General features: G+C 44.3%; 2 protein-coding genes across 5 annotated transcripts; one reads left to right on the plus strand and one right to left on the minus strand.

Moving 5' to 3' along the window:
- The first annotated feature begins 20,545 nt into the window (after positions 1-20,545).
- LOC123110706 (myb-related protein MYBAS2) lies at positions 20,546-22,010 on the plus strand. Of its 4 annotated transcripts, none has more exons than XM_044531295.1 (3): positions 20,546-20,935; positions 21,062-21,191; positions 21,283-22,010. In XM_044531295.1, the coding sequence occupies exons 1-3, from the start codon at positions 20,815-20,817 to the stop codon at positions 21,743-21,745; spliced, it is 714 nt and encodes a 237-aa protein (XP_044387230.1). In that variant the 5' UTR covers positions 20,546-20,814; the 3' UTR covers positions 21,746-22,010. The 4 variants fall into 4 exon arrangements, with proteins under 4 accessions (XP_044387230.1, XP_044387232.1, XP_044387231.1 ...); XM_044531297.1 differs by having other exon boundaries at positions 20,549-20,964; XM_044531296.1 differs by having other exon boundaries at positions 20,550-20,877.
- A 2,398-nt stretch (positions 22,011-24,408) lies between these two features.
- LOC123110705 (diaminopimelate epimerase, chloroplastic-like) lies at positions 24,409-37,322 on the minus strand. The gene is made up of 10 exons (XM_044531294.1): positions 36,986-37,322; positions 36,648-36,815; positions 35,779-35,849; positions 29,873-29,930; positions 28,428-28,607; positions 27,647-27,731; positions 27,514-27,573; positions 27,185-27,258; positions 26,991-27,107; positions 24,409-24,770 (listed from the first exon to the last, which is right to left on the minus strand). The coding sequence occupies exons 1-9, from the start codon at positions 37,232-37,234 to the stop codon at positions 26,991-26,993; spliced, it is 1,062 nt and encodes a 353-aa protein (XP_044387229.1). The 5' UTR covers positions 37,235-37,322; the 3' UTR covers positions 24,409-24,770.
- Positions 37,323-72,089: the final 34,767 nt, after the last annotated feature.

A 72,089-nucleotide genomic window follows, 5' to 3' on the forward strand; every position in this document is an offset into this window, starting at 1 on the left:
TTTGGGCTTTTGCTTCTGCTTTTGCAGCTTTTCCACTTTGGCCAAAAAGCCATAAAAGCTCCTAAATAGGCGCTTTTGGAGCTTTTATGGCTTTTGGAGCCAAATATTGTTATATTCATGCATCAAAAGACATAAAAGCTCCAAAAGCATCTATTTAGGAGCTTTTATGGCTTTTTGGTCAAAATGGAAAAGCTACAAAAGCAGAAGCAAAAGCCCAAACAAACAGGGCCTTAGCAAGCATTTTACGAAAAACACCATGAATAAAATGTGAACCACCATCAGTCATTAGGTATCTAGGGACTCCAAACCTCAAAAAAATAACTTCTTTAAGCATCTTAATACAGGTGTTATGATCAGCACTACTAGTTGGAATAGCTTCTACCCAATTAGTAACATAATCAACAACAACTAAAATATGTGTATACCCATTAGAGGAAGGAAAAGGTCCCATATAATCAAAGCCCCAAACATCAAATGGTTCAATAACAAGTGAATAATTCATAGGCATTTCTTGATGTCTATTAATATTACCAATTCTTTGACATTCATCGCAAGACAAGACAAACTTACGGGCATCCTTGAAGAGAGTAGGTCAATAAAACCCGGATTGCAATACCTTATGTGTAGTTCTATCTCCAGCGTGGTGTCCTCCATAAGACTCGGAGTGACACTTGCATAGGATATGTTCCTGTTCATGCTCAGGTACACAACGTCTAATAACACCATCTACTCCTTTATAAAGGTGTGGGTCATCCCAGAAGTAATGTCTTAAATCATAGAAAAACTTCTTCTTTTGGTGGTACGTGAAACTAGGTGGTATAAATTTAGCAACAATGTAATTAGCATAATCAGCATACCATGGAGCAGTATGAGAAGCATTTATGACAGCTAATTGTTCATCAGGAAAGCTATCATCAATAGGCAGTGGGTCATCAAGAACATTCTTTAACCTAGAAAAGTTGTTTGCAACGGGGTTCTCAGCTCCCTTTCTATCAATAATATGCATATCAAATTCTTGTAGTAGGAGAACCCATCTAATAAGTCTAGGTTTAGCATCTTTCTTTTCCATAAGATATTTAATAGAAGCATGATCAGTGTGAATAGTTACTTTAGAGTCAACGATATAAGGTCTAAACTTATCACAAGCAAATACAACTGCTAAAAATTCTTTTTCAGTAGTAGCATAATTTCTCTGGGCACTGTCTAGAGTTTTACAAGCATATTAACATTTAGTTTCTTATCAACTCTTTGTCCTAGAACAGCACCTACGGCATAATCACTAGCATCGCAGATAATTTCAAAGGGTAACTTCCAATCAGGTGGCTAAACAATAGGTGCGGAAATCAAAGCTTTCTTAAGTATTTCAAATGCTTCTACACAATCATCATCGAAGACAAAAGGAATATCTTTTTGTAAGAGATTAGTCAGAGGCCTAGAAATTTTAGAGAAGTCCTTAATAAGCCTCCTATAAAAACCGGCATGACCAAGGAAACTTCTTATACCTTTAATGTCTTTAGGACACAGCATCTTTTCAATAGCATCAATTTTAGCTTTATCAACTTCAATACCTCTTTCTAAAATTTTATGCCCCAATCCAATGCCTTCATTAACCATAAAGTGGCATTTTTTCCAATTCAAGACAAGATTAGTTTCTTCACATCTCTACAAAACTCGATCAAGGTTGCTCAAGCAATCATCAAAAGAAGATCCATAAACGGAGAAATCATCCATGAAAACCTAAACAATCTTTTCACAGAAGTCAGAGAATATAGCCATCATGCATCTTTGAAAGGTAGCAGGAGCATTACATAAACTAAAAGGCATACGTCTATAAGCAAAAGTACCGAAAGGGCAAGTAAAAGTGGTCTTTTCTTGATCCTCTTTTGACACAGGTATTTGAGAGAAACCAGAGTAACCATCTAGAAAGCAAAAATGTGTATGTTTGGATAATCTTTCTAGCATTTGATCAATAAAAGGCAAAGGGTAATTATCCTTTTTAGTAGCTTTATTTAATTTGCGGAAATCAATTACCATCCTATAACCTATAACAATTATTTGCGGGATCAATTTATCTTTATCATTAGGAACGACAGTAATACCTCCCTTCTTAGGGACACAATGGATAGGACTTACCCACTGACTATCAGCAACGGGATAAATTATACCTGCCTCCAGGAGCTTTAGTATTTCTTTTCTTACCACTTCTTTCATCTTAGGATTTAACCGTCGTTGGTGATCAACAACTGGTTTGGCATCTTTCTCCAATTTTATTTTGTGTTGGCATAGAGTGGGACTAATGCCCTTAAGATCATCAAGAGTATATCCAATAGCAGCACGGTGCTTCTTCAGAGTTTTCAATAATTTCTCCTCTCCCTGCTCTGAAAGGTTAGCACTAACAATAACAGCATATATCTTCTTTTCATCAAGATAAGCATACTTAAGAGTACCAGGTAGTGGTTTAAGCTCAAACACGGGATCACCCTTGGGTGGTGGAGGATCCCCTAGAAATTCAACAGGCAAGTTGTGTTTCGAAATAGGTCCCTGTTTAAATAATACTTCATCTATCTCTCTTCTTTCATTCATAAACATATCATTTTCATGGTCTAGCAAATATTGTTCTAAAGGATCATTAGGAGGCACGGCAATAGAAGCAGGACCAATAATTTCATCCTTACTAGACAATTCTTCATCATGGGGTTGTCTACAAAATTTAGCAAAATTAAAGTCATGAGACATATCCCCTAAACCAATCGTAACCATATCCTTTTTGTAGTCTATCTTAGCATTAACAGTATTCAAGAAGGGTCTACCAAATATAATGGGACAAAAGTCATCTTGTGGGGAGCCAAGAACAAGAAAATCAGCAGGATATTTAACTTTCCCACACAAGACTTCAACATCTCTAACAATCCCAACTGGTGAAATATCATCTCTATTGGCAAGCTTAATTGTAACATCAATTTCTTCTATCTCAGCACGTGCAATATCATGCATAATTTCTTTGTGTAAGGAATGAGGTATTGCACTTGCACTAGCACCCATATCACATAAGCCATGATAACAATGATCTCCTATTTTAACAGAAATAGCAGGCATGTCTACAATAGGTCTATGTTTATTTTTAGTATCGGGTCTAGCAATTCTAGCAGCTTCATCACAGAAGTAAATAACATGCCCATCAATATTATCAGCCGAGAGATCTTTAACCATAGCAATACTAGGTTCAACTTTAATTTGCTCAGGTGGTGTAGGTGTTCTAATATTACTCTTACGAACCATAGTTGAAGCTTTAGCATGATCCTTTATCCTAACAGGGAAAGGTGGTTTCTCAATATAGGTAGTAGGAACAATAGGATCATTATAAGTGATAATCTTTTCTTCAACTTTAATTGGTGCAACTACTTTTACTTCAATGGGAGGATTATATTTAAACCACTTCTCCTTAGGGAGGTCAACATAAGTAGCAAATGATTCACAGTAAGAAGCTACTATCTCAGAGTCAAGTCCATATTTAGTGCTAAATTCATGAAAGGCATCGGTATCCATAAAAGATTTAACACAATCAAACTTAGGTGTTATACCTGACTCCTTACCTTCGTCGAGATCCCAATATTCTGAGTTGCGTTTAATTCTTTCCAATAAATCCCATTTGAATTCAATAGTCTTCATCATGAAAGAGCCAGTACAAGAAGCATCGAGCATGGAGCGATTGTTGAGAGAAAGCCGAGCATAAAAATTTCGAATAATAATTTCTCTTGAGAGCTCATGATTGGGGCACAAATATAACATTGACTTAAGCCTCCCCCAAGCTTGAGCGATGATTTATCCTTCGTGAGGCAAAAAATTATATATATAATTACGATCACGATGAACAAGATGCATAGGAATAAACTTCTGATGAAATTCCAGTTTCAATCGGTTGTAGTTCCATGATCCCATATCATCACATAGCCTAAACCATGTCAATGTCTTTCCCTTAAAAGATAAAGGGAAGACCTTCTTCTTGATAACATCCTCGGGCATACCTGCAAGCTTAAATAATCCACAAACTTCATCCACATAGATTAGGTGCAAAGAGGGATGCAATGTTCCATCTCCTGTAAAAGGATTAGCTAGCAGTTTCTCTATCATACCCGAAGTAATTTCAAAGTAAACATTTTCAGTAGGTTCAGTAGGTTGAGGAGAAACTATTTGCTCTACTTGTCGGGGTGAAGATACCCCGAACAAACCCCTCAAAGGATTACTTTCCATAGTAACAAGTGACAGTAAATTTCAGCACACTATATAAATTTTTCCTTACCAAGTTCCACTTACCAAAGGCGCTTCACTCCCCGGCAATGGCGCCAGAAAAGAGTCTTGATGACCCACAAGTGTAGGGGATCTATCGTAGTCCTTTCGATAAGTAAGAGTGTCGAACCCAACGAGGAGCAGAAGGAAATGACAAGCGGTTTTCAGTAAGGTATTCTCTGCAAGCACTCAAATTATCGGTAACAGATAGTTTTGTGATAAGGTAATTCGTAATGGGTAACAAGTAACAAAAGTAAATAAGATGAAGCAAGGTGGCCCAATCCTGTTTGTAGCAAAGGACAAGCTTGGACAAATTCTTATATGAAGGAAAACGCTCCCGAGGACACATGGGAATTATCGTCAAGCTAGTTTTCATCACGCTCATATGATTCGTGTTCGTTACTTTGATAATTTGATATGTGGGTGGACCGGTGCTTGGGTGCTGCCCTTCCTTGGACAAGCATCCCGTTTATGATTAACTACTCTCGCAAGCATCCGCAACTACGAAAGAAGAATTAAGGTAAACCTAACCATAGCATGAAGCATACGGATCCAAATCAGTCCCTTACGAAGCAAGGCATAAACTAGGGTTTAAGCTTCTGTCACTCTAACAACCCATAATCTACTTACTTCCCAATGCCTTCCTCTAGGCCCAAACAATGGTGAAGTGTCATGTAGTCGACGTTCACATAACACCACTAGAGGAAAGACAACATACATCTCATCAAAATATCAAATGAATACCAAATTCACATGACTACTTATAGCAAGACTTCTCCCATGTCCTCTGGAACAAACGTAACTACTCACAAATCATATTCATGTTCATAATCAAAGGGGTATTAGTGTGCATATAGGATCTGAACATATGATCTCCCACCGAATAAACCAACTAGCATCAACTACAAGGAGTAATCAACACTACTAGCAACCCACAGGTACCAATCTGAGGTTTTGAGACAAAGATCGGATACAAGAGATGAACTAGGGTTTGAGAGGAGATGGTGCTGGTGAAGATGTTGATGGAGATTGACCCCCTCCCAGTGAGAGGATCGATTGTGATGACGATGGTGATGATTTCCCCCTCTCGGAGGGATGTTTCCCCGGTAGAACAGCTCCGCCGGAGGCCTAGATTGGTTCCGCCAAGGTTCCGCCTCGTGGCGGCAGTGTTTTGTCCCGAAAGTTTCTTCTTGATTTTTTCCAGGGCGAAAGACTTCATATAGCCAAAGATGGGAACCGGAGGCCTGCCAGGTGGCCCACGAGGCAGGGGGTAGGGCGCGCCCCCACCCTCATGGACGGTGGGTGGCCCCCCTTTGGTATTTTTTCGCTCGGTATTTTTTATTAATTCCAAAAATAACTTTCGTGGAGTTTCAGGACTTTTGGAGTTGTGTGGAATAGGTCTCTAATATTTGCTCCTTTTCTAGCCCAGAATTCCAGCTGCCGGCATTCTCCCTCTTCGTGTAAACCTTGTAAAATAAGAGAGAGAAGGCATAAGTATTGTGACATAATGAGTAATAATAGCCCATAATGCAATAAATATCAATATCAAAGCATGATGCAAAATGGACGTATCAGGCGAGGACACGTTTCCCCCTTCCCCCTCCGGCTATAAATAGAGCCCCCCTCTCCGTCCCGAAGCCACACACCGCACCACTCAACCTCCCCGAACACGCAGCATAGCCGCAGCCCGGCAGGGCAGGCTCTTGCCGCCGTGCCTGACCAGAGCTTGCCGGCGACCCCCGCAGCCTAGCCACCCCGTTCCCGAGCTCTTGGAGACCAACCAACCCCTCAGGCGCATCTCTGAAGATCCACTAGTGACGCCTGGAAGCCGTAGAGCCCCTGGAACCACCCCTCGTCGTCGCCTTCTTCTTTCCGGCAAGTCCCGACCGCCGCCGCCGCTTGCGAGGTTGATTGCGAGTAGCTCCGGCCATCCCCCGACGTGCCACGGGTATAGGCAGGTGTGTCGTAGCCTCCTCTTCAAACTTATCCCTCTGGTTTTGCCCTAGGACCCCTCCTTGCCGGCGTGAGCTCCGGCGAAGCGCCGCCGCACTCTGTTTCTTTCCCCCTCTTCTCTCTCCTGACTGGTGGGGCCCTGTGTCAGCCTCTCCACTCACACCCGAAGCGGTACGAGTGCAGGCATCTTCTGGCTTTACTCCATCGACGTCACCCCCCCCCCAGGTTTTCTGTTTATTCAAAATTATTCAAATATTTTGACTAGAACTTTGACCAATGATATCTCCTAGCCTAGAAGTCCAAATGAGTTGATTCTTTTTGCATTGTGTTTGTTTCAGAAAGCTCTAGCAGCACATCAAAATGTGGATTTTTCCTTGCTGCCTAGAATTTCTGGTGATTTTCAGAATGGTTCTTGGTATTTGTTTTGTGGTTTTTAAATATTTTCAGAGGGAGAGACTTGTCTTGAAGCCTATCCAGGAGGAGTGTGAACCTCCTCTGCACTAAGGCAAGCCACACCAACATTTGGATGGTGTCGTTTCAATATCTATGATTTTCCTACTTGAATATGAGCTATTTTTCATGCATTTAAATTAGTTAAATAATTATGGTTTAATGCTAGTTACTTTGTCATGCTTGATATGCTTGTTTAAGTTACTGGTTGACTGCATGAACTAGTTTGGTCAAGTAGAGTAAAGTTTTAGCTTTATGAAAGCACTTTGATAAATAATGGTAGTTTATTTTTGATAATTAGATTTTCATATAAATGCTAAGTTAACCAAAATGATGCATGATAATAACCAGTGTAGTAAAATCAGTAAGGTTTATTGATGAGTAGTGCAAGAAAGTTATTTTGGTAAGGTTGATCCGTTCTTGTGAGTTGCATGGTTTGCATATCAAGTAGTTGCATGATCATGGCATCATATGACTTGGAGTGAGTTTATTTTCAAGTTAAACCTAATAATAATCCAACTTGAATATAACGTTGATCAAGTCATGGTGCCACTGAATAGGGTTTTCTCAGTGCGACCACATTTACCTTATGGGGGTCTTGATTCGGTCCTTTGTCGTGCCTCTTTGCCGGTGCCTCCAATGAGGGAAGGTTATGGGCATGCGATACCCTGACCCGGTAAGCAGACATAACCTTGTGTGCCCGTTTGTTTTTATGGTACCTTGTCCCCGTTTGGGACCGTTTTGCCACGACGGTGGCCGAAGATGCCTTTGGTAGGCATGGGGCCACCCATGACTTAGCCCTGAGAGGGAGTTGGTCGGATTGGCCAGGAGAGTGCCATGGAAAGGGAAGGGTTTCGTCAGAACGCCGTTGGTCCACCCGAATGGGAGTGTGAGGCCATGGGTTCTGTGGTGTGGGTAAAGTGCGCTACCTTTGCACAGTGTATTTAATCTATCAATAGCCGCATCCTCGGTTATGGACACAACTCGGAAGTAGGTCACACCATGGATCAACAATTATAATTAATCTTGCACACTAAGTATTTATTGTTGGCACTGGTTTTATGATGATTTGTGGATCATGTGATGATCGTAAGTGATTGGCTTCAGTTGTGATCCGGGTATGATCACCGTCCGGTTACGAGGTAACCCGTCTGGTAAGCGAGTCCGAGGGACTCGGTGCACATGTTGGTTTCACCGCATCGGTAGTATTACTTGCATTGAATTAACCTGATTAATTTTCATGATATTGTTTGTCATTATGCTTATGTTTGTTGTGAGCTTGCCAGTACATTCAATGTACTGACCTGGTGTGTCATGCCAGCTTTCAGGCAAGTCATATCAGATCAAAGAGCTTCTCGCGTCTAGATCGTGTCCACGTCGGTGTCCCTGTGCTATGGAGTTCCACTTCGTCGTTATTCCGCTGCCGCGTAGTTTATGTGATCGAGGCCCTTTCATGTTCATTAAATAATGTACATACTATTCAGCTGCACCGTGTGTGCCGTTTGGCCACTTATCTCGATGTAATATCAGACCTATGTTTCCGCTAGCATCACTAAAGCGGTTGTTTCTGTACCATGTTATTGTGTGTTGCCAGAAGACTTGATCTCTGGGCTGGCAATGCAAGGTAAACTGGTTGCTCTGAGCCGGGGTGCCACGAAGGATCTTCCCATGAATATGTCTTGAACCCACTTGGGGGATCTTCTCACATGGAGGTGTTGAACTCCATGGGAGTGGTAAGTGGATGAGCAAAGCTCTATCTTAAATGAGCTCTAACCTTTGCTACCCCTAGAAGTAGGAGGGGGTAGTCATTTTATAGTGATAGTACAAGTTGGGACCAAAGGAAGGGATACATGGGCCTTTGGTCCGGTCTCTGCGCATAGGCAAGTACCAGATGCCTGGGCTGGGGGCCTGATGTCCGGTGGCTCACAAAGAGCCGGATATCCGAGGTCTCGGTCGGATGTCTGGGATGGGTTGGCCTGATTCCTGCTGCTATTTGGATACATCAGGCCGGATATCCAGGCGGTGGCCGGATGTCCGGGCGGATGCGGGTTGTCCAGGCCTTGTAGCACTTCAGTTGTTGGCCTGCTATTGTGGATGTGGCCTCCAGGTGACAGATGTCCAACCGCTATAGACTTGCAGCGGTTCCTCTCATTGTGCTCCTTCATCTGAGTACTTGGAGACTTGTCTCCCGAGCATCTCCGCGAGGATCTTCTGGATCATACGGGAGCTCGTTAAGGAGAGATGTCACCTCGGTCTCGATAGCTCTTGCACGTGCTCGTGTCATTGGTCCACTTGGCACTTGAGGAGACAAAGGTAGGTCCATGGGATGACCGTAGGATGCTCCGCATCAGTTCTCCTCCCCGGTGTACTTCCACATTAGGTGAGCCCAAGCTTGAAGTGGTTGGATTCCTCGGCTCAATGCAATGTGCATCACGTGAACTAGGGTCAAGCCAGAATATTAGACCAGCTCAAACGCCTTCTTGTGAAGTCTTTAAGTCACCTTGGACTTGACTGAGTTGTACTTGGGGCTCTAGGATTTGCGCTTGGCGGGGCTGAAGGGGGTCACTATCTCGAGCCAAGGTGGATTATCAAGTTCTACATCCGGGATGTAGAACCACTCCTCCTACCACTTCTTGTTCGTCTCTGTGAACTCCCCGGTCAGGTATCCGTAGTTGGCATGTTTGCTAATGGCGGCCCCACCGCACTCGCATGTCTTGTGCATGCTGGTTTGCAACTTCACGCAGAAGTATCTCCTCCACAAGCCAAAGTGTGGCTCAACGCAAAGGAAGGCTTTGCAAAGCGTGATGAACACGTGAGGTGAAGAATGGACTTTGGGGGGATATGGTGGAGTTGCATGCAATAAAATAGCAACAATCCGCGAAAGAAATGATGGATTGGAAAGCCGGGGCCACGGAGAAGAAAAAGGATAAAACATACCCTCTCATTGGATTCCAGCTCCGGTTGCACCTCCACCCAGACGTTGTTGTTGGCTGCCACGGTGATCGGCGAGTGCGCAAAGACGAAGATTAGTGGTGGCAGATACCCGCTAGAGGAGAGGCGGTCCAGTTGACCGCCTATGGAGGTGGAAGACATCCACTTTCCCTCGGTCGGGGAAGGGACCTTCTCCTTGGGCTTGATGATAGTGAGCTCCTTACCGATGTTTGATGGCTTGACTGCCCTTCATCAGCCGGCGTGCGCTACCATGGTGGTGTGGTGTTGCGGTGGTACAGCGGAGAACCGCGAAAAGCGCTGGGGTAGCAGAGCTCTGGGTGCGAGAAAGAAGATTGAGGCGAGAGAGGCTGATTAGGACATCACTTCCATCGTTACACCCACCATGGCTCCTTCATCAGTTATTTCACCTGGACCTATGACTAGAGTGTGTGCGCGTCAAAAAAATGGCCAGGTACTATCCCTCCTTCGTACATATGATTTGACTGACAAAAATACGATGCTACAATCATGTTCCAATTTGCTTGTACTCGGGAATAATGAAGAGATTAGAGATGAAGTCAACTACGCATTCAAATCAGATGGAGCAATGCATGCATGTCCACCGAATCCATCAACCATGTCACCTGCATGCATGCATCCACATCGAACCATCCATACATGCAACCACGTGTACAAGGGCCACGACCAAAGGAGTTGTATAAGGGCCAAGACCAAAGTAATTGATTAGGTATTAGAATATTTGGTAGCCTGTGAAGGCCCACGCGTGGATGTACGCCTGAAGCCGTCCATGTCCGAATGGGACACAGCGAACCGACGTCTGCCTCTAAATAGCTAACCTAGATTAGATTTTAGACCCGGGTTTTATTGTATTGTCTAGCCATCGCTACAATTCGCATCTACGAGACGTGTAGAACCACAGTCTTGTTAGATTCACAGTGAAACCCCAAATTTTGATCTAGTTCATGTGCTTAATTTTTCATCCGCAATTTCATATTGCAATTCACCTTTGTTATTGCCGGTTCTTTGGTTGCTTGCAGGAACTCGAACCTCGTTGTTCAGGTTGATCGTGCTTATGGAAAAGTCAATAACCATCAGAGATTGGTTTAGCGATTGTCGAGGCGTATCGTCAGGTACGGTATAGCCGGATCGTCAAGGTCAAAATTCACCAAATTGATAGTTATCTCCACTCTCATCGAAAGATCGAGCCGCCGTTATATCAGAGGCTAGAAGCGCAAAGCCCCATCTCCTCTATCCGCTTTGTTATATAGAGTGGCGGGAATGCGAAACGGCAGCTGGCTATCTCTGTCACATGGCCGCAAATCCCCTCGTATCCCCACGATGAAGTTAATTGCGCGTAGGGGTCAAGGGGACCTGTGTTATCCTTCTGCGGGAATGGAGGCACACGTCCACTATTATGGGACGTGGCATGGGTGGGCCTTCAGCTCACTTATGCACGTCACATTGACCGTCGAGTCATGCCTGACATGTGCTCTCTATCAAGACCAGGTTAACCTTTGAAGGTACTGCGTGGGAATTCAGGTTGCGAAGAGCTAGCTACATGGGAATCATTTTTCAAGTGCAGATCGGCTATCTCCTTCGACCAATCAAGACCGAGGTGGATTGCACCACTTTGGATGCAACCTAGTAGCTGGAGCCCAGCTGCGCTTGGATGTTGTTGGGAAAGTTGTGTTGAACCAGTTTCAAGATTGGCGACTGAAGGCGAGTGTAGCACAGAGTACCGAGATGTGGCCAAGCTTGAAGACCGATTCAGAGGCTACTGTTGGTGCCCCGGCCCTGGGGACTCGCACAACGTCAATTCCTAGTCTGATGGGTTGGATTGAGGACCCCCTAGGTTGGTTCCGTCCTGGGCCACATTGGATGGCCCATGACGCGTTATACAAAGACTCCGGAAGACTTACAGTACAATACAAGCCGAATATAGCAGAGCCGTGGAGATTTCTACCTCCACCGACGTATCCGACTAGGATATGTAACCCTGGACCCCCAGTATGTTATATAAACAGGGGCTGGACTCGCCAATAGAACATACACATAATTTTTTGGTATTCACTTTCTAACGCCCCGAGACCGATGCGCCAGGTGTCTTCCAGTTATTCGTCGTCGTTGCCATGTCATTTGCTTGCATATTGCATCTTGCCATGTCATCATGTGCATTTCATCTGCATATTTTTCAAAACTTGCATCCGTCTCGGTCTCCCCGTTCTCTCCGTTGTCCGTTTCGGAATCCGACTCTCTCACATGCACCCGTTGCACCTTCCAGACCTTGTTTTGTGAGCGGGAGAAAAACGTTCTCGGAATGGGCCGAGATTTGTCGAGTGGTCTTGGTACATCACTGGTAGACCGCTTGTCAAATTTCGTTCCATTTGGACGGCATTTGATGTCCCAATGGTTAACCGTGTAACCGCGAAACCCCTCTCTCTTTGCAGCCCAGCACCCCTCCACAACAGCCCACTAGCCCATCTAAACCCCCTCCATGCTCTCCGTCATTGGATCACGATCTTGTGGGCGAAAATCGCACCTCATTTAGACTCTCCTAACTCCCTCTATCTATATAAATGCCCTTCCCCGTCCAAATCTCAGTCCAAACCCTAGCCAACTCCTCCTCGCGTCGCCGGACACGTCCGCCCACCGCCGGACCCGTCCACCGCCTCCAGCCACCTCGCCCCGACCAATCAGCCGTTGATACGTCACCACCCCGCGCCCGGCCATCCACTCCCAGGCCGCCACGCGTCGCCCCGCAGCTCCTCCCACCGTCGTGGCCCGCCAGGCCCAGGCGCGGCCCGCCCAGGCCCGCACGGCCGCCTGAGCCGCCAATCTCCCCATCGCACGCCCTAGAGCTTGCTGCTGCCGCCCTTCGTCATCCCCTCGACGGGCATCGCCGCCGTCGCTGCCGACCACGCCCTGCTCCGGTGCGCCGCCCTGCCGCCTCGGATCTCGCCGCTACTCACTCCTCCGATGAGCACCAACCCTGCCGCCTCATCCACATGGGCTCGCCGGCCTCCCCGATGTCGCCTCGCCACCAGTGGCCTCCTCCCCCATCGTCGCCCTGCTCCCGTGCCCCGGCGCCGCCGCGGGCGTCCTCGACCTTCGACCGGTACGGCCTCGTCCACCGTTGGCCAGGACGACCTCAACCGCCGAGCCAAACACGCCTCTCACGCCACCATCCTGAACCTCCCTGTCCTGTTTCGCTGGGTAAAATATAGCCAAGTCCCTGAAATCATCTTATCATGTATGCATGTTTGACTGCTTGTAACTTCATGCATATAGCTCCGTTTTGCGTGATTAATATGTCAAAATGTTCATCTCAGAGTGCTTGTCAGGATGAAGTAGTTTGCATTCATGTTACTGTTTATCTTGATGCCTTAATAATCGTTGCAAAACTGCTAAGAGATATAAACTGCTGAAATCTGTTGCTTGTTAACATCATGTATGCCTCTTGTGAGTGTTGTAACTTTGTCCCTGTTGATCCTATGCTGATGACCTTGTTATGCAAATGTTCATCTCAGAGTGCTATACATGTTGGTGTGCTTTGCATTCATGTTAGGGTGCATCTTGGCATGTTAATCTCTGTTGTAAAAGTGCATGTTGTTGTTAACTGCTGAAAACTGTTATAACTTGCCTATTTGTCATTTTTATATATTTTTATGTGATTTCCTTTTGAGCGTAATGACCACATGTTTTAGGAGCATAATTATGCCATATTTACAGTGGTGCAATCCATGTATTTTGATATGTCCTGTGGTGAGTGCAACAAGCTTGTGAAGTGGGCTACTTGCTGTTAACATTCTGTCAAGTCAGATTCTGTCATATCATGTTGCTATGTTTGTTTCATACTACCATCAAATCCATGCATAATCTGGAGATGCATAGTTGACATGTTTTAATTTCCATGTTATTATCTATCATGCCATGCCATTTTATGCCCTATATATGTCCTATATTATATGTTTTCATTGCCATGAACTTGCCTAAATGACGTTTTAGTTTTCTGTTAACTTCATGATGCCATGTTGTGAGCTTGATATTAGTTGATATATGCCTCTTTTGGAGATGCTCAAGTTATATGATTTGAATTATGCTGTGAGTACTCTGTTAAAATGCCATGTTTGATAATTTTGGATATCATATGCCTCCGTTCCATGCTTGCAAACATGCTATGGTAATGTTGTTGTTTTACACTTGCTGAAACTGTTTCAACATTCAATATTGTCTTGTTGGTTCCCACTAGTCCATGAGCCATGTGCATATGATGCCTTGATGTTATTTGCTCTTTGTTATGTGTACTTTGATGCAATGCCCTTGCTTGCTATGTACAGTTCATGTAGCATGTTGCTTTGATGATTGCAAAGTGCATACTTGCTGTTTTTGGGCAGATTTTTGTTGTAACTTATTCGGAGTGTATGTGTTGCACCGTTGCTCCGTTTTGATCATGTTCTATATGAAACTTGCTTAGAATTGCATGTAGTTTCATATTATATTGTTGCATCCATGTCTTGAGAGTGTTTGCTTGATGTTTGGATGCTTTTTGCATCAATGTCATGTTTGACTTGTTTTGCTCATATCTTCTAGGGCGTAGCTCCAAATTAAATGAACTTATATATAACTTGACTAGAATTTCGTGTAGATCATCATGGTGCACTTTAACTTGCTATTTAACAACTTCAACTTAATGTTTTGTTCGGATCTGGACCAATTTCGAAAATTGCATATGAGGACTTACCGGCATTGTTATATGTTGTTTCCGACCTCATTTAAACTTGGCTTGGTGTGTGTTATTGTATGCATAATCTCTTGCCATGAGTAGCATCATATAGCCTTGTCATGCATCATACTTGGTTGAGCATCATGCCATGTTTATGTGTTGTGTGTTTACCATGTTGTTTGCTTCTTTCCGGTTGTGCTTCTCGATAGTTCCTGTTTCGTTGCGATCGTGAGGATTTGTTCGACTACGCTTGGTTTGTCTACGCCCGATCATCTTCTTCATGGACTCGTTCTTCTTCCTAGCGGGATTTCAGGCAAGATGATCGTTACCCTGGATCTCACTACTATCATTGCTATGCTAGTTGTCTCGATGTTATCACTATGCCGCGCTTCCTACCACTTGTTTATCAAGCCTCCCATATTGCCATGACAGCCTCTAACCTTTTCCACCATCCCAGCAAACCGTTGTTTGGCTATGTTACCGCTTTGCTCAGCCCCTCTTATAGCGTTGCTAGTTGCAGGTGCAGTTGCAGGTTGTTCCATGTTGGATATCACAATATCTCTTATTTAATTAATGCACATATATACTTGATAAAGGATGGAAGGCTCGGCCTTATGCCTGGTGTTTTGTTCCACTCTTGCCGCCCTAGTTTCCGTCATACCGGTGTTATGTTCCTTGATTTTGCGTCCCTAACACGATGTGGGGTATGGGGCCCTCTTGACAGTTCGCTTTGAATAAAACTCTTCCAGCAAGGCCCAACATTGGTTTTACATTTGTCATAATAATACTTGAACTAAATAATTAATTGGCATAGGGCGTCATGAACCCGAGGATTTTCTACATAGCAGGGGGGCCAGCGCTGATGGTGTTGGTCCCAAACAGGCAACCTGCGGGACCACGGGGAAACCCGAGGATCTGGTTTTACTCGTAGCTTGACCCATTCGGACGTGGCCTGAGACGAGATACGCGCGGCTACTATCAGGGTGTCGACACGCCGGGAGGCTTTGCTGGATTAGTTTTACCATTGTCGAAATGTCTTGTGCACCGGGATCCCGAGTCTGATCGGATGTCCCGCGATGGAGAATTGTCTCCGCGGATCGTGAGCTTGTCATGGGCTAAGTTGGGACACCCCTGCAGGGTTTGATCTTTCGAAGCACGTGCCCGCGGTTATGTGGCAGATGGGAGTTTTTAATATCCGGTTGTAGAGAACTTGACAGCAGACTCGAATTAAAATACATCAACCGTAAGTTTGAACGTAAGTAGTTCAGGATCACTTATTGATCATTACTAGTTTGCGACCGTTTGCGTAGCTTCTTATCTTATTCTTGTACTCGTAAGTTAGCCACCATACATTGCTTAGTCGCTTGCTGCAACCTCACCACTTATCCATTCCATACCCTTTAAGCTTTGCTAGTCTTGATACATGATAATGGGATTGCTGAGCCCTCGTGGCTCACAGTTTACTACAACAACAGTTACAGATACAGGTAATGCGATGATCATGACGTGAGAGCGTGTTTGCTTGTTTTGGAGTTCTTCTTTTGCTTCTTCTTCGTTCAAGGGATAGGTTCCTGGTTGGCAGCCTGGGCTAGCAGGGTGGATGTCATTTGAGTTTCTGTTTGTGTTTCATCCGTAGTCGGATGTTGTTCTCATGTTTGATGCTTGATGTATTCATGTGGCATTTGTATGCCCTTTGTATGTATCCCAAATATTATGTAATGGCACGATGTAATGATATCCACCTTGCAAAAGCGTCTCCAATATGCGCTTCTATCCTTGATGGGACCTTTGCTTCCTTTAGGATAGGGGCGCATATTGGGCGTGACACACTTATACTTTGTACACACTCCAATCACAATATACACGAGCAGGAGTAGATATTACCTCGATCATGAGGGTCCAAACTTATGTGAAAGCTCGCCTGCTATTACCATTCAGCCTAACCGCCTAGCCGGGATACTCTACCAAGAGATATGCCGGTATAGCATCCGACAACAAGTATACTTGAAGCGTGCAAATGATCTAGCATGAGAATTCGCAAGATAATAAGCTTTTTTTTTTTAGGGAAAGCCTTCATGGCACACTTTATTGCGAATTAAATAACAATACATCATTCATTACATCTGAAATAATAAAACCAGGGGGATCATCGTCCCAAAAAACAGTAGAATCTGAGATAATAAGCTTTGTTTAGTTTCGCCATCCTTCCAACGAATATGGATGTAGCGAATCGACGTCCGAAACGTGGGTGTCATTGGTTTTCCCTGTAAACCATGGGAATCCAACTGAACCATCATGGCTGATGGTGGCAACCAGTTGCAGCAAGGTTAAGAAACGAATATATCTAAGTTTGTGGCGTAACTGTGCCATTTGTTTTTACCAGGTGGTCGTGCCGCTTACAGAAGGAATAAGGAAAGAGAGAAGAGGGAGAAAAGGGGGGAATAATGCGTCCAAAACTTCATTGTCATCAGAATATGTGAAGTGGCCTTTCATGGGAGCACATACGGTCACTTTTGCACGATTAAAGAAGAAGAAAAGTGGCAAGACGCAGTTTTGTCAAAAGGGAATAGCTGGAAATAGTGGTACAACGACTACTCTCCGATACATCAAAGAAATATTGTGTAGTCACATGATAAACGGTGCGAGATGAGAAACTTTATATTTGTTTCCTTTGTACTAGTAATCCAAGAGAAACAGATATTTTATGTAATCGATCGAAGATGGCATGGCACACATGCAGAAATGGAGGACAAAGGTCCGAGGAAGAAATTTTAGGGGACAGTGGTGACCACTGAGACCCCGCCTGACTCTTGGGGCCTTGAACAGTCGACCAACGTCTCAGTAAAGCAAAAACAGCCAGGCAGGCTCAGAGATAAAGAGAGAGATGAATTGATGAAGAATGGACAAACTTGTCATTGCCCAGTGAGCCACAGTGGCATGAAGGGAACATGACACACACTAAGAAGTGTCGAAATTTCACTCATCTGCTATATAGCCAGGAACAGATTACTGAACCCTTCTTACCAGGCTGTTCCAGGCACCACACTACTGTTCTCGCCACTAACTAATTCAGTGCAGTTGCACACGCAAACCAGAAATTTCTGGAACAGGCATAGTGAAGTCGTCAAGAAGAAGGATTGCAGTTGTACGTGCGGAGGTTTCCACGGAGCACTCGATTGGCACTGAAATTGAAATTCGCACCGACGATGATGACCGACCGATCCTGAAGATGAAGATAGTGCATTCTGCCACTGCCAGAAGAAGAAGCGGGCTGAGGCGGTCACCTACACGGCAGGTGATAGGGACACAAGAGAGGTCCAACACAGCAAAACAACCAAAGGCAGAAGAAATGGAGAAAGAAAGGAGAGGAAAATACATCAACGAATGGGGCTCCTTTGTACTAGTGGGGTGGAACAGTAGCGTGCCGCGCTGCAGTTGTGTTGGGAGGAGGCTCCCAAAAGCAAGATGCCAAGATAAAAAGGTGGTGGCTGCTGAGAGGAGAGGGAGGCCACCCCGCAGCAGCAGCCCAAAGTGGACTGCAGCACAGATCGGAGCGGGGTGTGGGTGAGTGGCCTCCACATCGGACCAGAGCTAGCTTCTTCCGTGACTTTTTGGCTGTCACAGCTGAGCCACACGCCAGGAAATCATTTCCCTTCCGTTAACCAGACTTTTCAGAGAGAAACAAACAAATGGTGGTACAGTAATGGAGGAGTTAGGTCCCATGGATCAAATTATTTCTCACGGCCCTACCGCTCTGCTCAAGTGGTCGCCACGCTCCACAGCAATCTTTGCCCATGATGCAGGCAAAAAACTTCAGGCTTCAGCATGGATGATGGCAGCGACGGAAAAAAAGGCGGGATAGATGATGCAGGATCATTAAGCATATAACTAAAATGGAGCAGCATGTCCTAACATCCCGGTCAATAATCAATCATTTCCTGTGTTATCATCGGTATATAACACGTGTCACAGGGAGGCAAATATTTCTTAATAAAGCAAAGCAGTCATGATTTGGGAGTAACTTAAGGTTCGCTAATGGAGCATAAGTTGACCTGACAGCACCGAAACAATCAAAAAGATGCTCCAAACTTCCAAGACATTGTGCATCGTTTCGGCTGCACAAGGATGAACATCCGTCCAAGGCTACGGTCAGCTTGTGACCACCGATTCACAAAAAGCTTGATCTCAGCTTTGGCTCAAACAGCTCTAGAAGGACACTTCTTGCAAGGACAGGTTTGTGCAGGCACTCAGCAGTAGTAGGTGTGCTGGGGTGTGCCTATGATATCAACTTGTAAGATCTTTTTCTGAGCCTCGATAATGGCTGACAAAAAAGGTGGGATGGTGTCCTCCGTGCCAATGATAATGGCTGACAAAAAGGCCAATACTGCTTTTCATATCAAGAGGACAGAAAAAGAAAACCAAGGAAACCAGATAGAGACTTCACCAAGATTCCCATTTCCATTCGCAAGCAAGAGGTAAAATTCTAGAATACACTACCTGCTTCATGTACCACAAAGTAGTAATTGTTCCGTACGTAGTCACTTGATGAAATGTCTAGAAAGACAAATATTTAGGAACGGAGGGAGTACATTCTAAATTACTACCGCCAATCAAAAGGGAGGAGAATTAATACTCATTAGTCAATTCAAAGTAATTCATTTCAGCCAGATAAAAGGGAAAAACAGCCGGTTTACAGTTGAATGTTGATTACTGTTTATTTCTCCCAGCAGTCAACAGTTTCCTGTTTAGCACAGACCATTATGCATCAGTACTTTCCAGGATTCAACTCTATGTAGGAAAATGTAGTGTGCATGTGTGCCTCAGCAAACACATAACACAAGTGATTCATTTAAAACCAAAGCATGTTTCCTGAACTTTCACACATGCACCCCGCCAAACACGGGTGAATCTGCAAACCCTTTGTTGAAAAAAAAATTAGTATGTCAAGATTCAAGAGCATCGGATATCCATCCAGTTTGATTGTAATTATAGGTCTAGAATTCTCACATCAATCAACAAAAAGAAAATACTGCTTATAGTTCTATGCATGGTGGTCTATCAAAGCACCAAAAGGTTGATAAGCACAACAGCTTTTCTTTCTCGTGAAAACACAAAAGAATCACATCCCATATTCCCATCAAAGAAGAAGAAAAGGAATCAAGAAAGCAGCAGCAACGCCTTCAGAATCACCATGTTTTGTACAAAGTTAGAGGTCCAACATTAGTTAGAAATAGGAAGTTCTGGCTAGCAGCCTGGTGGAGGTTTCAAGTCAGTAGTGGCATGAACACTAAATACTTGCTGACTTATTTATGTGGGAAACAGTGTTTCTATTTGATTTTTCTTTTGAGGGGGTTTCTATTTGAAATTTAAAAGCATACCAGATGGCTATCACCAGCAAGAGTCAAATGTTTTAATTTTAACTAGCGAGTACTGAGTACAATCCAATAGCACTTCGTCCGTTCGGGTTTATTGGGCCCCCTCGTATTTTGGCTCAAACTTTGACCATCTATTTGACTAAAATAATATGAGATGTATGATACAAAAGGTATACTATTAGATTTGTACTTGAATGAGGTTTCCCACAGTATAATTCTTAAGGTAATTTGTTAAACGGATGTAGTTAAACGGAGAGGCAATAAACCCAGACGGAGGAAGTAACTGCCTAATTGGTGGTGACAGGAATTTTGTTATCAACACTCGCAATAATGAATAATGGTGGGCATATATGATGCAACAACAAAACCTTTAGTCCCAAACAAGTTGGGGTAGGCTAGAATGAATAATGGTAGGCATATGATATTCAACTAAATTTATAAGTTATTTTTCTGGACAGCTTGACCAAAGCTAAAAGGTTTCAGCCTTTCAGGTATAGTTGCAAACAAGAAATATGAAGCTCATGAATTTGAAACGACACCCACTATTAACAACCAATTTACTAGTATAATGCATCAGCACTCGTGTGTACCTTGTAAGCCCCAAAAGGCATATACTGCTAGCACCAATGAAATCCACACACTAACCAAATAAACTGACCTCATAATATACACACTATGAAGTTGCAATATAGCTTATGCAGCATGAGCCAATTGAAAAGCTACCTTTATAAGTTAGAATCTGAGGACAGCCCAAATGATGGAACATAGGGTCTTTATGGGAGCTCCAAATCACACCCACCAGATCACATGACCCCCAAGAGGCCAAGAGCTCCCTCCCTCGCCTATAAATGAGAGGCAAAAGTCATCAGACCCTTAGGCAACAAAGGTCAGCTTCCTTCTCTCCCTACTAGCTTCATTCTTCTTCTCCCAAACAGACTGGAGTTCATCAAGGATCTCGTCCTGAAACTGGAGCCCACAAGCACTCAAAGGAAGAAGAGCAAGAAGACGGGCTCCCAGCCGATACAAGGTAGGAGCGAACAACGTTAGGGTACTGTCGTTATATCCTGAGTTGATATGGTGACAGTGAGAGAAGAGACACGCAAAGGGCCATGGACAGAGCAGGAGGACATGCAACTGGTATGCACTGTCCGTTTGTTCGGTGAACGCCGTTGGGATTTCATTGCCAAAGTATCAGGTTTGAGGGGTGGGGGATCCAAAAATTAGGTAGCTATATTGAAGTATTTTGCGCAAAGTCGCAACAACAAATGTCACCTTTGCTAATAACTTTCTTCTTGCTTCAACCTCTGTAATCTCCATGCAGGCCTCAACCGCACAGGAAAGAGCTGTCGCCTCCGGTGGGTTAACTACCTCCACCCTGGCCTAAAGCGTGGGCGCATGACTCCCCATGAAGAACGCCTCATCCTCGAGCTCCATGCTCGGTGGGGAAACAGGTTTGATTCAAAGAACAACCTAAGTAATTGGGTGATAGCTTTCCTCTGCTATTATGATGTATGAATGATATATCTGGAGGCTCTTCAATAGGTGGTCCAGGATAGCACGGAAGCTGCCAGGGCGTACCGACAATGAGATCAAGAACTACTGGAGAACACATATGAGGAAGAAAGCACAGGAGAGGAAGAGGAACATGTCACCCTCATCATCTTCATCCTCAGTGACATACCAATCCATTCAGCCACAGACGCCATCGATCATGGGAATTGGCGAGCAGGAGCTTCATGGTGGCAGTAGCTGCATCACAAGCATATTGAAGGGCACGCCTGCTGACATGGATGGATACCTCATGGATCAGATATGGATGGAGATTGAGGCACCCTCTGGGGTCAACTTTCATGACGGGAAGGATAATTCATACAGCAGCCCCTCTGGCCCTCTGCTACCATCACCGATGTGGGATTACTACAGCCCTGAGGCAGGCTGGAAGATGGATGAGATAAAGATGGCCCCACAAGTTAGCTACAGTAAAGGAATTGGCCCCAGTTATTGAAGCCATATATATTGTATCAGATTACTAAGTTACTTGCAACCTAGCAGAAGTGAAATGCTTTTGTTGAAAGAACCATTAGCATGGATCTAAAAAGTATTTATATCTATCTAGCATTCCAAGTGGGCTCATGTTTTATGTATCTACTATGTAGCATCTAGTGTGCAAGACATGTAATGCAAGGACACTTCCACTCTGTATTCACAATAATCAGCTATCTCCTGTAAGACTTTTCCAATGCAAACATGATTAGCAGGTGTTATATCAACTTAAATGCTTGCAGATTGGGTCTACAAATGTTATAACTGAGAAGATCATGCTGATTCAATTGAAAATATAGTACAAACAATGGTAAAACCGCTGAAGATTGCTTTGCATTAACTGGGGAGAAGTCAACTGGAACTAGTGTCCCCATCTAGCTGTGATACTATTCCATAGTGGCAACTTGCAAGTTACGGGATAGGAAAAAAAAGGCATAGCTATCAGGAGTCAGGAGCCACATGTCCATGACGTCTTGAAGATAAAATGCGAGGTCGAACAGCCAAAAGACTATGGCAAAACATTACAGAACAAATATCTGGAAGAGCAAATGAAACACAAAATAATTCCACTAAAAATGAGCTTTCAATTTACAGAAACTCCCAAGTCTATATTTAGAATTATTTCTTAAACCTGGCTCTAGATTGAGAAAGCGTTTCTTCAAGTAAAATTTTATCCCCTAACCCTTCATGCATATGAACAAGTCATACAGCTGGAGAACAAGATTTCAGAATCATGGTTACAAAAGAAAGACAAAATAGTGAACTCTGACATATAATGCAACACAAGCACGCAAAGCAGATGATTGGCAGATTGATGGCCCTGATGGCTACCCTCTACCTAGAAACAGTGGTTCGGGAAATAAATGCGTAACCATATATGCTACTACATGAAAGTTACAGCAGGCAAAGTTCATGAATGTTGTGCTGGGAGATGGTACTTCCTTCGTTAAGTAAAAGACCCACAAATTTTAATGTTTTTTAAGATGCATTTCGACAAATATATCTACATCGCAGCATATGAGTACTTTACAACTATTTTCAAACATAGAAGTATACATGGTCTTAGTTTTATTTTAATTTTGTAACTACATTGTCTTAGTTTTTACATGACCAAACATACAGATTGATGGACCAACTCTTGGCTAAAGCTTATAAAATTTGACCCTAACAAAAGTGTGCATTGGCCTTAAAAGATTGAAATGGAGGGAAAATCTTTGATCTAAGCAGGACAAATAGGAAACTTCTGAAACACGTCATAAACAGCAGCAAGCAAGCAAAAGCTGTCTAGTTCTTTTACAGAATGCTCTACAATGGGCTCATCATCTCGTGGCTACAGAATTATCAATGTCTATAGCCTAGCCTGCAAAAAGATGAAAAGTTAAAAAAAAAACAAGTGGACTATCTTTTCTTCTTTGGTTTCTTTAGAAAAAAGAATTGATCGATTAGCATTAGAATTCTAGTTCATTAAAGTTGGGTTTGCACTGATTTTCTAGCAATCTTGCAGGTTATGCGTGCAGGAAAGCAGAAATTACACGGTGATGGGGGAATTAGAAGGTGGTTATAAGTGGCCTGTATAGAGAACTTTGTATCATCTACTTTAGTGAAACAGACCCTTCATTTATCTTTTGATTGAACAAAATCCCTAGTGCTTAACCACCTGGACCCAACCAATATTGTCGTATGGTGCCTCCAGAAAAACCAAAAAGAGGGTAGCGCTGATAGCGATAGGATGACTGTGGACCCCCAGCAACTTAAAAAACTTATAGTTGTAACTTAGCAGGGTGAATTAAAAATATGATAAAGATCAAAATAAGGCAGACAAAAGTGCTTTGGACAAGAAAGAAGACAGAACACCAATGCCATAAAATGGAGAGAGCCTTGGCAGGATGAATCCTGAACAAAGTGTTCTGCAGTTTTGCTCAATTGTTCTCTGACGAATCTAAACGTAAATGTTTAGTAAATCTAGCAATTAAAAGTTCAAAACAGATAATCCAAGGCCATCACATGTCAAAATTTTATGTCGAGGGGCTAAATCTGAAAGATCACATGGCTAATAAAATAGGAGCACACGAGTGCAAGGATATGATGCATGAGTGATGTTAAGTATAATAGTGCTTGAGACAGAAATGAGAAAACACATGGCTGGCACTTCAAGCAAATTCATATACATGGAAAGGCTTTCCGAGCAGGGAGGAGCAAACGGGTCCAAACCTCCAAAGTCCCACACTTGTCTTCAAGTGAAAATACATCAAATGCAAACAAGAATAACAAATTCACCAACTTGTATGATGTTATTTCTTCTTTCTTTCTGGACATAGTCGCATCAGTTGGTTTGGATGAAATTATTTTCACACATTTTACATATATATGCAGGAACCAGGTACATGACACTGCATTTAACCAGTGAAGTTCAAAACAGTTGATCAGATGATAGCTCCAGGATACCAGAAATGTTAACTAGCAAACATGGATTACTATCCAACATGTCTTGAAGATAAGTAACACTTATTCTTTCATACAAATACAATTCTAGTTGTGAATTAACAATGACTAATAGCCCATGATGTCAGCAATCAGAAGCCCAATCATATACAAAAACTTCCTGATAATACCAAATCTCACCAATTAACAGATAAGCCCAATCATTATGCAGTAAATCAAGGTAAATTTGTAGACAACAATATTCAAGCTATGCATAGGCAGCCCAAGCTTATTAGCAAAGAAAGAAGACAGGACAGATCCATAACCCAACACAGGGTTCTAACATGATACTGAAGGAGTACAAAAGGTTAAAATGTAAAATACACCTAAATTGGTTCAAAAGAAAGCCTCTAATTCTGCCCATAGCATTCCCTCGTTTTTGCCCACAGTGAGCAGTCATTATCAAGAAGGGAGGGACACTGGTACCAGGAAAGTGTTTTGAGAGACCTTGTAATCATTTTTTCAGGCTCTGAGTTTTGTAACCCTTCCATCTTCGTCCCCAGCACCTAAAAAGTTTGGCAAGTACAATAAAAAAAGTCTGGTAAGACTTTGCATGCGTAATGTGAACTCATGAATTATGGCAAAATAGTGCAATAGCATCATGGCTTAGAGAAAGAACTTCATTTCACTTACTAACTTGCGCATGGCATTAGAACTATCAATCAGTTCATGATTATAACTAACTTGTAACATAATGAAATTCGTATACTAGATTAAATATTGGGTCAGAGAAAGATCTTCATCTCACTTAAATAAGTACTAACTTGTGCATGGCATTAGAACTATCAATCAGTTGGCAAGTAAGACATTCTAATTAAAACTTGCATAAAAAGACGAAAAAATCAACAAGAGATAGATCCACATTACCCTCCACCACCACCACCACCACCACCACCACCCCCACCCCCCCCACCCCCCCCACCCCGCCCCACCCCCTACCCCACACGCCAACCCCCCAAACTCTTGGTGAAGTTTAAGTGACAACCCCCAGCTCTCAAAACCACGGAGAAGACCCTCCTTGCCTGTTGAGTGTTGACTGTGGTTAACCGTGGTTTTGTCCTATGTGCCCGCCACCTCAGCTCCTTTCTAATCTTCACATCAGCACCTCACAACAAACTTGAGAATTTATTTTCTCTAACTATTGTCAGTTCTAACTGAAATTTTAATGGTAGTGTCAGGGGATTATGTTTGATTCTCAACGTTTTCTGAATATTTTCAGGACAGTTTGAATTTTGAGCCAAACTTTGAACCAAAAACTTCAGAACTGATTCTCTCCTAAACTATTGCTAGGTTTCGGCTGGATTTTAACTGTTCTGTCAGAGGACCTCGAAAACAGAGATGTTTACTGAGCTGTGGTGTATGTATCTATGTCTAGAACTGAAGTACTGAACTGTTCTTATCTATTTGATATCTATGTCAGAACTGAAGTTCTGAACTGCCACCTATGTTATGTAATATTGGACATTTTTATGTTTGGTTGTTGGCTTGTTGCTTCCTCTCTGTCTTGGTATCGTTTAACACTTGTTGTTAGCTGTTGCTAGATGGAAACATGGATTTGGAACTTGGAGTGTAGATCGATGCTTTAAATACTCAAAAGTGGTGTACTGATGTGCTGCTGAACCTTTCAATTTTCATTATTCAAAGTTACAATATTTACATTGTTCAGGCTTGGAGGAAAAGAGCGAACAACAAGGTAATCTGCCGTTCCTAGCAACCACACACATTTATTTGTGATTTTTAAAAGTAGTAAAACGTATTCCTGTACTTTAAAAATGAGAATAAAATATGTATCAGTATCAGTGCCGGCATAGCAGAGGACCATTTTCTGTATTTTTCAGATTTTTCTGGACAGTTTGAATTCTAGTTAAAATTTGAACCAACAAACTTCAGAACTGATGTTCTCCTAAACAGTTTATCAGTTTGGGCAGAAATCTGATGCTGATATGAAGGGAGGAGAGAAGCTGAGGTGGTGCCCACGTAGGAACAAACCATGGCCAACCAGAGTAAAACAAGCAGGGGGGAGGGGGACCTTTTGAGTGGCTCTGATAGCTGGAGGTTGTACTTTAAACCAAAAGGTTGAGGAGAGAGGGGGCGATGAGACAATAACTATGGAAAATTGACCTGGTTTTAATTAATATTCATAAACAAGTGATGATATACTTAAACACTTAAATAAAGAATTATTAACAGCAGGGCTAGCTCTTCTTTATTTTAAGTTTTTTTTCTAAAAAAACGCCGTAAACAACTGTATTGAGAAATCATTGATGACAACAGCCTAGTAGCCTACTACTCTTTCACAAGAACAGTGAGGGAGTAGTAGGCTACTGTAATTGCTTATTCCTTCAGGAGGCTACAGATTAGGCATTCTCCTGTAATCCCTAACTCCATTAGTATTGTCAGGTAAAACTGTTAAATCTGTGGCTTGCCCTTTCAGTTTGTGTTGCCCTAATAATATTTCCCAGTCAGGATCAAGGAATGCATTTTCAACAAACACATATTAATGGAGAATAGACAACAGAAATACTAAGTTCGGTTAAATCAACACGCATGACCTTCAAAATAGTAAGACTCGCTACAAAGACTAAACTAATCTTGCCATTCAGAAGGTCCTAACAAAACAAAGAAATATATATTTTGTGCACGCTGATTATAATGACTTGAATAATAAACTTCTAAATATTTTCTTAAATCTTAATTCCTCATAGAGCAGCTGCCAGCAAGCTGACCTAGTGTACAACAGATCCGTAGAAGACAGCCTCAGCAGGACCAGTCATGTAAACATGATTGTTATCCTCCCTCCACTCAATTTCCAATGGCCCACCAGGCAAATCAACTACACATTTCTGTATCACAACAAAAAATATATACATCAACAAATAAGGTAAAATTGACAGTGTAGACAAAATAATAAGGTACAGACCCGTTCAGCTCGGCCCTCAAGAACAGCCGCAACAACAACGGCACAAGCACCAGTCCCACAAGCAAGAGTTGCTCCTACAGTCCAGATCATAAATTTTATTTTGTAATATCCACTACATGAAAGAAATGTCTGGAGATAAGAGGATATCTCACTCAAAATCATCAGATATTGGAGTTATTTACACTATGGGTTAATGTTTTGGAGGACCAAAAGATGTGTAACATTTTTATAACATATAAAGATAATGCAGGGAGGGAAAGGATTTCTCATGTTCAAGCACAATCATGTCCTATAAAATTGAAGGAAGATCAAGGGGATATCAGTTATACCAGCACCCCGCTCCCAAACTCGCATTTTGAGGTGTGAGCGAGACAAGACCTCCACAAATTCTGCAGAAAGGAACTTAATAAAACACAAATGCAAGGGCATTTACATTAAGCATATAGCAGCATAAAAAGTTACCAGTGTTGGTCCGAGCAGGAAACATTTCATGATGCTCAAATTTGGGCCCAATGTCACTAAGCTTCAAATCATCAACATGCAGAACCTGTGGTCCAGCCAAGAAAATAATAAACTCATCTGAACAGCTCAGGTAGGCTAACCTAAATATGATTTGCTAGCAAATAGCAGTCACTTCATGTGTAGCAAAATTTACAACAGACAGGTGGTAGAGGCAATTCATTACAATATCTGCAAAAATGGACCTCGAATTGAGCAGTAACAATATGCATCTTACAGAAACTTTCCTTGCAGTCCAAAGGCATACAACATAGGTGTTGTCACAAATTTATTGAAGAGAAAAAATACTTGGTGACAATTGGCAATGAACAAATGGAATGCAAAGACAACCGATCCCTCCCTATTGTTTTCATAAAGAAAACCCACTGGTTCACTTTTTTTTCTCGAAAAGACATTCATCAAAATTGCGTCATTTTGTATCAGAAGAAGCACACAGAGAAGGCAGAAAAGCTTGCAGAGGCAAAACAAAACAGAAGTTCACATAAATTGTTAGGCGATGTCTTTGCTACAAGGACCTTTTGGTCATAGAAAACTGGAGTTAGAACACGCAGAGATGAAATTCAGTTGGCATAAAGAAATTTCTGAACTTTGACAAAGGCAGTTTGAAAGAAAAGGAAATGAAGTTGCAAATCTATTTGTTGAGGGAAGGCAGGCATTTTTCATCCGTATAGACAGAATAAAGCAAAGTTCAAAACATGTAAACGGGCAATTCGCAAACCGTTACCTTCAACTCTTCTGAACCAAACGTGATGCAATGAGGATTGCCCATACTAACACAGGTTACATGCCATGCTAACCCGTCAATTGCCAATTCCGCTTTTACAACAGCTTCATTCTTGGTGGATGACAGTTTTGTGGGAACATCTGGTCCATAAAGAATGGGTTCGCCCATATCAACCTTAACCTGGGAACAAGATAAATATATTGGAATATGTGATTATTATCGACAATATAAGTTCAGAGTTGGAAGACAACCATATAGACCAAGATGGTGCTTTGAAATTTGGTAGGAAGGGAACACTCTCGAGGCTAATGGGGGCAAGAAAAGACGCCAGGGGATTCAACAGTTTAAAGCGTCCAAGAAAATTGCAAAACCTTGGAAAATAATTAAGATTATAACAACCATTATGAAATGCTTGCTACATGACACTGCTCTTGCAAGCACACTGAAAATTGTGCAAATTGTTGCCAGTTACTCAACAATGCTAGCATAAAAGTTCGTCCTATTAGCAAATTGCAACAGGCATGGAAGCCAAGGCAGGTTTAAAACAAGAGAAAAGTATGTTTCTCGTCCCTCAAGTTTACAGAAGGTAGACATTTGGTCCCTTGTCTTTTTTCCTGCTATATTTAGTCCCTCATATTCCAAAACCTGACACAAATCGTCCAAAACCATAAATGAGGGGAAAACCGCTGACATGTCGCGGGTTTTTTGTACCCACTTGCCACGTTGGATGGGGTATTATTTTTCTCTCTCCCCCCTTAACTTTTTCCTACAGCCGTCCATCCCCGCCGCCTCCCTCTGCCACTGGCCAGCGAGGACACAACCTTCCAGCGCCGCCACTATTACCCGCAGTCCCCCGCGCTGCCCTCGCTCCCCACCCGCAAATGACTCCCCGCGCCGCCAGATCCAGCCAACCGCTGCCGGATCTGAGCCGGTATCCTTTGTCGTCTACCTACCCTTCCTTCCTCACCATCTGCACAGGGATCCTGCTTGGGGAGTAGTGCTGAGCAGCGGCCGCGTGGGGCGGGCACTGCTGGCCATGCGACTCCCGCTGACAGGGACCTCCTGTTGCACCCGCAATTAGGACCTATACGGCGCACTCAACGCCACTCCAAGGTCCAGGAGTTCCCAGTCGCGCCCTTTGTGTCTGGTTTTGGATGAAATTTGCAAGGTTTTGAGACACGAGGGACTAAATGTCGCCCAAAAAATCTTGAAGGACTGAATGTCTACTTTTTGTAAACTTGAGGGACGAAAAACATATTTTCCTCTTAAAACAATCCTGAACCACTGCAGAGCCAGGAACAAACCATAGCAGGCTGCTGGAGATGAAAACGAATAGTTTACCTTGCTCATGATTGAATAATATGAATGGAAAACTATGGTGGTGTATGCCTTCCAAATTTAGCGACAACAATAATAAATGACTAAACAAACTAAATGGCATTTACCTTTCCATCATCTTGTATTTCAGGAATAATTAATCCAGCGCCAGTATGGATTTTGAAGCTGAAACACGAGAATGTAACTTTAGGGGGCAATTAAAATAATGGTTCATCTATATAGGAGTACCAAATTACCAGTACCCACTTTAAAGAACAGGATACCATCCAATTAGAACTATATGAATATTAAACTGGGATTCTGGTAGACAGATTAAATCTACGGGTGGATGGTAGGACTAGGGTTCCTACCGGCTCTACTCCTTAGGTTATAAGGGCAGAACAGCGGAGGTTGGGGGCGAGGGCGCGAGCGCCGGCGCGAGCGCCGGCGCGTCGGCGCCGTTGCGAGGAAGGAGGAGGGCGGCGGCGATTAGGGCTGGAGGCGGCTAGGGTTCCGGCTCCTCTGGGAGCCGGGCAATAGGGATAGAAATATCTTTATTGCTTAATCTCGAAAAGGTGTCTTACAACTAATATTTATAACCTCGAAACGAATAGCCTAAGATAACTTGTGGGCCAAGCCCTTAACTACTGCCCAGTGGGCCTCCTCCGGTTATATGTTAAACCGGTCATAACATCTCTCCCCGCCTGCACAAACAGCTCGAGGACAAGCTGAAAGTCTGGATAGTTGTGGCGGAAGTCATCACGTGGCTCCCAAGCAGCCTCCTCCACCGGAAGGCCCACCCACTGGATCAAGACGAACCACACCCCGCGACGGAGTTGCCTTCAACACCTTCTCTGGCTCCGGAAGAAGACGTCCGTTGGCGGTCGGAGGAAGCGCGGGTGGAGCCGTCGGTGGCTCTCCACGAAAAGGCTTGAGCAGCCCCACATGAAACACGTCGTGGATGCGAGCGCCGGCCGGTAGCTGAAGGCGATAGGCCACCTGCCCGATGCACTCCAAGACGGCGAAGGGCCCAGCATAGCGAGGACCGAGCTTGCGCTTCGCGCACGAGTCGAGTGACTGCGTAGAGCGGCGGAGAAGACGCAGCCACACCCAATCACCCACCGCGAACTCCGCCTCGCGATGGTGGTCGTCATAGTAATGCTTCGCCAGCTGCTGTGCCTGAAGGAGACGCTGAAGGACCTCAGCAAGCATCTCGTCGAATAAGGTCGCCCGCGGCCTCCGTCCGCGCCGTAGCCGGGTCCACCGGCAAGATAGGCGGAGGCCGCTGACCGTAGACCACCTCAAATGGTGCCGCACGCAGGGCGGAGTGATAGGAGGTGTTGTAGCAGTACTCCGCCCATGCGAGCCAATCCACCCAAGCGCAAGGCCGATCACCTGTAACACAGCGTAAATACATGGCAATCACCTTGTTAACCACCTCAGATTGGCCGTCCGTCTGGGGGTGGAAGGTCGTGCTGAAGCGGAGCTTGACTCCCCCATCCTGAAGAGGTCGCGCCAGACATGGCTCGTGAACACCATGTCGCGATCACTGATGATCGAAGAAGGCAAACCGTGCAGACGGACGATACCGTCGAAGAAGGCACGGGCCACGGACGCGGCAGTGTAGGGATGCCCCAGCGCGATGAAATGAGCATACTTAGAAAAGCAGTCGACCACCGTGAGAATGACCGATTTGCCGCCCACCTTGGGAAGGCCCTCGATGAAGTCCATGGAGATATCTGCCCAGACCTGAGATGGCACGTCCAAGGGCTAAAGAAGACCAGCCGGCCATAACGTCTCCGTCTTGTTGCGCTGGCACGTCGTGCAAGATCGCACCCAATCACGGACCAGGGCGCGATCACCAGGAATGTAGAAGTCGGCGCGGACACGATGGAGGGTTTTCTGCACACCCTCATGGCCAGCCGAGTGGGCTAGCAGCAAGACCTGGTGACGGAGATCATCATGCGCCGGAACGAAGACAGGGCGCCCATGGACGAGCAGGCCGTCGGCGAAGCGCCAAGGCTCCTCCAGGTTGCCGGCAGCCAACTGCTGCTGCAGGAGGACCGCGTCGGCAGCGGTCGCCGTGGCCCGGCGAATGTCGTCGAAGAGGCCGAAAGTCGGCCCTGAGCGAATGCACAGCGCCGTCCCCTCGGAGGCGCCGGTGATGGAGTCGAGGTCGGCGTCGCAGCGGGACAAGGCATCGGCCACGGTGTTAAGACGACCCGGGCGGTACTCGACGGAGAAGTCGAAGCCGAAGAGCTTGCTAATCCACTGGTGCTGCGGCACGGTCGAGAGCCTCTGATCCAGCAAGAACTTGAGGCTGTAGTGGTCCGTGCGAATCTGGAAAGACCGGCCCCACAGATAGGGCCGCCAATGGCGCACCGCCTGCACCAAGCCAATGAGCTCCCGCTCGTACGCCGCGAGCTTGAGACGGCGCGGGGCGAAGGGCCGGCTGAAGAAGGCGAGAGGACCATCGCCCTGATGAAGCACGGCGCCGAACCCTGCTCCCGAGGCGTCACAGTCCACCACGAACGGGCGGTCGAAGTCCGGCATCTGAAGAACGGGCCCCGTCGTGAGGGCCTCCTTGAGGGCCTCAAATGCTGCCGTCACCTCCTCGTCCCAGGCGAAGGCGTCGCGGCGCAACAATCGCGTGAGTGGCGAAGCGATGAGGCCAAACTCCCGGATGAACTTCCGGTAGTATCCGACGAGGCCGAGAAACCCGCGAAGAGCCCGCGGAGAATGTGGCATCGGCCAGGCGGCGACGGCGGCCACCTTGTCGGCGACCATAGCAACCCCGTCGGCCGAGATGATGTGGCCCAGGTAGGCAACCGAAGGCGTCCCGAACGAGCACTTCGAGCGCTTAAGATGAAGATGGTGCGCCCGAAGCTCGTTGAAGACGATGGCGACGTGCTGGAGGTGCTCTGCCCAAGACGCATTGTAGATCAAAATATCATCAAAGAAAACGAGCACAAACCGACGCAAGTAGGGCCGGAGGACGTCGTTCATCAGAGCCTGAAAGGTTGTCGGGGCGTTGGTGAGGCCAAAGGGCATCACCAAGAAATCGAAGTGGCCGTGGTGAGTCCGAAACGCCGTCTTGGCGATGTCATCCGGGTGCATCGCACCTGGTGGTACCCCGACCGGAGGTCGAGCTTGGTGAAGAAGCGCGCCCCGTGTAGCTCATCGACCACCGGAATAGGGAATTTGTCCTTAAGTGTGACAGCATTAAGGGCACGGTAGTCGATGCAGAAACGCCATGTGTCGTCCGACTTGCGAACGACAAGTACTGGCGCGGTGAACGGCGAGGTGGAGAGCCTGATGATGCCTGCCGCGAGCATGAGCGCACACTGCCGCTCCAACTCGTCCTTCTGCAACTGCGGATAGCGGTAAGGACGTACCGCCACCGGCGCGGAGCCCGGCAGAAGGTGTATACGGTGATCATACGCCCGGGCGGGCAGAAGCCCCTGCGGCTCGGTGAAGAGGTCGTCGTGCTGCTGCAGAAGGCTCTCCAAGAGCGGGTGCTCGGCCTCGGCGGTGGTCGCGGCCAGCTGAAGTGGTGGTGCGGGTGCGGCACCCCCAATGCCGTCCCACCGAATGCGGCGGCTCATCCGCCAGAAGGTCATCGTCAGCGCGTCGAAGTCCCAGAGAATGGGACCAAGAGTGCGCAAGAAGTTGACGCCAAGGATGAAGTCGAAGCAGCCCAAGTCGATGCCGGCGCAGGTGATGGTGAAGTGCTCGTCGCCGATAGTGATGGGCACGTCGCGGGCAAGCCCGTGGTAGCATAGACGGTCGCCATTAGCGACAGTGACCCGCAACTGCTCCCCGCCGGTCGGCTGTAATGCAAGGCGCCGCATGGTGGTCTCCGGCAGGAAATTATGCGTGGAACCTGTGTCCAGGAGGGCCACCAGGCGCTCGCCACAGATCATGACCGGTAAGAGCATTGTCCGTTCATCACGGATGCCGGCGAGTGCGTGAAGCGAAACAACGAGGGCGGTGGCCGGAGCGGGCGCGGGTGCCGGTGCGGGCTCCGCGAGGGCTGGGGCGCCGTGGCCATCCTCCGGGGTATCATCCTTGGTCTCGTCCGTCGTCTCCAAGTAGAAGAGGCGCGGGCAGACATGGCCCGGTGCATAGGGCGCATCGCAGTTGAAGCACAGGCCCAAGCGTCGGCGTTCAAGCTGCTCCGCCTGAGTAAGGCGCCTGAACGGCCGCGTTGGGGCCGGGGTGGCCGCCGGGGCTGCGGTGGACGACGCAGGTGCCGTCGGAGGCGGCCGGGGGGGTTGGCGGCCCCCACGTGGCGCGGATGGCCGCGTCAACGCCTGGGCGCGCTGCTCGAACGCCCGAGCATAGTACATGGCCGTCTGAAGGTCTTGGGGCCCCTTCATCTCGACGTCCACGCAGATGTGGTTGGGAAGGCCGCCGACGAAGAGCTCCGCCCGCTATAGGGCCGTCACACCTGGCGCATGGCACGCCAGTGCCTGGAAGCGGTCGGCGAAATCCTGCACCGTGGAGGTGAAAGGCAGGCGGCCCAACTCGGCCAAGCGGCTCCCGCGTAATGGCGGTCCGAAGCGAAGAAGACACAGCTCGCGGAAACGATCCCACGGGGGCATGCCGCCCTCGTCCTGCTCGAGGGCGTAGTACCATGTCTGGGCGGCCCCGCGGAGATGGTAGGAAGCCAGCCAAGTGCGCTCCGACGCGAGCATGCGCTGTTCGCGGAAGAATTGGTCACACTGGTTGAACCAGTTAAGCGGGTCGTCTGAACCGTCGTAAGTGGCGAAGTCGATCTTGGCGAACCGGGGTGGCTGCTGGTGTGGCGCGCCATGGCCCACTGCCTCGGCGGTGCGGAGGGCTGATGACGGCGCTCGGTCCATGGTGGGAAGGCCGACATAGTTCCCTGTGGCGCCCCACGCCTCGGGCTGCAACTAGGAACCCGACGGCGGCCGGGCCTCCGTGTAAGCCGGCGGAGGGGATGCCCCGTGGAGCCAGCCTGGAAGCGGAGACGGTGACGGCGGAAAATGGACCTCCTAGATCGGGAGTCCGCTCGGCGCGGACCGGCCCAGGCTAGGGCTGAGCGGGGGCGGTGGTGGCACCTGCACGGTTGCAGCCGGGAGGGACGGCGCGGCGGGGGACGGCGCGGGCCAGGCTGGCCACTGGGGATAAGGCGGCGTCGAAGCCGCCGGTGATGGGAGCGCCGGATATCCCCCGGTGATGGCCACGGGAACGGAGTACCACGGCAGTGCCGGCTGTCCCGCGGGCACGGCCGGATGGAGCAGCGGGGGCGGCCCGTACGGGCTAGCCAAGTAGAGGCAGATGCCCTGGACCGCGACGACCAGGTCGTTGAGCACGCCGGCCATGGCCTCCGGCGTAAACTACTGCGGCACGGGGGAGGCGACAGCGGCGAGTTTTGGGCGGGGGGTGGTGGCTGGCCCTGGCCCGGCGTTGTGCCGGGTGCGGGGGAGATCGGCGCCGACAGCGAGGCCGTGGCGCTCGGCGATGAAGCGGCGGCGGTGGTAGAGTTGGTTGCGGCGGCGGTGGGGGAGTTGGCGGGCAGCGGCGGTGGTGGGGGTGGCGGCGGGTTTAGTGGCGGCGAGGACATGGTCAAAACCCGGGTACCTGATACCAAATTGGTAGGACTAGGGTTCCTATCGGCTCTACTCCTTAGGTTATAAGGGCAGAACAGCGGAGGTTGGGGGCGAGGGCGCGAGCGCCGGCGCGTCGGCGCCGTCGCGAGGAAGGAGGAGGGCGGCGGCGATTAGGGCTGGAGGCGGCTAGGGTTCCGACTCCTCTGGGAGCCGGGCAATAGGGATAGAAATATCTTTATTGCTTAATCTCGAAAAGGTGTCTTACAACTAATAACCTCGAAACGAATAGCCTAAGATAACTTGTGGGCCAAGCCCCTAACTACTGCCCAGTGGGCCTCCTCCGATTATATGTTAAACCGGTCATAAGTTAAACCGGTCATAACAGTGGAACTTTCCTACCATTTCACTCCCAATTTAATTATCAAAGGATATTGAAAAGTTCGTGCATGAATTGGCACCTATGTGTTCCCTGTAGATTTTCAACCTCCGCTATAAAGCGAGCAAAGCAACGAACTCCATTGCCACACATCTGAAACATAAAATACATAATGGATGAAAAATACATATAAAACAATTCATGGTGACAAGATCCATAGTGAACACTTTTTTTTAGCAAAAATTGAGATAAAAAAAACACGGTGCAGAACAAGTGAACAACTAGAAGAAAAAAAAAACATATGCCAACTTTAATTCCCTCTGGAAGGCAGCTCATTGACATGGTGTGAAGTGTATGACTAAAATGCTGCTTTGTACAGTAGGGTTGAAACATAATAGCACTTCCAAACCTTTACAGTCCGTCAAGCTCACAATTTGATAAATATGCAAAACATGCATATTATGCATGGGACATGTATGGTATACTGTGGATGATTCTAGATAGATCCTCAATATATTGGATAGAGTATTATGAACACACTCTAGACGACCAACTCTATGATCTACAACCACTGTGACTTAATGTAAGACGTTTTTGCAGTTTAAATTAAACTGCAAAAATGTCTTGCATTAAGTTACAGAGGGAGTATTATGTAAGTAGACTGACAGTACATGTATCAGTATACAGAAAATGTGAACTATAAAACTAGCTACAGAGACTGGATTTGCAGGCTATAGTTTTCCCCAGACAACACTTCAAGCATCACAGGAGCTTGTACAGCTACATCCTACATTTTCCCTTCTACAGACAATGTCACGAAACTATGTGCATGTCGGCAAAGATGTCACAGCAGAGAATGGTCATAACTGATATGAACATAATGCCAGATAAACCATAACTCGTTTCCTATGGCCCAACGTTATTCAGTGATGTAATGAAACAGCGGCTCACCTCCGGCTCGCTGCCATCAGAGTTGAATATCCTCATAGTGTAGTCCGCACCGTTGACCCCCGGCATGACAAAGATGACGCCATCAGCACCAATACCAAAGTTTCGGTCGCACAGCTTCGCCGCCTCCTCCGGTGTCACCTTCGGCACAGCCGAATCCCTGTTGTCGACCTACCAATCCAGACAGAATTCATCAAAATAACATAAATAAAATTAGTAACAGCACAGAATCTAAAACTGCAAGGATTGCACGAATTGGTAGTGGCATGTCACCCCCAAACCAAATGTATTCACGACGTGTGGTAGCTTGAAAAGAAAAAAGAGAGGGGGAAAAGCATCACCATTATGAAGTCGTTGCCGAGGCCCTGGTACTTGACGAAGTGGAGCGCGCGCTCGGACTCGCGGCGCTCGAGGAACGAGGCGGCGGCTGGCGACTTGGGAGCGGACACGGCCATCGAGGCGACGGCGCGGCGGGGGCGCGGATTCCCACGGAACGGACGGAGGAGCCGACCGCCCGAGGAGGGGGCAGTGGAGGTGGTGAAGTTGGCAGCGAAGGATGCGACTCTGGCGGCGGCGGCGGCGGGCGACATGGCGACGAGTGCGAGAGCGGGGAGGGGTTTGGGGGAGGGTCCCTGTCGCCGTCGCTGCCGGCTAATGACGGGGAGCTTTCTGCTCTATGCAAGCGGGCTCCATGTGACACGTTGGCCCACTGTCATTGAGGGCGAGGGTTATCTGGGTTGACGTGGCCCAATCTTCTTTTTTTCTTGACGGAGCACGATCCTTTGCGCATCGGGTGGATTTATTTTTTTCTTATTTTGAGCTGTCGGGTGAGTGTTGACCCGTCCTACGATGCCGCCGTATGTTATAAGTCTCTAGCGGATTCCATAAAATCCAAGTCGTAAATCTAGTTTCGGATTACAAATTCGCCAGACGAAATAGAACGCAAAATGATACCGAATAATCCAAAAACCTACTTCCTGCGAGAATTTGTTTAGTGAGATCACGTGGCAATTCATTAACACGGTTCACAAAAAAGAGACTATACAAATTACAAACCAGACCCTAACCTAGGTAAAGGAAAACCTAACCCTAGGCTTCATGGATCAAGCTCGTTGCCATGCGGGTGTCCTCGATGTTGAGGTAGAACTGCACGATGGAGGTGCGTTGCGCCCATGTGAGCATGTGCTCCTCCCGGGCATCCTCCTAGCGATGCTTAGCATCCGGGTCGTCGGTCACCGCCACCTCCTTGGCCTCTAGAAAGTCCGCTATGGTCTCGCGGGTCCGCACTAAGTGTGGCGTGATGTGCTTGTCAAGCACATCCTAGCGCCACGGCCCCCGCCGCTGCTCCGGGAGAGGCCACGGTCTCGCGTCTTCGTGCGCTCGTCGTCCTCGTCGCTCCGTGGCACTGCGTTCCTCGAGCTTCCGTCCTCCATCTCATGCGCAAGCATGTGGCAACGATAGGCGGCAGGCACGCTTGCTCGGAGGCGCACCCCCATGGCTCCCACCAGCCCTAATTACCCCCATAACCGCGACCGGATCCGAAGACCATTGATCTTCCAGACTTTGAGAAAATGGTGCGGAGAGGAGCGGGAAATTACTCACTGGACTTGGCTAAGCCTAGTGGCGGAGGAGACGAAATGCGGCGGGGGCTAACCTTCTATGTCCCGGGATACCTTCCATATGGTGGGCTAGGGGATGCTTATCCGGTGCGCCAAAATTTTTTATCCATGTCAGGTATGCAAATATGCGGTGGTTGTTTAGTCAAAAAAGCCTAAATCACACATCAGTTAGTTTTCTTTTGTTGGGAAACGTTGCATGAAAAACAAAAAATTTATACGCACACGCAAGATCTATCCATGAAGATGCATAGCTACGAGAGGGGGAGAGCATTTACATACCCTTGTAGATCGCTAAGCGAAAGCGTTTATCAACGTGGTTGATGTAGTCGTACACTTTCAGGATCCGTTCCGATCAAGCACCAAACATATGGCACCTCCGCGTTCAGCACACGTTCAGCTCGATGATGCCCTCGCCTTGTTGATCCAGCAAGAGGAGCGAAGTAGTAGATGAGTTCCGGCAGCACGACGGCGCAGTGATGGTGGTGGTGAAACTATTTCCGCAGGGCTTCGCCAAGCATAATGGATTTAGAGCGGAGGATGAACTAGAGGGAGAGGAGGCGCCGGCACACGGCTTGGTGAATCGTGGTGTGTGGCATCCCCTTCCCTCCTCTCATATATATAGGTGGAGGGGGAGGGGAGGCAGCCTAGGGCGCGCCCCAAAGGAGGCCAGCGTTTGCCGTAGGCGCCTGCCTAGGCGTGCCCCTCCCTTTCCTTCCTAAGGCGTGGAGGAGAAGGCAGGAGGGGGCCGACGGCTGCCCTAGGGTGCCTACCTTAGGCGCGCCCCCTTTCCTTTCTTAGCGCGTGGAAGAGAAGGCAAGAGGGGGTCGGCCCTCTTCCTTCCTTCCCTAGGGCTGGCAGCCATGAGGTGGGCGTGCCAGCCCCTCTGTGGGCTGATGTGCTCCCCTCGTTGGCCCGTTTGGCCCAATAACTCCTCTGGCCTTCCGGAACCCCTTCTGGTGATCCGATAATTATCTGGTGTATTCTGAAACCCTTTTGGAGACCGAATACTATCATCCTATATATCAATCTTTACCTCCGGACCATTCCGGAGCTCCTCGTCATGTTCCTGATCTCATCCGGGACTCCGAACAACATTCGGTCACCAACATACATAACTCATATAGTACTATATCATCAACGAACGTTAAGCATGCGGACCCTACAGGTTCAAGAATGATGTAGACATGACCGAGACGCTTCTCTGGTCAATAACCAATAGCGAGACCTGGATGCCCATATTGGTCCCTACATATTCTACAAAGATCTTTATTGGTTGAACCTTTATGACAACATACGTAGTTCCCTTTGTCTGTCAGTATTTACTTGCCCGAGATTCGATCATCGATATCTCCATACCTAGTTCAATCTCGTTACCGGCAAGTCTCTTTACTCGTTCTATAATACATCATCTTGTAACTAACTCCTTAGTCACTTTTTTTGCAAGCTTCTTGTGATGTTGTATTACCGAGAGGGCCCAGAGGTACCTTTTTTCATACGGAATGACAAATCCCAATCTCGATCCATGCCAACTCAACAGACACCTTCGGAGATACCTGTAGAGCACCTTTGTGATCACCCAGTTATGAAGTGACGTTTCATACACGCAAGGCATTCCTCCAGCGTCCGGGAGTTGCATGATCTCATGGTCGAAGGAACATGTATTTGACATTAAGAAAATGGTAGCAATAAACTGAACAATCATACGATATGTAACGGATGGTTCTTGTCCATCACATCATTCTCCTAATGACGTGATCCCGTTATCAAATGAAAACTCATGTCTATGGTCAGGAAACCTTAACCATATTTTTGATCAACAAGCTGGTCTAGTAGAGGCTTACTAGAAACTTGGTATTTGTTTATGTATCCACACATGTATTTAAGTTTCCGATCAATAAAGTTATAGCATGAATAATAAACCTTTATCATGATTAAGGAAATATAATAATAACCACTTTATTATTGCCTCTAGGGCATATTTCCAATAGTCTCCCACTTGCACTAGAGTCAATAATCTAGATTACATAGTAATGAATCTAACAGTCATGGAGTCTTGGTGTTAATCATGTTTTGCCCTTGGAAGAGGTTTAGTCAGCAGGTCTGCCACATTCAGATCCGTATGTACTTTGCAAATTTCTATGTCTCCATCCTTGACATAATCACGAATGGAGTTGAAGTGTCTCTTGATGTGTTTGGTTCTCTTGTGAAACCTAGGCTCCTTGGCTATGGAAATTGCTCTGGTGTTATCACAAAAGATTTTCATTGGACCCGATGCACTGGGTATTACACCCAGATCGGATATGAACTCCTCCATCCAGACTCCTTCATGCGCTACTTCCGAATCAGCTATGTACTCTGCTTCACATGTAGATCCTACCACGATGCTCTGCTTAGAATTGCACCAACTGACAGCTCCACCATTAAATATAAAAAGTATTCGGTTTGCGACCTAGAGTCATTCGGATCTGAGTCGAAGCTAGCATCAATGTAACCCTTTACGACGAGCTCTTTGTCACCTCCATAAACGAGAAACATATCCTTGGTCCTTTTCAGGTACTTCAAGATATTCTTGACCGATGTCAGTGATCCACTCCTGGATTACTTTGGTACTTCCTCACCAAACTTATGGCAAGGCACACATCAAGTCTAGTACACATAATGGCATACATTATAGAACATATGGCTGAGGCAACATTATAGAACCTATGGCATACATTAATAGGACTTTCATTATAGAACCTATGGCATACATTAATAGGACTTCCATTCTCTCTCTATCTTCTGCCGTGGTCGGACTTTGATTCTTACTCAATTTCACATCTTGCAACACAGGCAAGAACCCTTTCTTTGACTGGTCCATTTTGAACTTCTTCATAACTTTGTCAAGGTATGTGCTTTGTGAAAGTCCTACTAAGCGTCTCGATCTATCCCTATAGATCTTGATGCCCAATGTGTAAGAAACTTCACTGAGGTCTTTCATTGAAAAAGTCTTATTCAATTTATCCTTTCATGCTATCCAGAAATTCTATATCACTTCCAATCAGCAATATGTCATCCACATATAATATCAGAAATGCTACGGAGCTCCCACTCACTTTCTTGTAAATACAGGCTTCACCGTAAGTCTGTATAAAACCAAATGCTTTGATCACCTCATCAAAGCGTATATTACAACTCCGAGATGCTTGCACTAGTCCATAGATGGATCGCTGGAGCTTGCACACTTTGTTAGCACCCTTAGCATCGACAAAACCTTCTAGTTGCATCGTATGCAACTCTTCTTTAAGAAACCCTTTAAGGGACGCAGTTTTGACGTCCATTTGCTAGATTTTATAATCATAAAATGCGGCAATTGCTAATATGATTCTGATAGAATTAAGTATCGCTAAGGGTGAGAATGTCTCATCATAGGCAGCCCCTTGAACTTGTCGAAAACCTTTTGCGACAAGTCAAGCTTTGTAGACAGTGATATTACCACATCAGCGTCCGTCTTCCTCTTGAATATCCATTTATTATCAATGGCTTGCCGATCATCGGGCAATTCCACCAAAGTCCACACTTTGTTCTCATACATGGATCCTATCTCAGATTTCATGGCCTCAAGCCATTTGTCCGAATCTGGGCTCATCATAGCTTCTTCATAGTTCGTAGGTTCGCCGTTGTCTAACAAAATGACTTCCAGGACAAGATTACTTTAGTATCTCTGGTGCGGTACATGTTTTGGTCAATCTACGAGGTTCAGTAGTAAATTGATCTGAAGTTTCATGATCATCATTTGCTTCCTCTTTTGTGGGTGTAGGCATCACGGGAACGGTTTTCTCTGATGTGCTACTTTCCAATTCGAGAGAAGGTACAACTACCTCATCAAGTTCTACTTTCCTCCCACTCACTTCTTTCGAGAGAAACTCCTTCTCTAGAAATGACCCATTCTTGGCAACAAAGATCTTGCCTTCAGATCTGTGGTAGAAGTTTGATACGTCTCCAACGTATCTATAATTTTTTATTGTTTCATGCTTTTATATTATCATTCTTGGATGTTCCACAATCATTTTATAGCAACTTTATATAATTTTTTGGGACTAACCTATTGACATAGTGCCAAGTGCCAGTTGTTGTTTTTTGCTTATTTTTTACTTCACTGAATATCAGTACTAAACGGAGTCCAAACGCAACAAAACTTTTTGGACAATTTTTTTGGACCAAAAGACACAAGATGGGCCAAAGAAGTACCAAAGGGGAAGCCCAAGGTGGGCACAACCAACCAGGGCGCGCCTAGGGGGGTTGTGCTCCCATCAATGACCTCCCGCACCGCCTCTTCGCTCTATAAATACCCAAATATTCCAGAAACCCTAGGGGAGTCGACGAAAAACAATTCCAGCCACCGCAAGTTCCAGAACCACGAGATCCAATCTATACACCATCACGGAGGGGTTCATCATCCTCATCAGTGCCTCTCCGATGATGCGTGAGTAGTTCATCAAAGACCTACAGGTCTGTAGGTGGTAGCAAGATGGCTTCTTCTCTCTTTTTGATTCTCAATACAATGGTCTCTTGGAGATATATTTGATGTAACTCTTTTTGCGGTGTGTTTGTTGGGATCCGAAGAACTTTCAGTATATGATCAGATCTATATCCATGAAAGTTATTTGAGACTTATTTGATCTCTTATATGCACTTATAGCCTCGTATTTCTTCTTCGAATCTTTGGTTTAGTTAGGCCAACTAGATCAATTTTTCTTGCCATGGCAAGAGGTGCTTTGTGATGGGTTTGATCGTGTGGTGTTCTTTCCCAGTGACAGAAGGGGCAGCAAGACACGCATGTATCATTGCTATTAAGGACAACAAGATGGGGGCTATTCCTACATGAATAGATCTCGTCTACACCATTGCTACTTCTTGAGCTTGTGTTGATTTTTTCCTTGAAGAGGAAATGGTGATGTAGCAAAATAGAGATAAGTATTTCCCCCAGTTAAGAACCAAGGTATCAATCTAGTAGGAGGCACAAGCAAGTCTCTAATCTATGCACCTGCACAAACTAACAAACACTTGCACTCAACGTGAAAAGGGGTTGTCAATCCCTTCACGGTCTCGAACAAGAGTGAGATCTAACAGAGATAGGTATAAAAGATAAATAAAAAGGCAAACTAAAGTAAATATAAATAAAGTGCAGCAAGGTATTTTTGGGTTTTTTGGTTTATAGATCTGAAAATATACGATGGAAAATAGACCCGGGGGCCATAGGTTTCACTGGAGGCTTCTCTCTTGAAGAAAGCATATGATGGGTAAACAAATTACAGTTGAGCAATTGATAGAAAAGCGCATAGTTATGACGATATATAAGGCAATGATCATGAATATAGGCATCACGTTTGTGTCAAGTAGTCTGACTCCTGCCTGCATCTACTACTATTACTCCACACATCGATTGTTACCCAACATGAATCTAGAGTATTAAGTTCATAAGAACGGAATAATGCCTTAAGTAAGATGACATGATGTAGAGGGATAAACTCAAGCAATATGATATAAAACCCATATTTTATCCTTGATGGCAACAATACAATATGTGCCTCGCTACCCCTTCTGTCACTTGGTGAGTGCTACGTCTTCTTGCGTTGGGTTTCCTTGAAGAGGAAAGGGTGATGCAGCAATAGTAGCGTAAGTATTTCCCTTAGTTTTTGAGAACCAAGGTATCAATCCAGTAGGAGGCTCCTCAAAAGTCCCACGCACCTACACAAACAAACAAAGAACTCGCAACCAACGCAATAAAGGGGTTGTCAATCCCTTCACGGCCACTTGCGAAAGTGAGATCTGATAGAGATAGTATTATAAGATAAATATATTTTTGGTATTTTATAATATAGATGCAAAAGGTAAAGATGCAAATAAAAGTAGATTGGAAGCAAATATGATAAGAGATAGACCCGGGGGCCATAGGTTTCACTAGTGGCTTCTCTCAAGATAGCATAAGTATTACGGTGGGTGAACAAATTACTGTCGAGCAATTGATAGAAAAGCGAATAATTATGAGATTATCTAGGCATGATCATGTATATAGGCATCACGTCCGCAACAAGTAGACCGACTCCTGCCTGCATCTACTACTATTACTCCACACATCGACCGACTCCTGCCTGCATCTAGAGTATTAAGTTCATAAGAACAGAGTAACACATTAAGCAAGATGACATGATGTAGAGGGATAAAATCAAGCAATATGATATAAACCCCATCTTTTTATCCTCGATGGCAACAATATAATACGTGCCTTGCAACCCCTGTCGTCACTGGGTAAGGACACCACAAGATTGAACCCAAAGCTAAGCACTTCTCCCATGGCAAGAAAGATCAATCTAGTAAGCCAAACCAAACTGATAATTCGAAGAGACTTGCAAAGATAACTCAATCATACATAAAAGAATTCAGAGAAGATACAAATATTATTCATAGATAAACTTGATCATAAACCCACAATTCATCGGATCTCGACAAACACACCGCAAAAAGAGTTTACATCGAATAGATCTCCACAAGAGAGGGGGAGAACATTGTATTGAGATCCAAAAAGAGAGAAGAAGTCATCTAGCTAATAACTATGGACCCGTAGGTCTATGGTAAACTACTCACAACTCATCGGAGGGGCAAGGATGTTGACGTAGAAGCCCTCCGTGGTCGATTCCCCCTCCGGCAGAGTGCCGGCGAAGGCTCCAAGATGAGATCTCGCGAATACAGAAGGTTACGGTGGTGGAAATTGTGTTTCGTGCTTCTCCTGGGTGTTTTGGGGGTACGTAGCTATATATAGGAGGAAGAAGTACGTCGGTGGCCGCCCGAGGGGCCCACGAGACAGGTGGCGCGCCCTATAGGGGGGGCGCGCCCTCCTATCTCGTGGAGGCCTCGTCTGCTTCTTGATTTGCACTCCAAGTCCTCTGGATCACGTTCGTTCCAAAAATCACGCTCCCGGAGGTTTCATTCCGTTTGGACTCTGTTTGATATTCCTTTTCTTCGAAATACTGAAATAGGCAAAAAAACAGCAATATGGGTTGGGCCTCCGGTTAGTAGGTTAGTCCCAAAAATGATATAAATGTGTAAAATAAAGCCCATAAACATCCAAAAGGGGTAATATAATAGCATGGAACAATCAAAAATTATAGATACGTTGGAGACGTATCAAGCATCCCCAAGCTTAATTCCTGCTCGTCCTCGAGTAGGTAAATGATAAAAAGAGAATTTTTGATGTGGAATGCTACCTAGCATAATTCTTAATGTAATTTTCTTTATTGTGGCATGAATATTCAGATCCAAATGATTCAAAATAAAAGTTCATATTGATAAAAGAAATAGTAACACTTCAAGCATACTAATCAAGGTAATCATGTCTTCTCAAAATAACATGGCAAAAGAAAGTTCATCCCTACAAAATCATATAGTTAGGCTATGCTTCATTTTCGTCACACAAAGATGTTCCCAACTTCTATACCCCCGATGACAAGCCAAGCAATTGTTTCATACTTAAATAATCTCAAACCTTTTCAACCTTCACGCAATACATGAGCGTGAGCCATGGATATAGCACTATGGGTGGAATAGAATATGATGATGGGGATTGTGTGGAGAAGACAAAAAAGGAGAAAGTCTCACATTGATGAGGATAATCAACGGGCTATGGAGATGCCCATCAATTGATGTCAACATGAGGAGTAGGGATTGCCATGCAACGGATGCACTAGAGCTATAAATGAATGCTCAACAAAAGAAAACTAGTGGGTGTGCATCCAACTTGCTTGCTCACGAAGACCTAGGGCATTTGAGGAAGCCCATCGTAGGAATATACAAGCCAAGTTCTATAATGAAAAATTCCCACTAGTATGAAAAAGACAACTTATGAGACTCACTATATGAAAAACATGGCGCTACTTTGAAGCACAATATATGAGACTCACTACATGAATAACAAGGTGCTACTTTGAATCACAAGTGTGGAAAAAGAGATAGTAACATTGCCCTTTTATTTATTTTCTTTTTTTCTTTTCTTTCTTTTCTTTTTTTCTTTTTTTGGGCCTTTTTTCTTTTGGCCTTTCTTCCTTTTTTTTCTTTCTTTTTTCTTTTTTTGGGCAATGCTCTAATAACGATGATCATCACGCTTCTATTGATTACAACATATGAATTACAACTCGAAACTAGAGCAAGATATGACTCTATATGAATGCCTCCGGTGGTGTACCGGGATGGTGCAATGAATCAATAGTGACATGTATGAAAAATAATGCATGGTGGATTTGCCACAAATACGATGTCAACTACATGATCATGCAATGGCAATATGACAAAAGTAAAGTATGTCATGATGATAAACGGAACGGTGGAAAGTTGCATGGCAATATATCTCAGAATGGCTATGGAAATGCCATAATAGGTAGGTATGGTGGCTGTTTTGAGGAAGATATAAGGAGGCTTATGTGTGATAGAGCGTATCGTATCATGGGGTTTGGATGCACCGGCGAAGTTTGCACCAACTCTCAAGGTGAGAAAGGGCAATGCACGGTACCGAAGAGGCTAGCAATGGCGGAATGGTAAAAGTGTGTATAATCCATGGACTCAACATTAGTCAAAAGAACTCATATACTTATTGCAAAAATTTAGAAGTCATCAAAAATCAAGTACTATGTGCATGCTCCTAGGGGGATATATTGGTAGGAAAATACCATCACTCGTCCCCGACCGTCACTCATAAGGATGCACAAGCCAGGTACACTTCATGTTTCAAATTTGTTACACAACTTTAACCATACATGCATGCTACGGGACTTGCTAACTTCAACACAAGCATTCTTTAAATTCATAATCACCCAACTAGCATGACTTTAATATCACTACCTCCATATCTCAAAACAATTATCAAGTATCAAATTGATCATAGCATCCAATTCACTTCCTATGATAGTTTTTATTATGCCCAACTTGGATGCCTACCATTCTAGGACCAATTTTATAACCATAGCAAATACCATGATGTTCTAAAAGACTCTCAAAATAATATAAGTGAAGCATGAGAGACTAGCAATTTCTTCAAAATTTAAGTCACCACCGTGCTCTAAAAGATATAAGTGAAGCACTAGAGCAAAAACTATCAAACTCAAAAGATATAAGTGAAGCACATAGAGTATTCTAGCAAATTCTAATCAAATAGGCTTCTCCCAAAAGGTGTGTACAGAAAGGATGATTGTGGTAAACTAAAAAGCTAAGACTAATATAATACACGACGCTCCAAGCAAAACACATATCATGTGGCGAATAAAAATATAACTCCAAGTAAAGTTACCAATGAACGAAGACGAAAGAGGGGATGCCTTCCTGGGGCATCCCCAAGCTTAGGATTTTGGCTATCCTTGAATATCTTGGGGTGCCTTGGGCATCCCCAAGCTTAGGCTCTTGCCACTCCTTATTCCATAGTCCATAAAAGCTCTACCCAAAACTTGAAAAGTTCACAATACAAAACTCAACTGGAAATCTTATAAGCTCCGTTAGTGAAAGAAAACAAAACCACCACATAAGGTACTGTAATTAACTCATTCTTTATTTATTTTGGTGTTAAACCAACTGTAATCCAAATTCCTTATGGTTTATAAACTATTTTACTAGCCATAGATGCATCGAAATAAGCAAACAACACACGAAAAACCGAATCTATCAAAAACAGAACAGTCTGTAGAAATCTGTAACTAACGCAAACTTCTGGAACTCTAAAAATCCTACCAAAATAGGAAGTCCTGGACAATTTGTCTATTGATCAGCATCAAAAAGAATCAACGCAAAATCACGTTTCTATGATTTAACAAAACTAAATTAGTGCATGCAAAGTTTCTGTTTTTCAGCAGAATCAAATCAACTATCATCATAGGTTATCCTATAGGTTCTACTTGGCACAAACACTAATTAAAAGATAAAAACACATCTAAACAGAAGGTATATGCAAGATTTATTGAATAACAACAAGGAAAAATATTGGGTTGCATCCCAACAAGCGCTATCGTTTGACGCCCCTTGCTAGGCATTGATAATTTTAATGATGCTCACATGAAAGACAAGAATTGAAGCACAAATAAAGCATCATGAAACACGTGACAAACACATCTAAGTCTAACATACTTCCTATGCATAGGCATATTATAAGCAAACGAATTTGCAAGGCAAGCAAAAGCTAGTATACGCAAGGAAGAAGAATAAGACGATAGCAATCTCAACATGACGAGAGGTAAATTAATAAGATAAAAATTTCTACGACCATATTTTCCTCTCTCATAATAATTACATGTAGGATCATAGGCAAATTCAACAAAATAGCTATCACAAAACATATTCTCAACATGATCCACATGCATGCAAAGTTGACATTCTTCCAAGATAGTGGGATTAACATTAACTAAAGTCATGACCTTTCCGAACCCACTTTTATCAAAAATATCATAAGATTGAACATACTCCAAATATGCGGGATCTAAAGTTGACACTCTTCCGAACCCACTTTTATCAAAAATATCATAAGATTGAACATACTCCAAATATGTGGGATCTAAAGTTGACACTCTTCCAAACCCACTTTCAATATTATTGCAAACACTATTCTCAATCTCATATTCATCATGGGGCTTAAATAAATTTTCAAGGTTATAAGAAGAATCACCCCAATCATGATCATTGAAACAAGTAGTAGACATAGCAAAACTAGCATCCCCAAGCTTAGGGTTTTGCATATTATTAGCACAATTGACATCAAGAGAATTTATAGGAAAATCATTGCAATCATGCTTTTTATTCAAGGAGTTGTCGTGAATCTCTTCATAAATTTCTTCATCGTAATTTTCAGATTCACAAATTTTGAGCAAAGCATCATAAAGATAATCTAGTGCACAAAACTCACTAGCAATTGGTTCATCATAATTGGATCTCTTAAAAAGATTAGCAAGCGGATGAGGATCATAGATCTTAGGTTCTATATTTAGCAATAAATAAGCATCTATTCCAACCAAACGAGCAAACGAAAGGGCAAGCAAAAGAGAGAAGAGATTGGGAAAGAGAGGGCGAATAAAACGGCAAAGGTGAAGTGGGGGAGAGGAAAACGAGAGGCAAAAGGCAAATAATGTAAATGCGAGGGAGATGGGTTTGTGATGGGTACTTGGTATGTCTTGACTTGAGCAAAGACCTCCCCGGCAACGGCGCCAGAAATCGCACGTTGGCGGGAGGTCGAATCTTGAGTTGACTTGGTGGAAGCCTCCCCGGCAATGGCGCCAGAAATCCTTCTTGCTACGTCTTGAGCTTGCGTTGGTTTTCCTTGAAGAGGAAAGGGTGATGCAGCAATAGTAGCGTAAGTATTTCCCTCAGTTTTTGAGAACCAAGGTATCAATCCAGTAGGAGACTCCTCAAAAGTCCCACGCACCTACACAAACAAACAAAGAACTCGCAACCAACACAAATAAAGGGGTTGTCAATCCCTTCACGGCCACTTGTGAAAGTGAGATCTGATAGAGATAATATGATAAGATAAATATATTTTTGGTATTTTATAATATAGATGCAAAAAGTAAAGATGCAAATAAAAGTAGATTGGAAGCAAATATGATAAGAGATAGACCCGGGGGCCATAGGTTTCACTAGTGGCTTCTCTCAAGATAGCATAAGTATTACGGTGGGTGAACAAATTACTGTCGAGCAATTGATAGAAAAGAGAATAATTATGAGATTATCTAGGCATGATCATGTATATAGGCATCACGTCCGCAACAAGTAGACCGACTCCTGCCTGCATCTACTACTATTACTCCACACATCGACCGACTCCTGCCTGCATCTAGAGTATTAAGTTCATAAGAACAGAGTAACGCATTAAGCAAGATGACATGATGTAGAGGGATAAACTCAAGCAATATGATATAAACCCCATCTTTTTATCCTTGATAGCAACAATACAATACATGCCTTGCAACCCCTGCTGTCACTGGGTAAGGACACCGCAAGATTGAACCCAAAGCTAAGCACTTCTCCCATGGCAAGAAAGATCAATCTAGTAGGCCAAACCAAACTGATAATTCGAAGAGACTTGCAAAGATAACTCAATCATACATAAAAGAATTCGGAGAAGATTCAAATATTATTCATAGATAAACTTGATCATAAACCCACAATTCATCGGATCTCAACAAACACATCGCAAAAAGAGTTTACATCGAATAGATCTCCACAAGAGAGGGGGAGAACATTGTATTGAGATCCAAAAAGAGAGAAAAAGCCATCTAGCTAATAACTATGGACCCGTAGGTCTGTGGTAAACTACTCACAACTCATCGTGGGGGCAAGGATGTTGATGTAGAGGCCCTCCATGGTCGAGTCCCCCTCCGGCAGAGTGCTGGCAAAGGCTCCAAGCTGAGATCTCGCGAATACAGAAGGTTACGGTGGTGGAAATTGTGTTTCGTCCTTCTCCTAGATGTTTTCGGGGTACGTAGGTATATATAGGAGGAAGAATTACGTCGGTGGCCACCCGAGGGGCCCATGAGACAGGGGGGCGCGCCCTATAGGGGGGGCGCCCTCCTATCTCATGGAGGCCTCGGCTGCTTCTTGACTTGCACTCCAAGTCCTCTGGATCATGTTCGTTCCAAAAATCACGCTCCCGAAGGTTTCATTCCGTTTGGACTCCGTTTGATATTCCTTTTCTTCGAAATACTGAAATAGGCAAAAAAACAGCAATACGGGTTTGGCCTCCGGTTAGTAGGTTAGTCCCAAAAATGATATAAATGTGTAAAATAAAGCCCATAAACATCCAAAAGGGGTAATATAATAGCATGGAACAATCAAAAATTATAGATACGTTGGAGACATATTAGTGAGGACACCGCAAGATTGAACTCGAAACTAAGCACCTCTCCCATTGCAAGAAAAACCAACCTAGTTGGCCAAACCAAATCGATATTTCGAAGAGAAATACAAAGATATCTTAATCATGCATAAAAGAGTTCAGAGAAGACTCAAATAATATTCATAGATAATCTGATCATAAATTCACGATTCATCGGATCTCAACAAACACACCACAAAAAAGTATTACATCGAATAGATCTCCAAGAACATCGAGGAGAACATTGTATTGAAGGTCAAAGAGAGATAAGAAGCCATCTAGCTACTAACTATGGATCCGTAGGTCTATGGTAAACTACTCACGCATCATTAGTAGGGTGGCAAGGTTGATGTGGAGGCCCTTCGTGATCGAATCCCCCTCCGGCAAATCGCCAGAAAAGGCCCCAAGATGGGATCTCATGGGAACAGAGGCTTGCAGCGGCGGAAAAGTATTTTGGTGGATGCCTCTGATGGTTTGGGAATATTTGGGAATTTATAGTGCAAAGATTAGGGTTAGAAGACCTCCGAGGGGGCCAGAAGACCTCAGGGTGCCCCCCCTAGTGCGTGCCTGGCTGGCTTGTGGCCTCCTCGGGAACCTTCTGGCCCCTCTCCAAGTCCTCTAGATGTCTTCTGGTCCAAGTAAAATCATCGCGGAAGTTTTATTCGGTTTGGACTCCGTTTGATATTCCTTTTCTGTAGAAGCAGAAACTGGCACTAGGCTCTAGGTTAATAGGTTAGTCCCAAAAATAACATAAAATAGCATATTAATGCATATAAAACATCCAAAACAGATAATATAATAGCATGGAACAATCAAAAATTATAGATACGTTGGAGATGTATCAATCATGTTATCGTTCTTATTGCATTACCCCGTTTCTCCAAGAACCTAATACACTAGATGCATGCTGGATAGCGGTCGATGTGTGGAGTAATAGTAGTAGATGCAGACAGGATTCGGTCTACTAATCTTCGATGTGATGCCTATATAATCATCATTGCCTGGATATCATCATAATTATTCGATCTTCTATCAATTGCCCAAGAGTAATTTGTGTACCCACCGTGTGCTATTTCTTGAGAGAAACCACTAGTGAAACCTACGACCCCCGGGTCTATTTTCCCATCATATATTTTCAGATCTACATTGCTATTTTCCTTTTTTATTTATTTGCATCGTTTATTTTCAGATATATTATTTCAAAAACCCAAAAACCTTGCTGCACTTTTTTACTACTTATTTTCTTTCACGTTTTATCGAGATCTATTTATCCAATATATTACAATTTTTATCCCGTCAACTTGACAATATCTAGCGCCGTTACCCATAGAGGGATTGACAACCCCTCATAAGCGTCTGGTTGCAAGTACTTGTTCTTTGTGTGCAGGTACCATTTACATAGTGTTGCTTGGTTCTCCTACTGGATTGATACCTTGGTTTCATAACTGAGGGAAATACCTACCGTAGCTGTACTGCATCATCCCTTCCTCTTTGGGGAAATACCAACGCAGTTTCAAGCAACATCAAAAGGAATTTCTAGCATCGTTGCCGGGGAGACATCATCAACATCTATCAGGTTCCTAATCACAAATCTCATCTTCTTGCAACTTACATTAGTTGCCATTTGCCTCTCGTTTTCATCTCCCCCACTTCACAAAAAATTATCGTTTTATTCGCCCTCTTTTTCATTTTCCTTTTTCTCGTCAGATCTATTTGCAATCTTGCTTGCCCTACCTTGTCATTATGACTAGTATGACTACCCCTCCTTTGTCACTAGATTTTGAAGTTTTATACTTCAAGCAGAAACAAGGAGAAAATTTGAAAGATGCTTCGTATAGGCTAATGGAATCCTATAACATTTGCAACCTAAAGGGAGATACAAAGATTTTGCTTCAAAATTTTTATATAGGATTAGCCTTGCATCATAGACAACTTTTGGATTTTGCCGCTAAAGGGAACTTTATGGAGCTTGATGCTAATACCGCTTATGAGATCCTAGAGGGGTTTTTTGGAATTCCACCGTCAAAAAGGGGATCTCTTTTACTCAAGGAGGGGTTCAAATTTTAGACAAGTTGAGTGATTTGCATAAACACTTAGTTTAATTGCAAAAATATAACGAACCCCTCAAACATATCAGTGGGAACCTTAATCGCATGAATACTTTGATTACCTTTGCAATAAGCGTTTGGATATTTTGGATCTCAAGATGGTCTCTTTTCCTGAAAATCTTGGGAAGCATAAAGAACCTCCCTGGTTTGAAAAGGCCCTTACAAAAGCTGCAAAAACCAAAGATGACAATACTTGAATCTATGCATTATGCCTAGCTAGGGGCGTAAAACAATAACACTTGTTGGAAGGCAACCGAATGAATAAAATTTATTTTTACCTTTTTATTTCTGTTTTTGAGTGTTTGCACAATTATGCCTCTGCTATGATTGTGTTTTTATGTTTTAATTAGTTTTTGTGCCAAGCTAAACCTTTAGGATCATGTTGGGTGATAGTTCATTTGATCTTGTTGAAAAACAGAAACTTTTGCGCTCAGTAGAAGAATTTTAAAAATCACAGAAACATGCTTTTTCTCTTAATTATTGACACAAGATTGATATACAAATTCCCTAAGCTATCCTAATTTTTCAGAATTTTTAGACTTAAAAAATTATGAGATCAATTTGCATCTTTATAGACTGTTCTGTTTTTGGCAGATTCTGTTTTCTTTGCATTGTGTGCTTATTTGATGAATTTATGGATTGTATCAGAGGCTATAAGCCATGGCAAAGTTAGAATATAGTAGATACAATGCAATAACAAAATTTGAATGAGTTTGCAACAGTACTTAAAGTAAAGATTGGTTTTTTATACTAACGGATCTCCCGAAGGTTTTGTATGATTGAAGTTTTCAAGTTTTGGGTGAGATCACGATAGATGAAGGAATAAGGAGTAGCAAGAGCCTCAGCTTGGGGATGTCCCATGGCACCCTGTCGGTGTCAAAACCGGCAGATCTGGTAGGGGGTCCCGAACTGTGCGTCTAAGGATCGAAGGTAATAGGAGACAGGGGATACGATGTTTACCCAGGTTCGGTCCCTCTTAATGGAGGTAATACCCTACTTCCTACTTGATTGAATTTGATGAGTATAGGGGTTACAAGAGTTGATCTACCTCGAGATCGTAATGGCTAAACCCTAGATGTCTTGCTTGTATAATTGTTCTGTCCCTACGGACTAAACTCTTCGGTTTATATAGACACCGGAGGGATCTAGGGTTGTACAGAGTCGGTTTACAGAGAAAGGAAGGTGCATGATCCGAACGCCAAGCTTTCCACCCACGCAAAGGAGAATCCCATCCGGACACAGGGAAAGGTCTTTAATCTCATATCTTCACGGCCCATTAGTCTGGCCCATGTCACATAGCCCGGACGCCCGAGGACCCCTTAGTCCAGGACTCCCTCAGTAGCCCCTGAACCAGGCTTCAATGACGACGTATCCGACGCGTAGATTATCTTAGACATTTTAAGGTGGGTTCCTTCTCCAAATACTCCAAAGCAACTTTCCATACACAAGAGCTGTATCCGACCCTGCTTAATACATACAACCCTAAGCTGTAAAAGACAACAATACTTTAAAATAAGTCACATCCACGGGCAACTTTTTTGGCAAGATGTTATGTTCTGGCCATTATTATTTTGAACCATTTTACAGCCCCGTTTCGCATTTTGAGGCACGACCATTGGTACATCTTGTCAAAGTAGAGATCGTGTCCCCTTATCACGAGATTCTCATCAATAGGGGTTTTGGGTAATCCAACTGTGCCGTTCACACGTCCCCTTGGGAATAGGCGAGATTTAAGGCTTATGCGGGGGCGCTTGATATTCGCTGCCTCTATAAGAGGACAAAGACCCATCTGTTCACCTCACGCCTTCTTCCTCCTCTGCCTTCCAATCCCTCGAGCTCCAGCGCCCAAGTTCTAAACATTCCCTTCTCCCCAACTTCTCCAGCCATGGCCAGATCCGGCTTTCAGGGCAAGTGGATGGCCTTCTCCGTAACAGGGAAGAACATCTAGGATCTGCGTGAGGCGAGGTACTTGACGACGGAGACACAAGCTTCCAGCCCCGGGGCAGGTCATCCCCACCCCGGAGCCCGGTGAGAGGGTGGTTTTTATCCCCCACTTCCTCTGAGGACTTGGGTTCACCCTTCACCCCTTCGTCTGAGGTCTCATGTACTACTACGAGCTGGATTTCCATGATCTGGCCCCGAATTCCTTCCTCCACATCTCGGTGTTTATCGTCGTGTGTGAGGCATTCCTCCGTGTTCCTCCACACTTCAGCTTATGGCTAAAGGTCTTTAATGTGAAAGCCAAAGGTGGTCGAAGGCTAACACGCCGAATGCAGCGGCGCCATGGTGAGCAAGCTCAACCATGTTACCTGGCCCAAAGGAAGATTTGTGGATATTGTCAAGGTGTGGCAGCAGGAGTGGTTCTACATCACCGAACCCCGCGGCACCAAGTGGGCCGCCGCTCCCGCCTTCAGATCTGGACCTCCGTTGCGGCTTGCATCCTGGACCAACAAGGGTCTAGATTGGGGATCCCCTGACGAGGTGTCGACACTGCAGAAGCGTATTAAGAGCATGATAAAAAAGGACATCACCCTTACTGATGTGATTCAAGTGATGCTCATCCGCCGAGCTCTCCCTTGCCAATGACGACCTCTCAAAATGTGGGAATTTAATCTGGAGGGGCCTCGGACTCTGCAGCGATTCTTTGGCACGACACACAAAGGGATCTGGAAGCTGCTTTTAGAGAAGCAAAAAAACATGGACAACCACGTCTGACGACACCGGCCTAGATTGCAACAATCCGGCATCCCCAGTAAGTATCATATCTCCAAACATTATTTAGCTTGTCAATTTTAGGGAGGAGTCCTGAAAATTCCATCTCCTAAATAGGTCTGGATAAAGAAGGCAGAGCGGATTAAGTGTCCGGCCCCACTCCCCTAAAACCTGGCCGAGCCTCTGCTGATGAAGATGCTAGTCCCGGCGCCCTACCAGGCGCCGGCAAAGAAGGGCAAGAAGAAGAAGAACAAGGAGGCCAAAGAGGGGCCTCCCTCACGAAGAAACTTCGGGCAACGAACCGAGGCTCCTTCCTCTCATGAGGGAGACGAAGATGAGGACGAGGAGGAAGAGGAGGAGGAGGAGGAGGAGGAGGAGGAGGAGGAGGAGGAGGAGGAGGAGGAGGAGGGATAAGAGAACCCTCCTCCCAACGGGAAAAAGAGGGTGGCCTCCGTAGATCTGGAGGAGGGGTGATACGTCTCCAACGTATCTATAATTTTTGATTGTTCCATGCTATTATATTACCCCTTTTGGATGTTTATAGGCTTTATTTTACACATTTATATCATTTTTGACACTAACCTACTAACCGGAGGCCCGGCCCATATTGTTGTTTTTTTGCCTATTTTGGTATTTCGAAGAAAAGGAATATCAAACGGAGTCCAAACGGGATGAAACCTTCGGGAGCGTGATTTTTGGAACGAACGTGATCCGAAGAGCTTGGAGTGCAAGTCAAGAAGCAGCCGAGGCCCCCACGAGATAGGAGGCCGCGCCCCCCTGTAGGGAGCGCCCCCCTGTCTCGTGGGCCCCTCGGGCAGCCACCGACGTACTTCTTTCGCCTATATAAGCCTACGTACCCTAAAACCATCGAATATCAAGATAGATCAGGAGTTCCGCCGCCGCAAGCCTCTGTAGCCACCAAAAACCTCTCGGGAGTCCGTTCCGGCACCCTGCCGGAGGGGGAACCCATCACCGGTGGCCATCTTCATCATCCCGGCGCTCTCCATGATGAGGAGGGAGTAGTTCACCCTCGGGGCTGAGGGTATGTACCAGTAGCTATGTGTTTGATCTCTCTCTCTCTCTCTCTCGTGTTCTCTCTCGTGTTCCCTCTATGGCACGATCCTGATGTATCCCGAGCTTTGCTATTGTAGTTGGATCTTATGATGTTTCTCCCCCTCTACTCTCTTGTGATGAATTGAGTTTCCCTCTTGAAGTTATCTTATCGGATTGAGTCTTTTATGAGAACACTTGATGTATGTCTTGCCGTGCTTATCTGTGGTGAAAATGGGATATCACGTGCCACTTGATGTATGTTTTGGTGACCAACTTGCGGGTTCTGCCCATGAATCTATGCATAGGGGTTGGCACACGTTTTCTTGACTCTCCGGTAGAAACTTTGGAGCACTCTTTGAAGTACTTTGTATTGGTTGGATGAATCTGAGATTGTGTGATGCATATCGTATAATCATGCCCATGGATACTTGAGGTGACAATGGAGTATCTAGGTGACATTAGGGTTTTGGTTGATTTGTGTCTTAAGGTGTTATTTTAGTACGAACTCTTTTATAGATCGATCCGAAAGAATAACTTTGAGGTGGTTTTGTACCCTACCATAATCTCTATGTTTGTTCTCCGCTATTAGTGGCTTTGGAGTGACTCTTTGTTGCATGTTGAGGGCTTGTTATATGATCTATCTATGTTATTATTGTTGAGAGAACTTGCACTAGTGAAAGTATGAACCCTAGGCCTTGTTTCCTATCATTGCAATACCGTTTACGCTCAATTTTATCATTAGTTACCTTGCTGTTTTTATTATTTCAGATTACAAAAACCTTTATCTACCATCCATATTGCACTTGTATCACCATCTCTTCGCCGAACTAGTGCACCTATACAATTTACCATTGTATTGGGTGTGTTGGGGACACAAGAGACTCTTTGTTATTTGGTTGCAGGGTTGTTTGAGAGAGACCATCTTCATCCTACGCCTCCCACGGATTGATAAACCTTAGGTCATCCACTTGAGGGAAATTTGCTACTGTCCTACAAACCTGTGCACTTGCAGGCCCAACAATGTCTACAAGAAGAAGGTTGTGTAGTAGACATGAAGGGGGCGTCCAAGAGGGGGAGGATATCCCTCTCGAATGATTCGGATTCGGGCGCCGAAGCTGTCCCCATGCACCGCCCCGTGCCAAGCCCCTTGCCGAATCGTAAGTACCTCAAGATGCCTTACATACATCTAATGTTTTTATAGATTATAAGTGTAATACTAAATTTCATATTTCAGTCCGGCCCGTGACATCCCTCAAGAATCATCGTCATCAGGGGATCTCTCTCCGGAGAAGATGGAGAGCGAGACGCCTCCACAAGCTTCCCCGCCTCCTAGGGTGGATGACACCGAGGTGTCGTCCCAAAGGATTTATCAGCACTCCAGAGAAGTGCTGGAGGGGACCAAGACGGCGCCAAAGGATAACGTCTTGGCTGCTGAGAAAATTGGGGCGCAACCCTCATGGAGACCGGTGATTGGGGTCCTGAATTATCCGACCTCTGGCGGATACTGTTCCAGAGACACCAACGGCTCCGGAACCGAATCAGCAGCCCCCTTCGCAGGAGGGGGAGACGGCTATTCCAACGACGACCTCTATGCGCCGGAGATGCTGATGGGCGCTCTACAAAGTGCGTCCGTCTTGGAGGAGCACCGTACCTTGATGGGTGCGGTGGTTTAAAAGGTTCAGTTTGCTAAGAGCAGACTGAATGAAGCCTTCACGAGCCTACTAACAGGCTTCGAGGTATGCGAGGTAATGTCTTTTATTAAAAATCTGCCTGTATATAGATAGTAGCCCGGGAGACTCTGTTTGGCTGATGAAGGAGGGCGAACAGAGGGTCTATAGGTATCCACAGGAAACAACATACTTATCTTCTTTTTTAATAGATATCAGACTTCACTGTTAGCGGCGACCGCTCAGGCCGCCGAAGTTTCCGAACTGAAGCGGAAACTGTAGCTGGTCGACGAGGATAATGTCTAGATTAATAAGCGGCTCGACAAGGTGCAAGGTCTCCGTACATAATTGAATCAGTTTGCAAATGCTAAGTTGAAGCTTTACGTGCTGCTATATGCATAATTGCAGATGGCGCTGCTTGTCGGCGTCCTGGACTTGGGGGTATCCAGTCCTGCCTGCCTGCAGCCCACTGCGTGGCTCCATCGACAGCCTGGTACGGCCCACTGAAGGAGTTGGCCTCCTCAGGAGGGCTCCTGAGGGGCGGAGAGATCTATGCAGCTACCTCATGAGGCTCAACTGACGTGAGCCATGACGACCGAGGCCAGGCGGGCGCCAGGTGGGTCTAGAGCGCAGGTTTCCTCTTCGGTGCAAGGGAGGCAAACCACAGGCGCGGAGTCCCGAGGAATCAGCCAAAGGTTTCCATTCTGGTGCAACAAGACCAAGGCTGCCAGGACGGCAAGACGGAGGTCATCACCGAGCCCACCGCAGCGTCATGACCAGAGGCTTTTCGCAGGCGAAGACTACTTTTGTCAGGATAGACTGTACTACTTGTCTCCTTTCAAATCCCGCCGTTGTGGGATCCCTTCCCGCTCATATTTGGGAGGAGTACCAAGGCACTATATATAGGACTTAGCCACCACCATAGCAAGGAGAGAGATCAGTTCCACCCCGAGCATCACACCAGCTCAAGAACACCTCACCTCCTGAGGCTTGTTCATCCTTGTAACTAGTTCATCCATAGCCCCTCGAGGCAATCCACCACACCACACTGGAGTAGGGTATTACACCACAATGGTGGCCCGAACCAGTATAAATCTCTGTGTTTTTGTGCCATTGTGAGTTCTTCGCGCTAGGCTAGGGAGGATCATGAGTAGGCAGGCTGGGCAGGTTGAGATCTCCGCATGCACCCCGGTGCTCGAACCTCTCACGGGTTGCCGGACCCCGAAATCCGACATTTGGCACGCCAGGTAGGGGTGCGTCGGATCCTCTCTTCCATCGTTCGACTCGTCTCTGCTCCGACATCTCCATGGCCGACACGCGTAGGGCTCGCACCGAGCGTCGGGCCGCGGTCGCTACCCGCATCGCTCAGACGTCTCCGGCGGGTGACGGCTGCTCCCGCAGCGCTCCTTCTCCGGTGGCCAACGCCGCCACAGGCCCCGCCGGCCACGAGCGGCAAGCTTCATTGCTGCACCCGTCGGTGCGCCGCGACGGCCGCATCGCTACTCCGTCCCTGACTCTAACAGCTTCGTCATCCCACGCGCGCCGCGGCCAGGTGGACGCGCAGGCCGCCCTGCTCACGGCGCGAGAGCTTCTTCACTACCGTCCCGTGGGTGATCTCCACGAGGAGTGGCTCGAGCGTATCGCCAAGCTCATCAGCGTCTCGCACGAGGGCTCCGACAGGCCGACTCACTCGCTGCCTCAGCAACTGATACGTCTCCAACGTATCTACTTTTCCAAACAACTTTGCCCTTGTTTTGGACTCTAACTTGCATGATTTGAATGAAACTAACCCGGACTGATGCTGTTTTCAGCAGAACTACCATGATGTTGTTTTATGTGTAGAAAACAAAAGTTCTCGGAAGGACCTGAAAATCTGCGGAGGCACTTTTTGGAAAATATAAAAAAATACTGGCAAAAGAATCAAGACCAGGGGGCCCACACCCTGTCCACGAGGGTGGGGGGCGTGCCCACCCCCCTGGGCGTGTCCCCCTGTCTCGTGGGCCCCCTGAGGCTCCACCGACCTCAACTCCAACTCCATATATTCCGTTTCACACAGAAAAAATATCAGAGAGAAAGTTTCATCGCGTTTTACAATACAGAGCCGCCGCCAAGCCCTAATCTCTCTCGGGAGGGCTGATCTGGAGTTTGTTCGGGACTCCAGAGAGGGGGATTCGTCGCCATCGTCATCATCAACCATCCTCCATCACCAATTTCATGATGCTCACCGCCGTGCATGAGTAATTCCATCGTAGGCTTGCTGGACGGTGATGGGTTGGATGAGATTTACCATGTAATCAAGTTAGTTTTGTTAGGGTTTGATCCCTAGTATCCACTATGTTCTGAGATTGATGTTGCTATGACTTTGCTGTGCTTAATGCTTGTCAGTAGGGCCCGAGTGCCATGATTTCAGATCTGAATCTATTATGTTTTCATGAATATATTTGTATTCTTGATCCTATCTTGCAAGTCTATAGTCACCTATTATGTGTTATGATCCAACAACCCCGAAGTGACAATAATCGGGATACTTCTCGGTGATGACCGTAGTTTGAGGAGTCATGTATTCACTATGTGCTAATGCTTTGTTCCGGTTCTCTATTAAAAGGAGGCCTTAATATCCCTTAGTTTTCGCTAGGACCCCGCTACCATGGGAGGGTAGGACAAAAGATGTCATGCAAGTTCTTTTCCATAAGCACGTATGACTATATTCGGAATACATGCCTACATTACATTGATGAACTGGAGCTAGTTCTGTGTCACCCTATGTTATAGCTATTACATGAGGAATCGCATCCGACATAATTATCCATCACTGATCCAATGCCTACGAGCTTTTCACATCTTGTGTTTCGCTTATTTACTTTTCCGTTGCTACTGTTACAATCACTACAAAACCCAAAAATATTACTTTTGCTACTATTACCTTTATTATCATACTACTTTGCTACTAACTACTTTGCTGCAGATACTAAGTTATCCAGGTGTGGTTGAATTGACAACTCAACTGCTAATGCTCAATAATATTCTTTGGCTCCCCTTGTGTCGAATCAATAAATTTGGGTTGAATACTTTACCCTCGAAAGCTGTTGCGATCCCCTACACTTGTGGGTTATCAAGACTAATTTCTGGCGCCGTTCCTGGGGAGCATAGCTCTATTCTCTGAGTCACTTGGGATTTATATCTGTTGATCACTATGAGGAACTTGAAAGACAAAAGAACCAAGATTTTGCCCTCAACTACGAGGGGAGGTAAGGAACTGCCATCTAGCTCTGCACTAGATTCTCCTTCTGTTATTAGTAAGCTTGCAACACCTAAACCTGCTACTGTTAGGAATTCTGATATGTCGCATGTTATTGATGATGCCACTTATGCTATGGATGATACTTATGATGAAACTACTTCTGTGCGTGATACTACTTTTCCATTAGGTGAATTTCTTGATGAACAACTTGCTAGGGCTAGAGAGAATGAAATTATTGAAGATACTATTATTGATGATAGTGATGATGAAATTTCTCCCCCTGATTATGAATTACCTGTTGTTCCTAAGGGTTATGTTATGGAAGAGGAAGCTGCTAGAGCTATCTTTGCTTGTAAAGATAGATATGATCTTAAGAAATTATTAGCTAAATGGAATCTGCAATCTCTTAATGCTAGAATGAAACCTGTCCCTGCTTTTGCTACTTCACCTATGTGTGTTACTGATAAGGATTATGAATTCTCTGTTGATCCTGAGATTATTACTTTAGTTGAATCTGATCCTTTTTATGGCCTTGAATCTGAAACTGTTGTGGCACATCTCACCAAGTTAAATGATATAGCCACCCTGTTTACTAATGATGATAATTCTCGCTATTATTATATCCTTAAGATATTTCCGTTCTCATTAAAGGGTGATGCTAAGACTTGGTTTAATTCTCTTGCTCCTGGTTGTGTGCGTAGTCCCCAGGATATGATTTATTACTTCTCTGCTAAATATTTCCCTGCTCATAAGAAACAAGCTGCCTTGCGGGAAATATATAATTTTGTGCAAATCGAAGAAGAGAGTCTCCCACAAGTTTGGGGGAGGCTTCTCCAATTACTTAATGCTTTGCCTGATCATCCTTTTAAGAAAAATGAAATACTTGATATCTTTTATAATGGACTAACCGATGCTTCCAAGGACTACTTGGATAGTTGTGCTGGTTGTGTTTTCAGGGAAAGAACAATCGACGAAGTTGAATTACTATTGAATAATATGTTGACTAATGAAAATAATTGGACTCTCACTGAGCCAATTCCTGGGGCAATTCTTGAACCAACTGAGCCAACTCCTGAGCCTATTCCTAAACCCACTCCGAAGAAGAGAGGTGTTTTATTTCTCAGTCCTGAAGATATGCAAGAGGCAAAGAAATCAATGAAAGAAAAAGGTATAAAAGCTAAAGATGTTAAGAATTTACCACCTATTGAAGAAATACATGATCTTAATATACCGCCTGTCGAAGAACCACATTGTCTTGATAACCCGACACAGGTAGTAAAGGTAAATTCTCTCTATAGATATGATAAAGTTGAAATCCCCTCTACTAAATTTCATAGCCCATGCTTAGATGAATTTGATGACTTTATGGCTAGACAAGAAAGTTTTAATGCTTATGTTGGTAGAGAATTAAAGAATAATGCTTTCGAGATAGGACGCGTGAGCGATTATATGGCTAGAGTTAAAGGTGAACTTAAACTCGTTTGCAAATATGCTTCTATGGTTGCTACTCAAGCTGAGCAAGTACTTAAAGCTCAAAATGATTTGCTTGATGAATTAAATAATAAAAATGACTTTGTTGTTAAAGTGGCTACTAGAACCGGTAGAATGACTCAGGAACCTTTGTATCCTGAAGGCCACCCTAAGAGGATCGAGCAAGATTCTCAGAGAAACAATTTAGAGGCACCTAGTTCTTCTAAAAAGAAGAAAAAGAAAAACGATAGGACTTTGCATGCTTCTAGTGAACCTGTTGTAGACACACCTGAGAATCCCAATGATATCTCTGTTTCTGATGCTGAAACACAGTTAGGTGATGAACATGAACCTGGTGATAATGTTAATGATAATGTTCATGTTGATGCTCAACCTAGCAAAAATAGTGATGTAGAGATTGAACCTGCTGTTGATCTTGATAACCCACAATCAAAGAATTAACGTTATGATAAGAGAGATTTTGTTGCTAGGAAGCACGGTAGAGAAAGAGAACCATGGGTTAAGAAACCCATGCACTTTCCTCCTAAACCATCCAAGACAAAGGATGATGAGGATTTTGACTGAAATGATTAGACCTATTTTCTTACGTATGCGCTTAACTGATATGCTTAAAGTAAATCCTTATGCTAAATATATGAAGGATATTATTACAAACAAAAGAAAGATACCGGAAGCTGAAATTTCCACCATGCTTGCTAATTACACTTTTAAGGGTGGAATACCAAAGAAACTTGGAGATCCGGGGGTACCAACTATACCATGCTCCATTTAAATAAATTATGTTAGAACTACTTTATGTGATCTTGGAGCCGGTGTTAGTGTTATGCCTCTCTCTTTATATCGTAGACTTGAATTGAATAAGTTGACACCTACTTAAATATCTTTACAAATGGCTGATAAATCAACTGCTATACCTATCGGTATTTGTGAGGATGTGCCTGTTGTGGTTGCAAATGTCACTATCTTAACAGACTTTGTTATTCTTGATATTCCCGAGGACGATAGTATGTCGATTATCCTTGGTAGACCCTTTTTTAATACTGCAGGGGCTGTTATTGATTGCAACAAAGGCAATGTCACTTTTCATGTTAATGGTAATGAGCATACGGTACACTTTCCTAGGAAACAATCTCGAGTTCATAGCATCAATTCTATTGGAAAAGTTCCAACTATCATTATTGGAGGTTTTGAATTTCCTCTTCCTACTGTCAAGAAAAAGTCTGATATTCTCATTATTGGGGATGTTCATATCCCCGTTGGGGTAACTTAGTGTTATTCGAAATTTCTCCGGTTCCGTGTTATTCGGAATGATTTTGTTAAGAAGACTTGATCAACCTTGTTAGTGGATTCATTTTGATGATCATGAGATGGATGAAACTAGAAGGCACAACCTTCTGTACCCTCTTTTTACTTTTTGTTATTTAGAATAAACAAAGCAAAAATAGTATTATCTGTCTATTTTCTGAATTATCCATGCAATAAAAAATATCCCGAAAATAAAAGTGCTCCAAATGCCCTGCAAATTTAGTATGATTTTTATGGAATATTTGAGGATTTTAGGCACTAGAATCACTGCAGGAGGGGCAAGCACCAGGCCATGAGAGTGGAGGGCGCGCCCACCTTCCCTGGGTGCGCCCCCTGTCTCGTGGGCCCCTGGTGGCTCCCCTCCACTTATGCCAGCACCCACACACTCCATCTTCTTCCCAAAAAAATCCCCATCCAGCTCAAGCACGAGTTCTAGCTCATTTTGCTGTGATTTTCGATCTCCTTGCTCAAAGCTCCATTCACAAAACTGCTTTGGGAGATTGTTGCTTGGTATGTGACTCCTCCATTGGTCCAATTAGTTTTTGTTCTAGTGCTTTATTCATTGCAAATTTTTGCTGCATAGGTGACCATGTTCTTGAGCTTGCATGTTAAATTTATGAGGTCCCAAGTAATTCTAATGCATGATATAGGCTCTAGGCACTTGTAGGAGTAGTTGCTATCAATCTTGTTTAGTTTCATTCACTTTTATTTTTAAGTTACTAAAATTTCAGAAATTTTTCAGAAAAAGAATTATGTCTAGGAGAATGTACCAAGGTGGTTCCTCGGTAATGAAAGGACCCAAGATTGCTATACGTGAACAAGACGGGGAACTACCGAGGGACGCAGAAGTACGAGCTTGTGAGTGGCCATCCGACGATTTTATGGTCGAAGCAGGCTTTAAGGAGGAATTTGATGCGTATGTGCGTAATGCTGATCTGGAGGACTTCTTACAAGATAAGTGTCCTCGGTACTATCAATTGACTGATTCATTTGTGCGAAGGTTTAAATATAAATGTACATGTAATTCTCCGAGTGTCCTATTTGACATTTATGATACATCTTATACCATGGACTTAGAGGATTTTACAACTGCTTGCAAACTTCCGCAGTGGGGTAATATTAATGATCCCCACAAATCTGAATTTAGAGACTTTCTTGCTAGTATTACTGTGGGAGAATCCAGGGACATAGCACAAGCTACCATAGGGAGCATTCATTTTCCTGCTATACATTATTTTGCTCTCTTCATTGGTAGATGCATTAACGGTAAAGATGAAGCATGTCATATGTGTGTCCCTGAGCTTTGTGTCCTCAAGAGTGTCGTGTTAGGTTACAAAGATTATAACTTGGGGGCAATAGTTGCACGTAGGTTGCATAATAATGGCAGGGTAGGAGATTTATTTGGAGGAATTTATGCGACCCGTGTGGCAAATTATCTTGGTATAGCCCCACGAGAGGGGTATATGATGTTACCTCCTGCTTATTTAGATTATGACGCTATGGTCCAACATCATTTTCTTAAGAGGAATGAACAATTCCTTCAGTATCGACTAATCTATGACAGACGCAACGCTGTCCATGTTACTCTTCATGCTCCTCTCCTTTTTGATTACTAGGCAAAAGGAAGATATGTTGTTACCAGGGAGGAAGCAGCTGAACACGAGGGGAGAGCGGAGGTGGCTCGCCAGCATGCCGTAACTCAGGAGGCATTTGCTGCTGCATCTCAGTACGACCCCAGTTACAACTACGGATATCAGCCAGGCTACCCTTGGCATTAGACCAACTTAGGCCAAATGCCTAAGCTTGGGGGAGTACGTATTTCTCACCGACTTTACATTCATGTTCAGTGCTCATACTCTTTCATTGTATTATCCATGCTAGTTTAAATTTCATTTTCTCGCTTTCTTCTTGTGTGTTTGTTAAACTTAAGAAAAACCAAAAAAAATTAGTTAGTTTAATTTTTATGCTTGTAGTAGAAATTAAAATGAAAACCCAAAAAGATTTCTCGTTCTTCTTTTACTTGTTGGGAGCTTTCCCATGTAAATAGTTTTATTTTCTTTTCTTTCCTTTGGGGGTCGAGAGTAGAAGACCATATTGAAAATGTTTAGTGGCTCTCATATGCAAGATTGTTTATTTAACTTGGAGCCCATATTACCTTGTCTTCTCTCTTGAGTTGAATGCTTGCAGATTACAGCTTAGTCCAATGCACGTGCACTATTATTATTATACACATCGTTCGGTCGTGCAAGTGAAAGGCAATAATGACGATATATGATGGACTGATTGAGATGGGAGAAACTGGTATGAACTCGATCTGTCTTGTTTTTGTAAATATGATGAGTTCATCATTCCTGGTTTAGCTTATTATGAAGTAAACATATTTGCAATGACATTTAGAGATTATAGTTGCTTGTGCCATGCTTGATTAGCTATGAGTTATAATGGTTTACCTTGCGTGCCAACATGCTATTAGAATGATTATGATGTGGTATGATGGGATGGTATCCTCCTTTGAATGAATTGAGTAACTCGACTTGGCACATGTTCACGCATGTAGTTGAAACAAATCAACATAGCCTTCATGATATTTATGTTCATGGTAGATTATATCCCTCTCGAATGATTCGGATTCGGGCGCCGAAGCTGTCCCAGGCACCGCCCCTGAGCCAAGCCCCTTGCCGAATCGTAAGTACCTCAAGGTGCCTTACGTACATCTAATGTTTTTATAGATTATAAGTATAATACTGAATTTCATGTTTCAGTCCGGCCCGTGACATCCCTCAAGAATCATCATCATCGGGGGATCTCTCTCAGGAGAAGATGGAGAGCGAGACGCCTTCACAAGCTTCCCCGCCTCCTAGGGCGGATGATACTGAGGTGTCGTCCCAAAGAATTTATCCGCGCTCCAGAGAAGTGCGAGAGGGGACCAAGACGGTGCTAGAGGATAATGTCTTGGCTGTTGAGAACATTGGGGCGCAACCCTCATGGAGACCAACGATTGGGGTCCTGAATTATCTGACCTCTGGCGGATACTGTTCCGGAGACACCAACGGCTCCGGAACCGAATCAGCAGCCCCCTTCGCAGGAGGGTGATACGTCTCCAACGTATCTATAATTTATGAAGCATTCATGCTATTTTATTATCTGTTTTGAACGATTACGGGCTTTATTATTCACTTTTATATTACTTTTGGGACTAACCTATTAACCCGAGGCCCAGCCCATATTGCTGTTTTATTGCCTATTTCAGTATTTCAAAGAAAAGGAATATCAAATGGAGTCCAAACGGAATGAAACCTTCGGCAGCATGATTTTTTGGAAGAATATGATCCTGGAGACTTGGAGTCCACGTCAGAAGATCCTCGAGGAGGCCATGAGATAGGAGGGCGCCCCCCCCTATAGGGCGCGCCCCCTGTCTTGTGGGCCCCTCGAGCACCTCCCGACCGACTTCTTTCACCTATATAAGCCTACGTACCCTAAAACCATCGAATATCAAGATAGATCGGGAGTTCCGCCGCCGCAAGCCTCTGTAGACACCAAAAACCTCTCGGGAGCCTGTTCCGGCACCCTGCCGGAGGGGGAATCCATCACCGGTGGCCATCTTCATCATCCCGGCGCCATCCATGACGAGGAAGGAGTAGTTCACCCTCGGGGCTGAGGGTATGCACCAGTAGCTATGTGTTTGATCTCTCTCTCTCTCTCTCGTGTTCTCTCTATGGCACGATCTTGATGTATCGCGAGCTTTGTTATTATAGTTGGATCTTATGATGTTTCTCCCCCTCTACTCTCTTGTGATGAATTGAGTTTCCCTCTTGAAGTTATCTTATCGGATTGAGTCTTTATTTGAGAACACTTGATGTATGTCTTGCCGTGTTTATCTGTGGTGACAATGGGATCTCACGTGCCACTTGATGTATGTTTTGGTGACCAACTTGCGAGTTCCGCCCATGAATCTATGCATAGGGGTTGGCACACGTTTTCTTGACTCTCCAGTAGAAACTTTGGGGCACTCTTTGAAGTACTTTGTGTTGGTTGGATGAATCTGAGATTGTGTGATGCTTATCGTATGATCATGCCCACAGATACTTGAGGTGACAATGGAGTATCTAGGTGACATTAGGGTTTTGGTTGATTTGTGTCTTAAGGTGTTATTCTAGTACAAACTCCTTAATAGATCAATCCGAAAGAATAACTTTGAGGTGGTTTCGTACCCTACCATAATCTCTTCGTTTGTTCTCTGCTATTAGTGGATTTGGAGAGACTCTTTGTTGCATGTTTAGGGATTGTTATATGATCTATCTATGTTATTATTGTTGAGAGAACTTGCACTAGTGAAAGTATGAACCCTAGCTATGCCTTGTTTCCTATCATTGCAATACCATTTACGCTCACTTTTATCATTAGTTACCTTGCTGTTTTTATATTTTCAGATTACAAAAACCTTTATCTATCATCCATATTGCACTTGTATCACCATCTCTTCGCCGAACTAGTGCACCTATACAATTTGCCATTGTATTGGGTGTGTTGGGGACACAAGAGACTCTTTGTTATTTGGTTGCAGGGTTGTTTGAGAGAGACCATCTTCATCCTACGCCTCCCACGGATTGATAAACCTTAGGTCATCCACTTGAGGGAAATTTGCTACTGTCCTACAAACCTGCGCACTTGCAGGCCCAACAACGTCTACAAGAAGAAGGTTGTGTAGTAGACATCAAGCTCTTTTCTGGCGCTGTTGCCGGGGAGGTGAGTGCTTGAAGGTATATCTTTAGATCTTGCAATCGAATTTTTTGTTTCTTGTTTTATCACTAGTTTAGTTTATAAAAGAAAACTACAAAAAAATGGAGTTAAGCTTGTCTCATACGCTTCGTCTTTTTAATATCTTTCGGGAGAATGATGGAAAGGAAAATTGTGCTGAAGTGCTAGAAGAAAAATGCATTAGAATGTTTGGTACTAAATCTTTGTGTGATGAGCATGATTGCAATGTTGTTAGTATGAATTCCTTAAATATCCATGATGCTAATGATATGCAAAGCCACAAGCTTGGGGAAGCTATGTTTGATGAATATGATATTTTTTGTCCCCCAAGTTTTGATGAGCAAATTTATTATGATGATAGCATGCCTCCTATTTATGATGATTATATTTATGAAAGTGGGTTTGGAAGAGTGTCAACTTTAGGAAGTAGTTATCCCACTATTTTGGAGGATGTTGAATCTTATTGTGATGAACATGAAAGTGGATTTGGAAGAGTGTCAACTTTATTTAGTGATGATTCCACTATTTTGGAAGAGGTTCCAATTGATTATGAGAACAAAGTTGCTATTTATGATGATTATTGTGATGACTTGTATGCTGTTAAGAATAATGATAACCATGAAACTTGTCATCATGATTTTAGTTTTCAATTGGATTATGCCTCACATGATAATTATTTTGTTGAGTTTGCTCCCACTATTATTCATGAGAAGAATTTTGCTTATGCGGAGAGTAGTAAATTTTCTATGCTTTTAGATCATGAAAAGAATGCTTTAGGTGCTGGTTATATTGTTGAATTCATTCATGATGCTACTGAAAATTATTATGAGGGAGGAATATATGCTTGTAGGAATTGCAATAATGTCAAGTTTCCTCTCTATGTGTTGAAAATCTTGAAGCTATGCTTGTTTTGCCTTCCTATGCTAGTTGATTATTGTTCCCATAAGTTGTTTGCTCAAAAAATCCCTATGCATAGGAAGAGGGTTAGACTTAAATGTGCTAGTCATATGCTTCATGATGCTCCCGTTATGTTTCAATTCTTATCTTTTATGTGAGCATCATTGTCATCATCATGCCTAGCTAGAAAGGCATTAAAGAAAAGCACTTGTTGGGAGACAACCCAACATTTATCCTTACTGTTTTTGTGTGTCCACATGATTATTCTACTGTATTAATCATGTTTTATAGCTTTTGTTTCAATGAAGTGCCAAGTAAGACCTTTAGGATGGCTTTGGTGATAGTTGTGTTGATCCTGCTGAAAATCAGAAACTTTTGCACCCAGTAAATTAGTTTTTTTAATTCACAGAAACGTGCTCCTGATCTGATTCTTTTTGCTCTGTATTGGTACAAAAATTTCTTAGGACTTCCTAATTTGGTAGGATTTTTGGAGTTCCAGAAGTATACGTTTGATACAGATTACTACAGACTGTTCTGTTCTTGAGATATTCTGTTTTCTATGTGTTGTTTGCTTATTTTGATGAATATATGAATAGTATCGGAGGGTATGAACCATACATAAGTTGAAGTACAGTATATATTACATCAATATGAATTTAGAATGAGTTCATTACAGCACCTAAGTGGTGGTTTTATTTTCTTATACTAACGGAGCTTACGAGTTTTCTGTTGAGTTTTGTGTTGTGAAGTTTTCAAGTTTTGAGTAAAGATTCGATGGACTATGAAATAAGGAGTGGAAAGAGCCTAAGCTTGGGGATGCCCAAGGCACCCCAATATATTCAAGGATAACCAAAAACCTAAGCTTGCGGATGCCCCGGATGGCATCCCCTCTGTCGTCTTTGTCTATCGGTAACTTTACTTGGAGCTGTATTTTTATTCACCACATGATATGTGTTTTGCTTGGAGCGTCATTTTATTTTGTTAGTATTTGCTTGCTGTTATTTATATTAATGTTTTGCATCTTTAGTTTCAATAAAAATGTCAAGGATAGCCTTTGCCATGCTTATTTTGCTAGTATACATGTTGCTGTTTGAAAACAGAAAGTTTACCGCTGTTGCAAAAATTCCGTAGAAAAGTCAGAGCATGATATAATGTTGAAACCTTTTGCATAATGAGATCTGATAAATTTACTACAGTGTGAATTTTGTTTCATAATTTTTGGAGTTAGGGAAGTATTGATACTCTTGCATTCTTTACAGACTGTACTGTTTTGGCAGATTGCTGTTATGTTTGCATTGTTTGCATATGTTTGCTTATTTAATGATTCTATTTGAGGATAGGAGTATTAAATATCCAGAGGCATTTAGTATGCAATGTTGAATAATAATTTTAGTGATTTGTTATAGTATAAAATGATAAGGTTTTGCATTGGTTTATACTAACCTATCTCACTAGTTCTTGTTGAGTTTGTTGTGGATGAAGCTTTTGATAAAAAGAGAAACCATGATATGAGAGGAATTAAGGAGACACAAAAGTTCAAGCTTGGGGATGCGCAAGGCACCCCAAGATAATATTTCAAGAAGTCTCAAGCATCTAAGCTTGGGGATGCCCCGGTAGGCATCCCACCTTTCTTCTTCAACAACTATCGGTTAGTATCGGTTGAGCCTAAGTTTTTGCTTCTTCACATGAGTTGTGCTATCCTTGCATT

The sequence above is a fragment of the Triticum aestivum genome, chromosome 5B, assembly GCF_018294505.1.
Source record: "Triticum aestivum cultivar Chinese Spring chromosome 5B, IWGSC CS RefSeq v2.1, whole genome shotgun sequence".
Classification (NCBI taxonomy): Eukaryota; Viridiplantae; Streptophyta; class Magnoliopsida; order Poales; family Poaceae; genus Triticum; species Triticum aestivum.

What these genes read in the sequence shown, in the direction of transcription:
- LOC123110706 (XM_044531295.1), top strand. Translation starts at nt 20,815, where the DNA reads ATGGTGACAGTGAGAGAAGAGACACGCAAAGGGCCATGGACAGAGCAG. An exon ending in TTTCATTGCCAAAGTATCAG is followed by an intron (nt 20,936 to 21,061) that starts GTTTGAGGGGTG and finishes ATCTCCATGCAG; the next exon opens with GCCTCAACCGCACAGGAAAG. An exon ending in CATGCTCGGTGGGGAAACAG is followed by an intron (nt 21,192 to 21,282) that starts GTTTGATTCAAA and finishes GCTCTTCAATAG; the next exon opens with GTGGTCCAGGATAGCACGGA.
- LOC123110705 (XM_044531294.1), bottom strand. Translation starts at nt 37,234, where the DNA reads ATGTCGCCCGCCGCCGCCGCCGCCAGAGTCGCATCCTTCGCTGCCAAC. An exon ending in TCGGCAACGACTTCATAATG is followed by an intron (nt 36,816 to 36,985) that starts GTGATGCTTTTC and finishes CTGGATTGGTAG; the next exon opens with GTCGACAACAGGGATTCGGC. An exon ending in AATCTACAGGGAACACATAG is followed by an intron (nt 29,931 to 35,778) that starts GTGCCAATTCAT and finishes CTCGTGTTTCAG; the next exon opens with CTTCAAAATCCATACTGGCG.